Source organism: Mytilus galloprovincialis, chromosome 6 (genome assembly GCF_965363235.1).
Source record: "Mytilus galloprovincialis chromosome 6, xbMytGall1.hap1.1, whole genome shotgun sequence".
NCBI classification, from domain to species: domain Eukaryota; kingdom Metazoa; phylum Mollusca; class Bivalvia; order Mytilida; family Mytilidae; genus Mytilus; species Mytilus galloprovincialis.
The window spans coordinates 14,702,197-14,755,448 of NC_134843.1; the positions used below are offsets into that span (position 1 = coordinate 14,702,197).

Here is a 53,252-nt window from a genome sequence, read left to right on the forward strand (position 1 = left end):
TATTTTACATGGATATGAGATGTGTAAAATATGCTTCTTCAAATTATACCAAATATCATCGACATACAACCAGTGGTTTCCCTTAAACTTACAAACGTTAACACAGTATTGACGGTCTCGCCTCTACTATTTAGTTAAGGCGAGACCAACGCTATCACTGCATATTAGAGTTTGTCATTAAGGAAATAAGGATACTGCATATATGCAATTTTATGAATTGTGTATGTCCATATAAGTATAAAAAAAAGATGTGGTATGATTGCCATTGAGAAAACTCCTCACAAGAGACCAAAAGTCACAGAAATGAACAACTATAGGTCACCGTACGACCTTCAACCATGAGCAAAGCCCATTCCGCATAGTAGGCTATAAAAGACTCCTAAATGACAAATGTAAAACAATTCAAACGAGAAAACTTACTATTCATTGTATTTATTAATTAATTAACTAGTATTATTCTTTTTTAGTTGAGAAACAAATTATAAAAAATATTTAAACTTACTTGACTGAAAAGGAAATGGTTAAATCCGTCCATGTTTTACTGGAACAAATTAAGATATAACCATTGATGGTGTATGATTGGAAAATTTTAACTTCCAACTACGATAATATTATGGTGAAGCCACCTATCCCGCCTCAAATAATTATTATTTCGCAATTTTATCCTAGTAACATATTGTTCAGGATGTTGATAATGAAATTCTTTAGTCTCCGTCAGTTTATCTTATTTACATATGATTCGACAGGAGTGGTGACCAAATTTACGACTGGCTTTGTTCAAATTATTAGTGTGCAGAATTTAGAAACGTACATTGCACAATATTTCGCGATAATGATTATCCGAAGTACATGTATACAAGATACACGAACCTTATGTCAAAAGGTGACGAATAACTCGTATTTCAAACTTAGTGCTGTGCATAACTACAAAACTGTCTATACACGTTTGATATCAGCAATACAGGAAATAAATCCAGGCTAATTTCCTCAATACCTTACTATATTAAGTCATTGACATTTAACTTTCTTATCACATTCTATTCAATACCAACAAGGATACAATAAGATTTTTCAAACATTAAATTTTAAACAATTTTTTTTTAATCTTCGCGTTATCATATTTATTGGTGATAATGAACTTGACATTACTTTGATCAGATTTGAGCCAGCGGGATACGCGTCTGTTGTTATGTATGCATCAGCAACAAAGCAAATCAACTAATAAGCTAAATATCACAATGGAAAATTAAATAAATATCCAACGGGTAATTTTTTATCTACTGTGACAGTTTAAAATTGCGAATATATGCTACTAGTGTCAGAGTTAAACTACGGAGACATTGGCCAACGAGACTATCTCCAAACGTATAAAGAGTAAAACTGTGTACTTAATATGTTACCATGTATTTGTTGTTTGTTTTGACTAATGATACGATATATTCAAAAATCCAATAGGTAGTCACAGACTTCCCGGTGTCCTAGCACTCCCTTTGTGTTGGGTGGGGATTGATTGTCCTTGTATAAATATACGTCAGTGAAACATCTCCATTAATCCCGATAGGGAGTGTACATGGATCGCAGCTTTCGAGAGTTTTTTCGGATAAGGGAGGCATTTAAACAGTACTACATACATAGTCGATAATCAAAGGCGGGAATTTTGAACTGCACTACAACGGTTGTTACCTGTTTCTTTGTTACCTGTGTATTGTATCTAATATTTATCCCAATTTCAACTGAATGAAGCTGTGTATTAATACACCCCTTAGTCAATCTTTCCCCTTCCTAATTTGGCATTATTTCAACACAACAGAAGCATTCAAATGCTCCAGGCTACCGGGACAGTGAGATGGACGCCTATCGTGTTTTTCCCTGATAAAAGTCTAGTTGACCATATTTCTAAACCTGATCCAACCTTTGGGATGATCTTTTCGTACTATTAGTGTTCTAAAGTTGTCATTTCTGAAGTTGTTTTGATATCATATATAAGGGTCATTTAAAAAATATACCAGATACATGTCATTTGAAATAAACCACCATTAACTGAGTTCGATTTTAACCTTACAAAAAAAATCTTCAACTTTTACATACAAAAAATCTACTTTGTTTTAAATACTGGATATATTAATCGTCACCAATAAAATAACATTGACGGTACAAAATGTACCAATTTGACTCTATTTCATATCGCATTTCGACAAGTAATGTATCTTCAGTGATGCTCGTGATTTATGATCAAAACAACATGTATTATTGGGGTTTAACGTCATCTATCTCAACAGTGTATCTAAATACAACTTTTAAATATACCAAATACAGGTCGTTGATTTGAAACAAAAAATTTAAAACATGTTATTTAAAAACTTGTACTGAATTGAGGATAGAATATGTCTCAATAGTTTGTATGTGTAATATTTAACCTAGATTTATGTATGTCTCTACAACAGATCATGCAGATGTCATGTGAATAGGAACAGTTTCTAGGTCTCATTAATTTAACTTTACTTCTTTTGATGCAAATTTAACTATTCCATACGTTTAAAAATCTATCAAGCAGATCATGTTGAATTTTGTACAGGTTTAAATAATTTTCACTACTTACTAAGAGACGCCCAAACCTTTTTTAGAACTTATGCACTTGCCAACAAAAAGGGCGCCGACGTAAAGTGTCTTTAATTAGTTTTGTTCCTTCTTCACAAAAGCTGCGAAACAACAATTAAACAATTACATTGTTCCATTTTGTTCAGGAAACTGAAAGAAATATATGAAAACAACTATAAACATGTAAATAAATCTTTTACTTTCAGTATTTATCATTTTACCTATCAGTGTCTAGACTTATGAAGTTGTAAATAATTTAATGACTTCATCATTTTCTACATAAGTAAATGGCTGTACCAAGTCAGGAATGTAACAGTTGTTTCCATTCGTTTGATGAGTTTGAGCTTTTTAATATGTTTTTGCAATTTGGTAAGGGTCTTTCCTTTTTGCATTTTCCTTGGGATTCGGCATGTTTGTAATTTTACTTTTTAAATCAGTCTTGCAAACACATCTTGGACTTCTAAATATCAAATATGTTTGTTTCTCTTCGGATCTGTTATATTATATGGATATTTTGAGGAGGCGGATTTCTTATTGTACATTAAATATATTCACACCAATCGATCTGTAATTCAAGTGACTGGCCCTACCATAGACAAAAACAAATGGACTTCCCCTACAATAGATAAAAATAAATGAACTGCCCTACCATAGACAAAAATAAACAGAATGCCCCTACCATAGATAAAAACAAATGGAATGCCCCTACCATTGACAAAAACAAATCTACTGCCCCTACCATAGACAAAAACAAATGGACTGCCCCTACCATAGAAAAAAACAAATGGACTGCCCCTACCATAGACAAAAATTAACAGAATGCCTCTACCATAGATAAAAACAAATGGAATGCCCCTACCATTGACAAAAACAAATCTACTGCCCCTACCATAGACAAAAACAAATGGACTGCCCCTACCATAGACAAAAACAAATGGACTGCCCCTACCATAGACAAAAATTAACAGAATGCCCCTACCATAAATAAAAACAAATGGAATGCCCCTACCATTGACAAAAACAAATGGACTGCCTCTACCATGGATAAAAACGAATTGACTGCCCCTACCATAGACGAAAACAAATTGACCTGCCCCTACCATATACAAAAACAATCTGACTGCCGCTACCATAGACAATAAAAATCTGACTACCCAAACCATAGACAAAAACCAATTGACTGCCCCTACCATAGACAAAAACAAATGGAATGCCCCTACCATTGACAAAAACAAATCTACTGCCCCTACCATAGATAAAAACAAATGGACTGCCCCTACCATAGACGAAAACAAATTGATTGCCCCTACCATAGACAAAATTAACAGAATGCCCCTACCATTGACAAAAACAAATCTACTGCCCCTACCATAGACAAAAACAAATGGACTGCCCCTACCATAGACAAAAACAAATGGACTGCCCCTACCATAGACAAAAATTAACAGAATGCCCCTACCATGGATAAAAACAAATTGACTGCCCCTACCATATACAAAAACAATCTGACTGCCCCTACCATAGACAAAAACAATCTGACTGCCCTACCATAGACGAAAACAAATTGACTGCCCCTACCATAGACAAAAACCAATTGACTGCGCCTACCATAGACAAAAACCAATTGACTGCCCCTACCATAGACAAAAACCAATTGACTGCCCCTACCATAGACAAAAACAAATGGACTGCCCCTACCATAGACAAAAACAATCTGACTGCCCTACCATAGACGAAAACAAATTGACTGCCCCTACCATAGACAAAAACCAATTGACTGCCCCTACCATAGACAAAAACCAATTGACTACCCTTACCATGGACAAAAACCAATTGACTGCCCCTACCATAGACGAAAACAAATTGACTGCCCCTACCATAGACAAAAACCAATTGACTGCCCCTACCATAGACAAAAACCAATTGACTGCCCCTACCATAGACAAAAACCAATTGACTGCCCCTACCATAGACAAAAACAATCTGTCTGCCCCTACCATAGACGAAAACAAATTGACTGCCCCTACCATAGACAAAAACAATCTGACTGCCCCTACCATATACAAAAAAATCTGACTGCCTCTATCATAGACAAAAAACAATTGACTACCCCTACCATAGACATAATCAAATCTATTGCCCCTACCATAGACAAAAACCAATTGACTACCCCTACCATAGACAAAAACAAATTGATTGCCCCTACCATAGACAAAATTAACAGAATGCCCCTACCATTGACAAAAACAAATCTACTGCCCCTACCATAGACAAAAACAAATGGACTGCCCCTACCATAGACAAAAACAAATGGACTGCCCCTACCATAGACAAAAATTCACAGAATGCTTTACCATGGATAAAAACAAATGGACTGCCCCTACCATATACAAAAACAATCTGACTGCCCTACCATAGACGAAAACAAATTGACTGCCCCTACCATAGACGAAAACAAATTGACTGCCCCTACCATAGACAAAAACAATCTGACTGCCCCTACCATATACAAAAAAATCTGACTGCCTCTATCATAGACAAAAAACAATTGACTACCCCTACCATAGACATAATCAAATCTATTGCCCCTACCATAGACAAAAACCAATTGACTACCCCTACCATAGACAAAAACAAATTGATTGCCCCTACCATAGACAAAAACAATCTGACTGCCCCTACCATATACAAAAAACAAATGGACTGCCCCTACCATAGAAAAAAAAAACCAAATTGACTGCCCCTACCATATACAAAAACAAATTGACTGCCCCTACCGTAGACAAAAACAAATTGACTGCCCTTACCATAGACAAAAACAATCTGACCTGCCCCTACCATATACAAAAACAATCTGACTGCCCCTACCATATACAAAAAACAAATGGACTGCCCCTACCATGGAAAAAAAAACAAATTGACTGCCCCTACCATACACAAAAACAATCTGACTGCCCCTACCGTAGACAAAAACCAATTTACTGCCCCTACCATAGACAAAAACAAATGGACTGCCCCTACCATAGACAAAAACAATCTGACTGCCCCTACCATAGACAAAAACAAATTGACTGCCCCTACCATAGACAAAAACAAATTGACTACCCCTACCATAAATAAAAACAAATCCACTGCCCCTACCATAGACAAAAAACAACTTCAATCCCCTACCATAGACAAATACTAATTTTGACTGCCCCTACCATAGACACAAACCAATTGACTACCCCTAGCATAGACAAAAACAAATTGACTACCCCTACCATAAATAAAAACAAATCCTCTGTCCCTACCATAGACAAAAAACAAATTCACTCACCTACCATAGACAAAAACAAATGGACTGCCCCTACCGTAGACAAAAACAAATGGACTGCCCCTACCATAGATAAAAACAAATGGACTGCCCTTACCATGGACAAAAACAAATGGACTGCCCCTACCATAGACAAAAACAAATTGACTGCCCCTTCCAGAGACAAAAACAATCTGACTGCCCCTACCATAGACAAAAAAAAGTTGACTGCCCGACCATATAAAAAAAAATTGACTGCCCTACCATAGACAATGACAAAGTGACTACCCCTACCATGGACAAAAACAAATTGACTGCCCCTACAATAAACAAAAACAATCAGACTGCCTCTACCATAGACAAAAACTATCTGACTACCCCTACCGTAGACAAAAACAAATTGGCTTCCCCTACCATAGACAAAAACAAATTGACTACCCCTACCATAAACAAAAACAAATCCACTGCCCCTACCATAGACAAAAACAATTTCACTCCCCTACCATAGACAAAATCAAATTGACTGCCCCTATCATAGATAAAAACAAATGGACTGCCTCTACCATGGACAAAAACAAATGGACTGCCCCTACCATGGACAAAAGCAAATGGACTGCCCCTACCATAGATAAAAACAAATGGACTGCCCCTACCATAGACAAAAACAAATTTACTGCCCCTACCATAGGTTAAAACAAATGGACTGCCCTTACCATGAACAAAAACAAATGGACTGCCCCTACCATAGACAAAACCAAATGGACTGCCCTACTATAGACAAAAACAAATGGACTGCCGCTACCATAGACAATAAAAATCTGACTACCTAAACCAAAGACAAAAAAAAATTGACTACTCCTTTCATGGATAAAAACAAATGGGCTGTCCCTATCATAAACAAAAACAAATTGACTGCCCCTACCATAGATAAAAACAAATGGACTGCCCCTACCATAGACAAAACCAAATTGACTGCCCCTACCATAGACAAAAATTAATTGACTGCCCCTACCATAGACAAAAACAAATTGACTGCCCCTACCATAGACAAAAACAATCTGACTGCCCCTACCACAGACGAAAACAAATTGACTGCCCCTACCATAGATGAAAACAAATTGACTGCCCCTACCACAGACGAAAACAAATTGGTTGCCCCTACCATAGATAAAAACAATCTGACCTGCCCCTACCATAAACAAATTATTGAACCTATGATAGATAAAAACAATCTGACTGACCCTACACTACCAAAAACAAATTGACTTCCCTAGCATACAAAAAACAACTTGTCAAGTTGAGACTATCTAAAACATTTAATTGGTGTTATAATCTTACATTGTAGGACAATTCCAATGATATATTCTAAATTGCAACGAATATGACAATCCATCTTATGTCAAGAAGAACGATAGTTTATGAAACTAAAGAACTAATATATTTTATTAGTTACATGTAGGATGTTAGCGAAGCTTGAAACCCCATACTAAATTTACTGACCCAATTTATATCGTATAAGTCCACAGGCCACAGTGTAACGACTTTACCTTACTGACTATCTTCACATGTGGTATCTAGACTAGCAGCCTATCATAGTGATTATGTCTTTCATACTTAGTATTAAGAACCTTCCAGTTGTCTATACAAAACAAATTCCAACTATCATACACCTACGATTAGGATTACACTTACTGGTAGCATATAAATCTTTTAATTTTGGGTCGTCCCAAAGTGTAAATATAAACCGTCGTTCCAAACCAAAGCTAAGATCCCATGCTGTTTTACTAATAGTAACTGCCTTATATTTTTTATATATGTCATGGACAGGCCCTGATTCTCGACAATATTGGTCAATGATGGCAAGTAACAGTGCTGGAACGCCACACATCCTTGTCATCTGCGTTAATTTATGTATAAAGATTGAATGTATTCAACCGAACAGCTACGTGTATATATACTTCCTAATTTTTCATTCAATTCATATTGCAAAAAAAATTGCAGAGAAAAAGGATAATGACATATTGGTTTGTGATACTGTCTTTATCAATAAAAATATAGAGAATAAAACATTACTATCATGCGCAAAGATTTTACATAACAATTTATTAAAGTAGGCATCCGAACAGGTAATTGACACTATATTACCATATCATATTTAATATGGAACTTTTTCCAGTCTTCAATTAATTGCATTGGAGATCTGAATCCATGTGATGAAAATAAATGGTTCATTTTATCTGGTTGATAACGTACACTAAATCTTGATTCATGAATTAGAGAAATCTTTAACTTTTTACATGCAATACCCAGGTATACGTCATCTATAAAAATTGGCTTCATAAATTTGAACTGACTCAACAGTTTATTTATTGTATCAACGGTTAATACTAACGAACCACCCCCGGCGTATGGTGGCAAAACATTATCCTTAAAATCATCTTTTGAAATAAACCATTTAGAATTAGCATTTCTGTGAGGTTTGGCATTTTTCCAGACATATCCCAAGAATACACCGCGCTTTCCAGCAATAGACAATGTATGCAAATGATTCCAAATGTATTTGGTATTCACAATATAGTCATCATCTACAAAAAAGATATACTTTGCACCACTGCAATGGGTAGCAACCCATGTAAAACCCATTATCGTTTTTAATGTATTATTGTGGTAATCGTCTAGAAAGTTCTGTTGAATAATGTCTTTATATGTGTCACTTTCCATTTGTATAAATTCTTTCATCAACGGTGAATATCCTACGAGGAAAACCAGTTTTATTCCAGGGTTAGACGTATTTCCCCAAGTATTCCGTATTGCTATTCGATGGGCGATATGGTTAACATCAGATTTTACCACAAATAGCAAGAAAGGATCAGACTTAGCACCATTTGATTTACACACGTTCACAGGAACATGAAGGTATGGAAACGAATACTCGTAAATTTGAGTACTCCTTACAGTATTGTCTTTAACTGGAACTTTTACAGTATTGTCTTTAACTGGAACTTTTGTAGTTTTGGTTTTAACTGGAACTTTTACAGTATTGTCTTTAACTGGAACATTTGTAGTTTTGGTTTTAACTGGAACTTTTACAGTATTGTCTTTAACTGGAACTTTTGTAGTTTTGGTTTTAACTGGAACTTGTACAGTATTGTCTTTAACTGGAACATTTGTAGTTTTGGTTTTAACTGGAACTTTTACAGTATTGTCTTTAACTGGAACTTTTGTAGTATAGTCTTTAACTGGAACTTTTGTAGTTTTGTTTTTAACTGGAACTTTTGTAGTTTTGTTTTTAAGTGGAACTTTTACAGTATTGTCTTTAACTAAATCAAAAACTCTTGTAGTATTGTTTTCAACTATAAATTTTAAAGTATTGTTTTTAACTTGAACTTTTGTAGTTTCGTTTTTAATAACAACCGTTGTAGTATTGTTTTTAACTACAACTGAATCCGTAATTTTTGGTGACACCATATGAGAAACAGTACTTTTATCAATGTACACTCTTGTATAAGGCTTCTTGTCATCTGATGTGATCATAAGTGTTGATTGTTGACTAGAATTTGAAGAAAGGTTTGCCAGACAGCAGACGATAAAAAGTACAGTTATTGTTTTAAATATCGTCATTGAAAGTATGCGAAGTTTCTTCCACATTTTTTCCAGCGGGTATCCAAATTGTTACTGCTAACTATTTACGTATGAAATCCATAATTTTGGCATCTGAAACATATAATTATTGAACTATTTATATGTGTTATGCTTTTGTAGTTGGGTTGCACTATTGTAAATGTTTTAAATTGTAAATGTGCTTTTGTAGTTGGGTTTGTGCTATTGTAAATTGTGTATTCTTGTCTTTCATTTTTGCTAATGTGTAACTTTGTCTATATGCCTGATAGTACCTCTTTATTACATATTTGTTTGTTTTTATAGTTATTAAGATTATTACACATTGTTGATTGCTGTACCCCTATTTGTGATATTCTTTCCTATCATGTGTGTTTGTTTTGTTCACACATTGTTGTCAATTTGGGAATTTAATGCGACGGTTATACAAGTGAGAGGTTCAGCTAGCTATATAACCAGGTTTGATCCACCATTTTCTGCATAAGGAAAAGCGTATACTTAGTCAGGAATATGACAATTAATATCCATCCGTTGAATTTCCCTCGGAGTTCAGTAGTTTTGTTTTATTACTTTCACCACTATTGTCTATAAAACGCAACTCTACACAACTGTTAGACACATAGACGGTTAAGAAAACTAAGTTTTTCCCATCATTTTCTCACCAAACTACCTCTGACAAGTCAGGAATATGAAAGTTATATTTCACTCATTCCGTTTGTTTGATTTGTTCACATTTAGAATTTACACTAACAATGTTTCTGTTCGTTTCTATTAAGTTATATTCCCGTCATTTACAAGTCACTTGGTCTAATGGCAAAGTCACTCTTACTTTAGAAAGATTGACATAAGACAATATCAAATAAAAACTGGCTGTTTCTGTATTGGACCCGTTATAGATTCGAGATTAGATGTATTGGACCCGTTATAGATTCGAGACTAGCTATATTGGACCGGAGAGGCCAATACAGCTGATCGATAATCTATAACAGGGCCAATAAAGGAACATTCAGTTATTCAGAACACTTTGATTAAATTTTTTAAGCAACTTACTTTGAAGTTGAAGACGATACAGAAATTAATATTTGAACTCGACTTTTCGCATTCACGATTGATGTTTTCGTCAACTTTGTCAGATGTAATTTCTTATTTCTCGTCCAAGTACTTAATCTTACAATTCATTTTATCTAGCAAATCTAAAGTAGAGGGGAGGAATAAATCAGACGACAATATACCTAATCTTTTTCTAGAATCGTCTGCGTTCTGATGATTGATGAACGGAAATGAAACTAAAAATAATCGGAAGTCGTACTTGGAAAGGCTAAGAAATATTTCCGTTCAAACAGTTACAAAACACTGAGCATTCTTTAAACTTTTGATGATATTATATTCAAAAATATGATTACAAATGTATTTTATGCATAACGATACGCCTTAAGCTTACTAGGTGTAAGAAAATTGAAACCGTAAGTGAACCGTATTCGCACATGGGCCAATACGGGGGCCATTATGACCTTTTCTGTATTGACCCCCGTATTTCGTATAGGAAATATATTTAAAATTGACACTTTTAATGTCTAACCACCCTCTTTTCCGTCCTATCCAACAAATAAGGCTTAATATTTGTGTTATGCATTTGTATATTTTAATTTACAAAGAATCTTCCATAAATTAGATTTCCAATAGTTATAATGGTGAAATATAATATCTTTTTGGTGTAACCATGGCAACAATCTGCGTTTATTGATAAAAAATATTTCAAAATGACTCCAAAATTTGGTCCAAAGGAGAATTTCAAACCATTCCCTTTCCTGAAACCATATACATCATCTATCTAGAGGCCAAAAATCATATGCATTTCTGCTTGTTTTCCCCAAAAATTGAATTGAAAAGTTCGAGTCAAATCTTTGTTAAAAACACTACGGATTGGACAATACGGACTGTCAAACAGAAAAATGGCATATAAAACATGCTAAAACAATTTATATGTTAATATAAACCCACATGGAAGGCTTTATTACTCTTCATCTATCTAAAACTCAATTTTATTGTACAAAAACTTTCATATTTGAAAAAAATCTCCATGGCCAAAATGCGAAACTAAACTTCTAACTGTGTATTGCTACATTGGCCCTGTCCGAAAACCAATATTAACTCCGGATTTATATCGATCGGAAAACGACACCAGTATATCACAGGCTGATTTGTCCATATTAGGGCTTATTTGCTAATATCATTTAATAATACTGTTTTATCATCATCATGTTTGTAGAATCTAGCTAGTTTTAGAATATTTGATGTGTTTAGTTTACAATATGAACTCCATTTGAATGTTCTTGTCCCTACATGTATCTATGTCACCCGATTACCATTCTTCTTGACTGAAGCTTAAATATTTTGCTTCTCCTTAGAGACATCGGTATTGTATTTAAATAATAAACGGTAGTGAATATTAATCATTTCGTGCCTTTTATAGCAACAAAGATCAAATGCAGCCGTCAATATTGAGCAAAACTCGTACCACATAGTCGGAAAGTTGTCGCATTGGCAAACATAATACAGCTCCTTTTTTTATAGATTCATATACTTTTATAACCAATAAAACATAATTCATATACCGTATAGCGGGTTATTTTCGCGGTTGTAAAATTTCGCGCTTTTCATTAAATAAGGTTTACGAAATATTTTGTCGGTTATTATTTTTGCGGAATCAAAACTTTTATTAATACCTTTGTATGTACACTTTTAAATTGGAGGAATTTATTTTGGCGATTTTGTTCTATCAGCGAAAATAAGCGAAAATTTGCACCCCGCGAAAATAGCCCGCTATACGGTATTTTTAGGTTTACAGACACGAGTTTTAGTTATAGAAAATTGACTGAAGATATTATCTTCTACATGTTCTTTATGAATTTATGACATTAGTTGTGTATACTTAATACTTCATATAGCTAATTCTCGTGAAACTACCTAGTTTTCGGTGGGGTTCGTGTTGTTTATTCTTTAGTTTTCTATGATGTGTCATGTGTACTATTGTTTTTCTGTTTGTCTTTTCATTTTTAGCCATGGCGTTGTCAGTTTGTTTTAGATTTATGAGTTTGACTGTCCCTTTGGTATCTTTCGTCCCTCTTTTCTAGCTTCCATATTGATGTAAAAGGAAATCAAAGTTTATTGAACGATGAATTTTTAATTTAAAAAAAGAAGATGTGTTATGATTGCCAATGAGGCAATTCTCCACAAGAGACCAAATGACACAGAAATTAACAACTGTAGGTCACCGTACGGCCTTCAACAATGAGTTAACAAATTTTCAATTTACTATTATTCTGCTATTGTTTAAAGATTCATGTATATTGATAAGCATAACTTATTACATTGGTCTACCACTAAACTTTAGTCAAACTTATAATTTCCTCTGCCAGATAAGTTATGCCAGTGATCATGTCGGTGTCTTATACAGACAGCGGATTTGTTATGCATCGTCCTTCCCTTCCCCTATGTCACCATACCGAGCTCTTCATACAACTGCATATCACTGATTTGGGACGTCAATTATTTGAACCCGGCATTTACCACTTTACCCTGACAGATAAAAAAAAAACGACGTCATTATGAAAGAACCGACGTTGATCCCGGCCTTATCGAGTCATTTTCCGGTTTGCTGTAGAACACTCTATTCTATCAGACAAAAACACAAATACAATCCGTTAAATCGATTAGACAATTCTCATAATATTTATATTGTAAAAAATCAGCTGATCAACAGAAATATCAATCATTTTTTAACTCGGAAATTCATATATTATATGTAGACAAACTGATAATATACTCACTTTTAGGTCTATCATTTATCTCTGATTTTCCTTTTTTTTCAATTTAGTGATCATGCAGCTTGTGTTTAGTTACTTGCATGTCTGACCTAAGACCTACAGCTAACTTACTAGGGAGTCCTGTTGTTGACAGGTTTATACGTTTACAGGAAGTGTACTCTTCAACGACTGACATCCTGTTACATTAGAAACACTTTGCATATTCATCTAAATCTTTTCCTGTTTCTAAATTCTATCTTTTGTATCTTTGTTCTTATCCTTTCCTTTTTTTTTCTTTCCTTTTCTTTTTTCTTTAATTTGTTATTGTTTGCTTATTTATTTGATTTTTGTCCATTTCTGAAGTTCATGTGAAATTTTCAAAGAAGCACATCAAATTACTATCGCCAGTCCTTTTTAAATTCATTTAATACATGAATCTATAAAAGGCAACGAAAATCAATGTCAGATATAGGGATTACAATCCGGCGTTGTCGTCAACTATTTGTATTTAGCTTTTTATATTTCAGATGGTAAAAGACCTTGTATGCAAATGCCTTCTTTTCCGAAGTTTTTCTTCTACCATAGGTGGACCATTGTTCTTGACCTTATTTGTATGGTTCGGCGACTTCTTGATTTGTTTGTTATGCGACTTTCTCGTTTGTTATGAGTAATGTGATAATTATATGATGTTAATGGGGTTCTTCATGTCCGTCATGCATGGTTTACCTGACCTCAACCTAATTTCATGGATCAGTGATCAAGGTTGATTTTGCCCTTTGATTAGGGACTTTCCGTCTTGAATTTTCCTCGGAGTTCAGTATTTTTGTGGGTTTACTTTTTATAGTTACATAATAAGTTCCGTTTCTCAGATACAGTAAAACAATATATCAACTATATTTTATGTATGATATGATTGTAAGGTTTAATTGATAGTCTGGAAGGTTCCATCTCATTTAATACTGTTTATTAGTAGATGTTACGTTTTTGTGTTTTGGGTCTGCTTCATAAACAATTAGTGAACTGTATTTTGGTGTATGGATAGCTTGTTAGACGTCTGTCTGACAGGTATCATTTGTCCGTGACCCTATTTTCGTGATTCATTATAAACATTAAAGTTAAGTAGTAAGATCCTCTTTTAAGGTTCATCATAACAATTGAGCAAATATGGCCGTATTTTCACCTCGAAAGTTACTCTGTGTACAGACTTACCTGTACAGTTTGGAAAGTTTTAAGGCCCGGCATCCACTAGATATATAAAAATTTTATGCATTTTGTGTTTCAGAAAGATAAAAATCGTTTTTGGAATTTGATGGGCATTTTTTTCCTTCCTGCAGACGATGCAAAAATAAACAAACTCCTGAATTTTTACCTTTAACTGACCTATAGATGTATAGTTATCTATTGTCAATGCCAATCAATAACAATCAATACAAAAGAAATCATTTGTTACCTGCGAGGGACCATCTCAAAGTTGTATCCCAACTTTGTTTATTTTTACACCTTATGCAGGAACGAAAAAAGATGCCCATTAAAATCCCAAAAATATTTTATTTTTCTGATATGCAAAATACATTTAACTTTTATATAGCTAGTGGATGCCAGGCCTTAAAACTTAAAACCAACTGCACAAGTAAGTCTGTACCCATAGTAGTTTTTGAGGTGCAAATACGGCCATATTTGTCCATTTGTTATGATGAACCTCAAGATGTTTCAAGTCATCTGTCAACTATATTTGGTGGTGTTTACAATGTGTACATGTTTGACAATACTTTGGTAATAACTGCTTCATTAACTGTTATGTTTGACATTGCAGAGTGGGGGTTCCACCTTTTTCGTGGATCATATCTGTTTCATTAGTAAATACAGAATGCAACCTGATTTTATATTCCTGCTTTTTTAAATTGGTAAAATGTGCTCCTTTAGTTCGATTAAGACTCGACCATTGATGTTATCAGGACCAAAAGAATTATGTGGATAAAGGTTTGACAACACTTTGGTAATGGCTGCTTCATTTACTGTTATATTTGAAATTGCAGGAAGGGGATTCCAACTTTGTCTTGGATCATATCTAGTAAATACAGAATGCAACCTGATTTTATATTCCTGCTTTTTCCTCTCTGTGAAAAAAATGGCATTTTTTTTTCAAAGGTGTAACACCAGAGTAATTAGATCGTGTACTTTCATACAACTGATTGATATACTAAGTACCACATATCATTTTTTCAAAATATGTTCGATATCCTATGGCCTTTCTGTAAACATTTAATCGGTAAAAATATTTAACATGTTCGAGTTAATTGAATTCTTCAAAAATGTCACATTTAATAAAATTCAGAGTCCAACGGCATCTTGCGTACAACTTCAGAGTGGTTAAACTATTTCAGTACTGCCACGAAGGAATACGTAACAGATGCAGAACAAAATACTCTCCTGGATGAAGAAGACCAGAAAAAATAGTTACTTTCCAGTGTTGCAATCTACAGTGTTAACAAGAAGGTTTAACATACAATTTTAAAAATTTAAAGGATCAGTAAATATACCGTAAAGTTAAGACCATATTAAGACACATAAATTGGTGTTAGGACAATTCCTATGATATATCTTTTACTGCGACAAATTTTATTAACCCACTTATAACAAAAAAAAGGATAGTTTAAGGAACACTGAAGGGGCAATATGTATAAGGCACCCAGGAAATAAAATAATGAAGGTATGAAAAATTAAATCAAGGCATACAGACTTTATAGCATGTTGAGTGCTAATATTGATTTATATTGTGATTTATCTTTAAAATTGACATACTTTTCTCATTCGAAAATCAGTATGCAGAAACCAGAAATTGCAATGAGTTAAAAAAAAATGAATAAAAAACTCCAGGTTAAATACATTATCGGCAATATGCTCATTTTTCTGATCAACACACTGCGTTATATTTTTGTATATCGTGGACAGGTCCTCATACTCGACAATATTAGGGAATGATGCAAGTAACAGTGTAGGAACGTCACGCATTCATGTCCATTCAAGGGCACCAAAAACATATTGTTAAGACAAAAATGCAGATATGAAATATATTGATACTGACTTAATCAATCAATAAACTCATCATAGAAAGCAGGATTAAAATTCAACATTTGCCCCAGACGCGCGTTTAATCTACAAAAGATTCTTCAGTGACGCTCGAATCAAAAAATAAAAGGGGCCAAATAAAGTACGAAGTTAAAGAACATTGAGGACCAATACTAGTAATTCCTAAAAGTTTTGCCAAATACTGCTAAGGTAATTTATTCCTGAGTTAGAAAAGCCTTTCAAAAATTAAAAAGCAACAGTTGATTTTTAATTATGACCATATCAATGATAATTCATGTCAACACGAAAGTTCAGACTACTAGGCTGATGATACCTCGGGGGGGAAAATACTCATCCAGCAGTGGCATAATATATAGGTTAAAAAATCAATATTATGTGCAAAGATTTTACATAACACTTTATTAAAGTCAGCATCCAAACAGATAGTTGACACTATATTACCATATCATATTTAATATGGAACTTTGTCCAATCTTCAACTAATTTCATTGGAGATCTGAATCCATGTGATGAAAATAAAAGGTTCATTTTATCTGGTCGATAACGTACACTAAATCTTGATTCATGAATTAGAGAAATGTTTAACTTTTTACATGCAATACCCAGGTATACGTCATCTATAAACATTGGCTTCATAAATTTGAACTGAGTCAATAGTTTATTAATGATATCAACGGTCAATACTAAGGAACCACCACTAGCGTATGGTGGCCAAACATTATCCTTAAAATCATCTCGTGAGATGTACCATTTTGATTTAGTATTTCTTTGAGGTCTTGCACCTTTCCAGACAAATCCCAAGAACACACTGCGCTTTTCAGCAACATACAAACTTTGCAAATGATTCCAAATGTGTTTGGTATTCACAATGTAGTCGTCATCTATAAAGAAGATATAGTTTGCACCTCTACAATAGGTAGCAACCCATGTAAATCCCATTATCGTTTTTATTGTATTATTATGGTAATTGTCTATAAAATTCAGTTGGATAATGTCTTTATACATGTTGCTTTCCTTCTGTATAAATGGTTTCATCACCGGTAAATATCCAAGGAGAAAAACCAGCTTTATTCCTGGATTTGATGAAGCTCCCCAAGTATTTCGTATAGCCATTCGGTTGGCCATATTGTAAACATCAGATTTGACCACAAATAACAAGAAGGGGTCGGACTTAGTACCATTTGATGAACACACTTGAACTGGAACATATAGGTAAGAAAATGAATATTCGTAAATTTGAGTACTGTTTGTGTTATTGTGTGTAGCTACAACTGTTGTAGTTTTGTTTTTAACAAGAACTTTGGTAGTATTGTTTTTTGATAGAACTTTTGTAGTATTGATTTGAACAACTGACTCAGTAATATTTGGTGACACTACCTGATAAACCATTGAATCAACAGTTCTATTATCAGTGTACACTCTCGCATAAGTCTCTTCGTCAATTGATGTTTCAGGTTTTGATTGTTGACCAAAATTTAGAACGAGGGTTGCAAGAATAAAGATGAGAAAAAGTATAGGAACAGTCATAAACAGCGCCTTTAAAAGTATGCGAAAGTTCTTCCACATGTTTTCGAGCGGGTCTGTTAGTGCCGTTTATCTATCCACTGATACAATCCAAAATGTTAGAATCTGAAACATAAAATGGAAATGTTATATTTTTTGCCTTGCTGAATATAACTCAATTTCAGAATTTGTCAAAGTATTGTTCTTATGTTTGCTGAAACACAAATGTCTCTGATGAGAGGACGAGTTTTACCGGTTACAAGCATGTTTAACTCCGCCACATTCTTTATGTGCCCGTCCCATTACTAGATCCTGTAGTTCAGTGATTTTTGTTGTATCATATCTGTCATATTTGCTTTTTGTAAATTTGTAAATTTTGCAATACTTCATATTTTTCAGGGTAGGGACCTTTTCTATTAGACGGTTACGGTATAAGATTTTCTCATTGTTGAAATTCGTACTGTTTCCTGTAATTGCTTACATCTACTTCATTTGAACTTTGATGGATAGTTGTCTCATTGGCAATCATCCCACATTTCCTTCTTCGTATATTGATAATGTATTACAAATCATTAAAGCTTATATGACTTAAGACTAAACTTGATAAACCTACAGTTACTGTGTTAAAAACCGTTATTAGATATACTAGTAAGAAGGTGTAGAATGATTGCCAATAATACAACTCTCCATCTGAGTCACAATTTGTAAAAGTAAACCATGATATTTCAAAGTACAGCCTTTAACACGGATCCTCGGCTCACACCGAACAGTAAGCTATACAGGACCAAGAAAATGACAGGTCTAAAATCATGCAAACCGGACAACCAACGGTGTATCAAATCTATATAAAAAAAGAGAAACAATGCTAGGAAACATTAGGATCCATGCAGTATATATAAACTAAAAATCTAATTGTCACTTAATACATGGGTTAAGGTCGAAGGAAGGAGAAAAGCCAAAGAAAAGTCTTGAATGCCACCAAAAAACAACAGAAAAGATAAATAAATTACTTTTATTGAGAGAAGAACAACTAGCACAAGAGGCAGATATTGCCTGTAGCAAAGGAGACATAAACTCTCCCTTCAATACAACTAGACAATTTAGGGACCGAAGATTCAACTTAAATGCTCTAGTTAAAGATAAAAATTGGCAATGTAATCTTAAAAATTAAAGAACAATTAAAACGATGGAAATAACATTTTGTAGAAGTACTAAACAGACCCCCTCCAACATTAATGATAAATAATGATTAATTTGTAGTTGAGTGGTATCATGACACTAGTATAAGATTTTTGGGGACCAGTAAGTGGTTAAGGAATCTTTAGTTGTTCAATAAGCCCTCTTATTTAGCTAAATAAAAGTTAGCATTAGGTATTTCTTTACATTGATAGGAGAACTTTTTGAGACAAACACTGTGATTATGCTTGTATTTCAGATACTAGTATATTGAATAGTTGTTGGTTTTTTCATTAATTATGCAAATGGCATGCATTGTTTTAATTTTCTGACACTTAAAAGCACAACAAAGGTAAATTGATTATTTAAGGGGACATATTGTAACTAAATACATACAAGAAAAAGAGACAAACAGACTCAACTTAGAGTAATGTATTATCAAAAAGATTTTAGAATGATTTTAGAATGATAGTTATATGCCATCTTAAGAATCTTGTTATGCTGCTCACATCATCTGGAAAGTCTTAAAAGAAGGCAAAGCATGTTGAGAATGAAATGAATGAACTTAATATTTTTCATGATTTGATACTTGTCCTGTTTCATTCTGTCATATTTACTAACAATATAGTTGGCAATCTAATAATTCCTTCTAAATCACAATTAAAATTGAGAATGGAAATGGGGAATGTGTCAAAGAGACAACAACCCGACCAAATAAAAAACAACAGCAGAGGGTCACCAACAGGTCTTCAATGTAGCGAGAAATTCCCGCACCCGGAGGCGTCCTTCAGCTGGCCCCTAAACAAATATATACTAGTCCAGTGATAATGAACGCCATACTAATTTCCAAATTGTACACAAGAAACTAAAATTAAAATAATACAAGACTAACAAAGGCCAGAGGCTCCTGACTTGGGACACGCGCAAAAATGCGGCGGGGTTAAACATGTTTGTGAGATCTCAACCCTCCCCCTATACCTCTAACCAATGTAGAAAAGTAAACGCATAACAATACGTACATTAAAATTCAGTTCACGAGAAGTCCGAGTCTGATGTCAGAAGATGTAACCAAAGAAAATAAACAAAATGACAATAATACATAAATAACAACAGACTACTAGCAGTTAACTGACATGCCAGCTCCAGACTTCAATTAAACTGACTGAAAGATTATGATTTCATCATATGAACATCAGGCACAATCCTTCCCGTTAGGGGTTTAGTATCATACCATCATAACATATATGAGAAGAACATAACCGTGTCATGCCAACAACTGTTTTTAGAATAAATGTGCTTTCCTTCTGTGTTGATTTAAAACATTACATGGTTGTCTTTTGTTCACTCCTTAAGTAAAAGTGGTAAAATGGAGAATAAAAGGAGATAAAATCTGCCAGCTGGGGTAGGGTATCATCTTTAACTAATATGTTTCATCGTTAAAAGTTTATGTATCAATCTACATTTAAAAAGTAGGTTAAATTATACCTAATGCGCCCGCCCCACAAGGTGAAATGGATAAACAATACAGTCAAATATAAAACTATTATTGATGTCCTTTCTTCCTTTATTATTTATTATTTTTATCCCAATATTGTTCTACTAGAATATACATATCTGTATTATACAGACCTTTAGATTTCTCATTTCCGGGTGTTTACACAAAGTAATCACCTGTAACGCTAGTAGTTAGTATGTTGGTGTAGTGCTGGATATGATAGCTATATGTATCTCTATTATTATGACGTGGAAGCTTTGGTTTCAATTTTACCTGTGGAATTAAAAATTCAGTTTAGCTTTTAGTCTTTAGACATGAGTTAATGTTATTCTCGTAAAGAAATAATCTGTAAGAGATTTTTTTTCAAACTGTGAGTCTTGATTAAAAACACTGTTTTAAAATGTATTTAAAGAGTTCCATAATTTGAATACAGCACATATCTATATGAATTTGATAGAATACAGACACAACATCTTATAATGTAGGTATTAACAAACCTGATTATCTAAATAATACGTCCATCATTGAGAAAACGCCTCGTTAACTCAGAGAAATCCAGACACATGATATACATGTCAAGGTCCAAATCATTTTAATTCTAACGATCGACGTGAATATTTGAAAATCACTTAACCGTACAGTCTTTGTTTGTCAATAATTACATACAGCTGCAGTCGGTAAAGGTGTGGTTGTGAAACTTTCTGTTTGACTGAAGTTAAACAACAGTAGTCATATGGTAACATATTTTGTTTTTGGTTATCAAAGATGCGTAAATGTCTTTTTACCTGATCAATTCAAATACATAATATAAACAAACTTTCATGTGTCACTTATAGGTAGATTATTTTAGTCTTAATTTTTAATGTGTATTTGAAATTTCGGATTTATTGATAATTGTTTACCTTGGGTAGAAATACTTGCCAACCGTTTTTGTGAAAACTAACGGTTGTTGTAAAAAAAAGTTATATATCTTCTATGCATAGGAATACTAAATTTGGTACTTTTGTCTGTTTATCTATCTAGTTAAAACAAAATTGCGATTTTTCCTTTAAAATTGGCATGAATAAATGTCCTACATGATTAAGCCAAATATCATTTTTAAAAGCAAGGGTCCATGAATTCGTTCTCAGGTTAATAATTAAAAAAAACAATGAAAAATATATCTTTTCTAGAGATGGTACATTTTGAATTAGCAAAAAAAAATAATTTTTACGTTAGCGACATTATAACCTCCCTTATCAAAACGAAGTCGATGAAACTATTATAAAAAGCAAAATAACAAAAATACCGTGGAGACCCCAAAACGGAAAGTCCTTAATCTAATGGCAACATCAAAAACACAAACACACCAAACACACAATTAAAATGATTATTCTATATCATTTCAAAACACAATTTTTATTTAAACAAATGATCAGTTAAAAAAAAATTAAAGCATTGTTAAGTGGAGTTTTTTGGTGATTATAAGATAACTTAAATAAGAACTTTTTCCTACGATTTTTGTTCTTTCGGTACACATATCCATATCATCAAGTATAAATAAAGGCAACAGAAGTATACCTGGGCTCAAAGGTCATAAATCGATTGAGAGAAAACAAATCCGGGTTACAAACTAAAACCGAGGGAATAAGCTTTCAGCCAAAGTATGAACGATTTGGATGGATTGCCTTTTCTCGCATATACACAACTAGTTAGGAAATACAGCCGGCTAAATTTGTCTGAAGCTGTAGGTGTGGATATATTTAAAAGCAAACCAGACATGTATAATTATAAATTATGAGTTTTATATGGTGGCTCAAGCATTTTCAAACCCAGTAATAGATTACCTTAGTTGAATTTAAAAAAAAAAGTGTTGATAATTTCAAGTTCTAGACGCTCTTTGATTTAATTAAAAACTAATTGACCTGAAGATACGAGAAAGAAAGAAAAATCAAATAATTTATTATAAAATGTTAAACAACTCTATGTACTGAGTAAAAGAAGTTTTTCGAAGAAAAAAACAAAGTCTAACAAGAAAATACCAATTATTTTACGAAGTATTTGTACGAAGTAATCATTGCCTTATTTAATTATTTTGTTTATTTTGTAAATGATAAAATATTTTTGTATATGTTCTTCAAAATTAGTAAAGTGCTTCTATGTTCTATACAATAATTCGAGCTCCAATTTACAAGATGTCTACAGGCGTGAAAACATTTAAACTAACATATATGTGTCCTCTAATTGACAATTCACTAGCGGTCAAATCATGATCATCGATTCAATTAAAATTCTCATATTCGTTTTATATCATACTAAAACATCCAGTAAAATTACAAAAAGCCTAAAATAAACGATTAAAAATACATGTACTCGATAAGTAGATTTTCTTGCACCGAACGATACTATATGTCTTTTATTTTACACCTTGCTGTCTTTCTTATTATATATAAGCGTATTTTATATCATGACATATATTTTATGAACTTTTCCATTTGTTGTAAAGAATATTACTGAAGCAGAAAATACTACAATTTATGAACTCCATTCTAATTTTTTTTTATTACTTCCGTCACCAGAGGCCCACATTAGTAACACGGGTATACTGACTCGAATGACCCGGAACTTTACAATATATATCAGAATTTTGTGTGTATTTTGGCTAAAACGCTATCTTATAAACCATCGAGGTCACATCCGAAGACTGCCTACAGTCATATAACTTTATATAGAAATCAATATAAATAGATAGTAAATTTGGGTATTCAAAAACGTGGGAAAAATTCTTTTATTCATCGTTCATCTTTTGTTGAAATTTCATTTGAACAATCCTCTGATTATCCAGGGTTTACCTACTTGGTTAAAAGAATCGATGGGTTTATGCTGATTTATTTCAAAGTGATTTGTATAAATACTTAATTTATTTTCGAACACTTTAATTCATGTAATTTATACACGGGTTAATTCTGCAGGGACAACAATATTTTTGTCATGAAGGTAGAATAAGTGTTTTGCAATAATTGGTTATTCTAAAATAATGTATAATGTGAACAGATCAATTTTTTTTTTTATTTTACAATTCTGTTTTAAGCAACGATCTCACAGACCTTCTTCAATTGGAAAGAATACCTACAGTAGTTTTGTGTGTTCTGGATATGAATCAAATTATACTATTCATATTTCAAAAGTTATTAAGTTAGAAAATAAAAATGTAACTCATACACACATATTGGGGTTTTTTTTTCATTTAAAAAAATTTTTTTCACCAGTATGGTAAGAGGGTAAATCACACTGCTTATATTCATCTTCTTCAACATAGAATATATTGTTATGTTCAGTATGAGTGAAATAATGCTTAAAGTAAAATATAACAGTCGCCACATAACCAATAAGTGTACACTACCATGTCATATAGAATATGGAACTTTGTCCAGTATTCGAGAGCTGTACCCATTCAATGAAAACAAATGATTAATATTATCTGGTTAATAATAACGACTGAGTCTTGAGTAAGGAATTAGATAAATGTTTAACTCTTTGCATACAATACATAGGTGAACGTCGTTCATAAATATAGGCTTCGTAAATTTCAACTGAGTCAATATATTTTTCATGATGTAAATAGTTGACACTTAATTTCAAAAGGTCTTTCCATTTTTTAAGTATCCACATCAGAATAGGTAGTTTCATAATAACCCAGAAGCCCACTTCTGATTGCTGATAAAAGTTATGTTACTAATTTAGAAAGAGGTATCATGGTACTTTGAAGACCAAGTAATAAACCTCTGTTTGTAAGGACACTTATCGTGCTTATGTAATTCAGAATACAGTGAAGAATAATCCAGTTCTCCATATTTGGTAGAAATTCTGAAAGTAGAGACATATGACTATATCAAAAGAGGGACGAAAGATACCAAAGGGACAGTCAAACTTATAAATCTAAAACAAACTGACAACGCCATGGCTAAAAATGAAAAATACAAACAGAAAAACAATAGCACACACGACACAACATCGAAAAATAAAGAATAAACAACATGAACCCCACTAAAAACTAGGGGTGATCTCAGGTGCTCCGGAAGGGTAAGCAGATCCTGCTCCACATGTGGCACCCGTCGTGTTGCTTATGTGATTAGTAATCCGGTAAATAGTCTAATTCGGTAGGTCATATTCATGAAAGGGAAGGGGATTGTAGTTACGACGTAAGTTCCATAACGGTCAACCAACTCATGATGGCGTCCGTAAAATTTACGAAGGGATGATTTCAACTTCACCATTTGGAACTCTTGGTTTAATAGCTTCCTTGTGAGCAGCAAACCTCTATCAAGAAAATCATGATAGGAAATGCAAGCACGGGTATATCGTATCAATTGGGAGATATATACCCCGTATGCAGGTGCTTCTGGAATGTTGCTACTTAGAAATGGAAAGTTCACAATTGGAAAGCTGAAATCATCTCTTTTGTCGTAGAGTTAAAAGATATTACTAACTTCTTATCTTTCTTCCTAAGAAGTTCCTGCATGAAGTCAGCCTCATAATAATAAAGAAACAAGTCGGCGAGTAGAGGGGCACAGTTTGTTCCCATTGTTATCAAGGATTTTCTACTATAGTAATTGTTATGACTCATGGGGGTAAATGTTGGGTATCATATGGATTGCCAATGCCTAGTTCATTATTCACGTAGTTTAAATATATATTTAATACTAGTACGGAAGCACATGTATTTGTTTTGGTAAAACACGTGTGTTTGTTTACATCAACACGTGCTTTTAGAATATCTGTAGTGTTTACAATGTATTCCATTGGACGATATTTGTCCCATTGCGACTTTAAAACAGGTATTCTAGGTATCGTATGATTTTGAATGGCTCGTGTGTCTCGTGCTTGTTGTATATAAATTAAATGTAATTTATAATGTTATTATTCGAAGTTCTGCCTTACGCTGGTTAGCATACTCCGTACTACTGCCATACCTGTATTAAGTGTGCTTAAAAATGAACTTTGAAACGAACTGTTTGATTTAGATTTATTATACATTGGTTAATAAAAATTGTCACAAGGAGAGCTCATTTCTTATACATGTGTTGAGTTTTATCGTATAAATAATTTATGTTCCTTTAAGTCTGGTGAATTAGAACATAACATGTGATTTACGCACGCAAATTGTGTTTTTTTGTGCTTCATCTGCAGGGACAACATAGTATTTGTCATGAATATATTGTAAGTCATGTGTTTTGCAACATTTGCGTCTTTCAAAATTGATTTACAATATGTATTAATAGATTCAGTTTTTAAAATATGTTTTCATCAACGAACTCACAGTTTTATCCATTCAGAAATAGTATTATACTGAAATGCAGTCGACTTTAGCGTTTGATAGTTCATTGATAACATTCTGGCGTATCACAAACAAACAACTTGTTACGTCTCATTTCATTGGCCGAAAGATTTAAATACAACAACAATGTAATAAGTGTGCACGTGAATTGACACAGGTGACCGACAATGGAATTTACTATGTTACTACGAACGTAAAAACAATGATTTGTATAGTTTACAAACTTTTGGTCAAAAGAAATAAATAAATGTTTTATTAACTTCAAAAAGTGGGGTCGAAATATTATACTGATAGTTATTAACTTCAAATAATGGGGTCGAAATATTATACTGATAGTTTGTTTTAAGTAATATTCTAAGTTCTTTGCATGCAGCAACTCAATTATCTTGTACCCGGCATGATGAGAAATATAAGGATAAAATAAAATACATGTGCCGCTTTTATACAGATGAATATATGAACCACTTTTAATTTCTTTCATACTGACGATAGGTTATAATCCTAACAATGTCGTAGTCACTTATAATAAGTATCTCATAATACTGATCCATTACAATCATTAATCAGTGGTTGCACTGACATTCCTCTTTTATTATTTTCATGCTATAAAACATACACACAGTACAAAAATGTAGCTATAAGCGTACCATAAACGGAGGAAATTGTCCCCCAAAGATAGAAACAAAATAACTTTAATCGTATCATTGGTGCACCTGAATGAATTCAGTGAAGGCATGTTGTTGTAATAAATTGAAATGTTACATCGGCGAAGATTATTTCTTATGCATGTGTGGAACTAAATAATAAATTAATACTTGTGAGAAATCGTAGTTTATAAGGAACAATTCTCTTGTTTGAATTCCGGGCCTTTTATAGCTGACTATGCGGTATGGGCTTTGCTCATTATTGAAAGCTGTAAGGTGACCTATAGTTGTTAATTTCTGTGTCATTTTGGTCTCTTGTGGATAGTTGTCTCATTGGCAATCATACCACATCTTCTTTTTTTTTAAATATAAATGTACTGTTTTCGATTTTAAATGGATGAACATTTATCTTTCAATTTTATACTGTAAACAAGAATAGAGCTGCATAACATTGTTGAACTTTCCGCTAAAGTATATGTAGTATGTATTCGTATTTAAAATGAAATACAAAACGAAACGTGTATGATAAACTGATAAACAAAATATCAAGAAATTAAGGATGACTAAATGCATGCACAAGAAGAAACTCACCTTTCTATCGATACATTTGAATGATTTAATGAATAAACACTTTTTTAAAAACTGTTTGTGTCTATTTATATAGATATAGGAGGATGTGGTGTGAATGCCAATGAGACAACTCCCCATCCAAATAACAATTTATAAAAGTAAACCATGATAGGTCAATGTACGGCCTTCAACACGGAGCCACTGAACAACAAGCTATAAAGGTCCCCAAAATTACTAGTGTAAAACCATCTAAACGGGAAAACCAACGGTCTATAAAGATTTACAATATATAATTTATGTTCGTTTTTCAACCGAGAATAGCAAAACCTAATGAAGTATATCGTTGGAGTTTATAAACTACATTTAATCATCCCCTGTGCCATGATTGGCCATCTCCGTTTTTTCTTAACAAAGCATGGTCGGTTACATGTTATGAATTTACTTACAATTTCGGGATTTTTTTTTCTTCAAGTAAACGGAATCAGAAAAAAATCGCTATCCTATGTCGAATACATAAAACTTGGAAAAGAATATGAAGTGTTTGTAGAAAAGTCGGTTTCATTTTTCAAGTACAACGTTAATTCATCCAGTCCATTGAGTAAAGGAAAATGCAGGATAAGCAAGGGGGGAGGAATAAATGAAAAAATATGTGAATTGAGTTTTTTTTTATCCTACATTGAACTTTTGATGTCGTCCCTTGATCTAGAGGAGACATTTAAATTGAATATTTAGATGTGAAAACTGTTAAGATTTTAAAGTTTAAACTTTACTACCAATTGCAGAAAACTATAAAACCAATGAATTTCACATGCACATTTATAAAAGCTAGAATTGTGATTGGAATCATGTATGAGAATATGTCGATGGAAGCTTTAAACGACCTTGACCAGATACGTGAATATTAATCAGTCCATTCAACGTTATAGTATGTGTGTTCTATTTTCGATGGTGTGAGGTCGAAGGTTTGAATTGACCAATGGAAACGATCGTTCCTTAGAGAGTTAATCTAATAAAGTTTGTTTGACTGATTACGTCGCACTACCTTTCGCTAAGCTAAGCCGCATATGAGTGTATCGGTTTCTTTTCGTGGTTTACCTACCACCTGTCATAATACTCTCCTTAATCTAGCAGTATTTTGAAGTTGTGTTTCCAATTGATTGATTCAGGCTCACGATATTTCAAGCCTTTGGATAACACATTTCGCAAAGAAAAGTCATTGAATATGTATGATAGTTTTAATTCATGACTTTGTATTTTCCGTATTTTCCGGATTTTTAGAGACCAACATTTTAAACATCCAGGTTTTCTTAAAGAAAAGGAAGCATTCTTGTCCTCATAAACTGTTGGGGTTTTTTTCTAGTGATAGACTTTAACTTAAAACTAATTTCAATAAAATTTAGTAATGGATTAAGAAAGTCTATCTCGTCCATTGAGTTATTACGTATAATTTTCAAGACTCTGCTTTGGTTGTCTTTGGGTCGGCAAAGATATAAAGATTACATGTTGTTCTGCATATAGGTTAGACGACAATTTATACAAATACTTGATAATTTAATGACAATTTAAAAGTGTTTGCTACAAATCAAGTCAATTCCACCATTTTATACACAAGAAAATCCCTGTACCAAGTCAGGAATATAACAGCTGTTGTGTTTGAGCTTTTGATTTTAATTGATATTTGATTGTTGACTTTCCGTTTTGAGGTATTTTCGTGATTTTACTTTTAGTTTATACATATCATAATAAAACATTATAACTTTTATGTACATATTTTGGTTTGAGTCTTATTATTTGAAACGGAAGAAAATATCTGTAGTTATAAGTGGCTTCGATGAATCTGATGGATCAAGTTCCATTATAATATGCTTTCAAGGGAAATGTGACCGTTTGGATGTGTCCCCTTGGGACGATTGATATGTCTGTATGTCTTTTGTGTGGTTTTCTCGTGATCTTTTGTCGGTTTGCTCGATATTATGCGATGGAATGGCTATATGTATCACTTTATAGAATAAAATAGATATTATGCTAGTTAGTTTGCGCCTCGTAGCAAGTGCTTGGCATTGTTACTTATTCAACTTGTTTTTGACACTGCTCGTGTAATCGATTTTGATGTGTCCGTAACGAGTTGCTCATTTATATACATTTTCAAGTTTTCGTTATCCTAAGGTTGTGTTTGTGCCTGATTTGCCTTGAATTTATTTTAGTGTTTCGGCTTTAAAATTTCGTTATTCAAAAACCCGGTGATTCATTCCCATTTGATACGTTGGCGTTGTATGTGTGTTACACTTAAGTTTATATTGTAGGATGAGATATTTTAAAGATGCAGTGAGTCGAGATTGAAATCGTGAAGGATGGAAATATACCTGTAAGTATTTTTCTTTTGTGGGATGGTAAAGTAAAGGAAAAATCGGCGTGACATGCCAAACGCAAACTTGATTTGTCAAGTCCAGCCTGCAGTGGTGTAAATGTTATTAACTTATTTAATACTGCCAATTTTAAACACTTTCGTAGTCATGGACAAAAACTTTACCATCGGCCTTATGTAAAAATAAAAGTCTTCCTAATCTAGATCGCGCTCTAGGGGCTTTCCTTCTTTCATGACTTCATTATCTGCTAGGTTTACATTATTTTAGAGAAAAACTCTTTTTTGACTGCCTGTTAATTTTCTAAAATCTGTCTAAGAGTATGCACTTAACAAAGGATGCATAAATACTTTTCACTAATATACAGACTGGCCAGTATAATGCTATGCAATGTTCTACATCACAAGGAGGTAACAAATAAAATTCCACACTATTTCCAAAATTATTCTGTTCCTATTGTATTCTCTAATTATACTAAAACCATTGCACCTAAAGTATTTTACTATAAGCAAGCAAGAGCTAGAACAATACCTAAAAAAAAACCTACAAAATGTGACGGGTTTTACTCGCATTATATTTGCAGTCTCTCTGGCGATGTTATTACTGGGGATGTTAACATAATTCATCATGAACATCTCCGAAAGCAGATATTTCATGGTCCTAAGTTTACAGAACCCCAACACATCAATTAGAACCATAACGTCAAAATAATTATGGATTCCAATGAAGGCTATGCTAGAGCATCGGCTTAACGAGAAGAAGTTGAACTGGACACTTTGTCAGAATTGATCAAAACAATCAGGTCTCTGATAAAACATCGCATTCATTAATTTACCGAAGTCTGCGTTCTGAAGATAAAGAGTCTGTGAAAATGTCTATTATATCTTTACGATAAGTATGTTGTTGTTCCAGCGGACAACGATTCGTAGATATTGTCTCTGCATGTACATTGTACTACTACGATTATCTTGTGAAAGAATTAGGAATAAATGAGCACTCAGGTTATTCCACATACACAACATATCATCTGCCAAGGATGCGATTTAGGCGAATCATACATCCTTAAGGGTTTCAATGAACATAACATTGAACAAAAAATAGGAGAACTTTCCTTGTTTGTATTGGATCCCTAAACTTCGAGAAATTCCGTACAAAAAAAACCGGTACATTGCCGGCACATTTGAATATTCGACTAGAGAATAGTCGATTAGATTGACAAAAATTGTTTCCGCAGTGAATTAGGCTCTTCAGAGGTACATGTGAAACGGTTTGCTCACGTAGTGGTATTATCCGTATGAGGATTCTAATAAAAAGTTCAAAGAATTCCCTGATGGTTTCAAATTTCGATCTTTTTCTGATGTTAGTTCTTTCAAAATTTTGATTTTTCAACCCTGTATACCACCATTCCCCATGTAAAATTAAAAAATCGTCTAAAAGAAATAATCAACAACCATTTTCAACATAAAAATGGTAGTATACGCTATAAATATTTACTTTTGGATACCAAACGTCATATTATTTAGATATAGAACTAAAAGGTGAAACAAGCTACACAGAGGAGCAAGTTATCAGTAAGCTGGAGTTTCCCAATAACAACATACTAGTTGACTCTGGAGGTAGAATTATTCAACAAATAGTCGGCATTCCTATGGGAACGAACTGTGTGCCTCTTCCTGTCGACCTCTTCTTATTTTCATATAAGTCGAAGTTCCTTCAGACAATTCTTTTGTTCAGACATCGTTGTCAATATAATGGAATTTTATACGACTTCCATACAAGTAAAAAGGTAAACTAGTTGTAAAATCAGGTTATGTCCACCATATTCTACTTAACAAAATGCCTGTACCGAGTTAAGGATGTGACCAATGTTACTCATTCGTTTTATGTGCTTGAGGTTTTGATTTTTAATTTCTTAAGCAGTTTTCCGTTTATGTATCCTCGTAGTTAGGTATTTTTTATTTAACTTTTTGCTGTACACAAACTTAAATTTAATGATTTATTTATTTGGCATTAGTATGGAGATAACTGCATCATATTTTAAGCTTAGCGGGCGTCCTTCGGTAGTTTTACAGTCACACATATCCGTGTATCGGAATTTTCGACAGTTAACTACCAATTGACCTCTGCAAAATTTCAAATACGATACAATTACTCTGAATTCATTTGTACTGACAGAGTTACTTTTGTAAACTATACCGTTAGTTTCACTTTCAAAGATATTTTGTTTTTTTACCTTTTGGTTCCTATTGCGAGTCTAAATCAAATTGTAATTTATGGCAATCATTATGTGTTTTTATTTCACTGTAAGTTGTGCTCAAGCGGGCTGTTGTATTTTTGGAGGTAGGTTATTTATATAGACAAGGAACAACATTGGACCTTTTATTTTTCCTTGGATTACACCAGATGTAACGGGAGTTGTAGGGATACCATTCATGACGACTGTTTGTGAGCTTCAAGTAGAAATGCCTCGATGCAATTTTGAGTTATTTTGTATATCATTGAATTGTTTTTTCTAAAGATGGCGACGAGTTGAAACTTTGTCGAACGCTTTGGCAAGGTCTTTAGTGTTTCTGGTTTCTGTAACAAGCTCATTTTTACAAAGTTGGATTGTTAGCCCAACGTTCAACCTCCGCTCCAAAGGACCTGGTTTTCTCTCTGGGTAGTCCTTCCCGTAGATGATTGCATTACCATGTTAACGGATTGCATCTGTCCAAATTTATTTCTGTTTGTCTCCCGTAGTCTTTGACTTTCACAGTCGCTCACAATGCAGCGTGGAGGCGTTATGCGATTTCTGGCGCGGAGAGAATTAAGGTTAAGGTAAGATTGAGATTTGGCAAAGTCTATTATGATTAAGACCGTTTAATTGTTACTATTGTCGTAGACGTAGATTTTGTAAAACCATACTGATGATCGTATACTATATGATGTGGGGTTTTTTCTATGCGAGACATGATACTTTTTGCTCAAACTTACAGCATACTAGTTATATTGGTTAAAACTGTTGGCCTACAATTTACGAGTTCATTTGGAACTTTGGTTTTAATGGCTACCCTGTAAGCAGCAACAGTCTACCGATGATATTGTGATAGGATATGCAAACTCTGGATATCGTATCAACTAGCAGATATGTACTTCATATGCATATGCTGCTGGATTATTGCTAAATAGAAATGGAAAGTTCACAATTTGGAATCTGAAATTATCTTTTTTGTCGTAAGAATAGTTGCTCCCAACACATTCAAAACACTTGGAACTATTCATTAGACATCATCAGTATATAGCGGTATGTGAAGTTCAGGGATATTAATACAAAACGCTTTTTACTCTTTCTTAAGTATGATGTTGCCTCGTATGAATAACGAAAAAGGTCTAACAGAAGAAGAATACAGTTGATTTTACTGGTCCGAGACCACAGTAATCGTCCTTTGATTTTTGTTGTCCACGAATATAGTCCCTAGTGCGGACAGTGTGTTCCTTAAGCCTCGGTCACACCTTACCGGATAGCACGAACGGATGAAAATAAAAGTTGTCCGTTGACAAAATTGTTATCCGTTGGGAGTCCGTTGATGTACTGACCGAATAAAACGGACGTGTAACGGATGCATAACGGACACACACCGGATATGCAACGTATGAGAAACGGACACGTACCGGAAAGAACGGATGTCGAACGTACATCCAACGGACGAGTACCGCATAAAACGGACACCTAACGGAATCGTACTGGATAAAACGGATGAACAAGATATACGGACAAATCAAAGGCGACAATAATAATACATGTTAATCGCATATATATTCAAAATGTTTCTGTGTAACTGGTTTTGGTTTATTCTTCAAAATTCCGCCAAAGGGCAGTGTCTGGCCTAAATAAGAACTGTTTGATTGTGAAGACGTGCCTATACTCTAAGATCGATTATGAATAATAAAAATTCATGAACCTTAAGAAATATGACATACCAATAATTGGCATTTCTGACGCGAATTTCAATTGGCATTTATCCTTTTCAGATCCGTTCATCATCCGTTTTATCCGTTATACGTCCGGTAGAAGTCCGTTTCTCATCCATTCAACATCCGTTTTATCCGTTAAACGTCCGGTAGAAGTCCGTTGGTGAATTTATCTTCCAGACCTCCAACGGATGAATACAATACACGTAACGGATACAAAACGGAAACGAAACGGACGAGTACCGTACAAAACGGACGACTAACGGACGTTCAACGGACATTTTATCCGCTGAACGTCCGTTCTCAAAATTTTACACCGGACAGAACGGACGACGACGGATAAAACATACGCTTAACGAATATGCAACGGATATGGACGCACGTCTAAAGGATAAGAACGGACGTCTGACGGACATGAACGGATTGAAAAAAAGTTATCCGTTAGGCGTCCGTTCGAGTATACGGTAAGGTGTGACCGAGGTTTTACCAATTTTTTTTATACTCCTTCCAAATTTATTTCTCTATGTTGTTTGCCTCATGTAGCAAAAATCGGGTGAAATGAGACTGTAAAAGAATTTGGGTCATGAATTAAGTAAATTAGTGATTTGGTACAGCTGAAAAGATTACAAGTCAGCACTTCGGAAGCTTTCAAAAGATTTCAAGAACCTCTGTACATAAAATTGTCTTTATTTTGAGTTAGAGCTGAAGAATTTTTATATAATTTTGATACAATTTGTCCCAAAAATAGTTCAAAACACTGTAAAAATATTACTGAGAAAGAGCAGGTTGGATTTCTTTAATTTTCATTTATTTTCGTACAGAAATGCACTACGAAATAACTTTGGTCTCGGACCTACTGGTTACTGGCTTGGGATCGATATGCACCTAAGAATGTAACGGGGTTAAATATGTTTGTGGGCGCTCAATCCTTGCACAGTGTTGTAAATGTACAACATAAGAAAAAAATTGAAACTCGGTTGAAAAAGGCTTTACTCATCAGATCCATACAAATAAAAGTATATTTTAAAAAGACAATGAAGACGTGAACGGGTACTTGTACATCCCGACAACAAAATGTACAGATCTGAGAGTACTCACAGTTACTGGCAGCTGGTTCAAAGCAACTAGCAACTAATGCTTTTGATACAGTGTGGAGGGTGGGACTATGGCAAAAATTATTAAAATATAACATTGGTGGGAAAATGTTTAAAGTTATATTGAGCATGTATACGGATATTAAGTCTTGTGTTAAAAATGGAGAACTAAAAACAGATTTTTTTCCGTGTGAGGTAGGTGTAAGACAGGGAGAAAAAATGTCACCTTTTCTCTTTGCCTTATACCTGAATGACTTGGAAGAATATCTGGATGAAAACTCTGTGGAAGGTCTAAAAGAGGGACGAAAGATACCAAAGGGACAGTCAAACTCATAAATCTAAAACAAACTGACAACGCCATGGCTAAAAATAAAAAAGACAAACAGAAAAACAATAGTACACACGACACAACATAGAAAACTAAAGAATAAACAACACGAACCCCACCAAAAACTAGGGGTGATCTCAGGTGCTCCGGAAGGGTAAGCAGATCCTGCTCCACATGTGGCACCCGTCGTGTTGCTTAAGTGATTACAAATCCGGTAAATAGTCTAATTCGGTAGGTCATATTCATGAGAGTTTTCATCCAGATATTCTTCCAAGTCATTCAGGTATAAGGCAAAGAGAAGAGGTGACATTTTTTCTCCCTGTCTTACACCTACCTCACACGGGAAAAAATCTGTTTTTAGTTCTCCATTTTTAACACAAGACTTAATATCCGTATACATGCTCAATATAACTTTAAACATTTTCCCACCAATGTTATATTTTAATAATTTTTGCCATAGTCCCACCCTCCACACTGTATCAAAAGCATTAGTGAACATTTATGAACGAAAAATTTACAAAGAATCTTGATTTGTATATCAAGTTATTTATTCTTCTGTACGCCGACGACACTATTATTTTTGCGGAGTCGGCAGAAGGGTTGCAAAAGGCTCTGAATGTTTTTGAGCAATATTGTTTTGAGTGGAAACTCACTGTGAATGTATCAAAAACTAAGATTGTAATTTTTTCAAAGAGAAAGTTTAATAAGAATGTTACTTTTAAACTATGTAATGAAATTATTGAAATTAAAGATTCATATGTTTATCTTGGTCTGCTGTTTAATTACAACGGAAATTTCTTTCAAGCTCGAAAAAAAACTGGTAGACCAAGCTCAAAAAGCACTTTATGCTCTTTACAAGAAGATACAAAATATCTCACTCCCAATTGATTTACGGTTAAAATTATTTGATGCATTGGTGGTTCCTATTTTGACCTTTTCCTCGGAAATATGGGGGTTTGAAAATAAAAATAATATTGAAAAATTACATTTACAGTTTTGTGAGGGCATTTTGGGGGTGCGATCCTCTACGCCAAGTTTTATGGTGTATGGAGAACTTGGAAGATTTCCACTTGAACTGCAGATCAAGTAAAAAATGGTATGTTTTTGGCACAAGCTTGCAACAAACGATAAAAAATTATCGGGTAAACTGTACAAGTTACTTTGGTACATGCATGAGCATGAAGGTTATAATTTCAAATGGTTTAACTATGTAAAATCTGTGTTTAATGACTGTGGCTTTTGTGAAATATATAATATTCCGGAGCAACTTGATTATAATTAAATTAAAACTAATGTGAGGCAGCGTCTCCAGGACCAGTTAATTCAAAAATGGTTCTCTGATATAAATAACTCATCAAGGGGGGAATTTTATTTACACTTTAAAGAAGAGTTTTGCTTAGAACCATATCTGTTAAAATTAAGGCGGGGTCATAGAGTAAATATATGTAAACTGAGGGTATGTAATACAAAGTTTCCCATTGAAACAGGAAGATGGAGAAATGTACCACGAAATGAGAGAATTTGTCCACTTTGTAAAGCTGGTCTCAGTTAAACATTTAAGGGGGGAGTTCATACCTCCATATTATTTAAAATATCCAAATGTTAAAAAAGTACTGGGCATGCTTAAATATTGTAATAATAATGTGCTGTCTAAGCTGAAGTAAGTCAGTTTCAGAGAACTTGTTTTGAATTAAGTAAGATTTTTCTCTCCCTTAAATAGATATTTGAATCTAGACTTGGCATTTTGAAAATATTTACTTGTAATAGGTACTAATAATAAAATAAGTTTGCCACAAAGGAATATAAATTAGAGGCTCTCGAAGGCATGTGTCGCTCATCTGACTCTACTTGGGGTTTTGAAATCATATATAAGAAAAATATAAAAATGATGACAGATATATATAAATAAAGATAAATAAATAATTATTAAATATTGGCCCCATAATTTAATAATAAATCCTGGCGGCCATCTTGAACAGTAAATCACGTACAAAGTAGCAACCCTTCATCACTACATCATAAGGAATATGTATGTCATGATTAGTTCATTTCAAGAAACATTAATGCTATGTTTGGTTTTATTCCATACATTGGTTCTCTATAAGAAGACAATTGTATGCATCCCGTAGGGTCATATGTTCAACTATGTACCCCTCTGGTGGCCATCTTGGATGATGGACTGGTTTCAAAGTAACAACACTTGGTCAGCACCTCACAAGGAACATTCATGCTATCTTTGGTTTGTTTCATTCGGTGGTTCTCTAAAAGAAGACATTTGTATGTATTTCCCCTAGGGTCGTATGTTAAACTAAGTCCCCCGCTAGAGGCCATCTTAGATAATAGATTGGCTTCAAAGTAACAGCACTTGATCAGCACCTCATAAGGAACATTCATACTATGTTTGGTTTCATTCCATTCAGTGGTTCTTTAGAAGAAGATTAAAATATAAAAAGTTAACGACGACGACGGGCGCCAAGTGATGAGAATAGCTCACTTGGCCCTTCAGGCCAGATGAGCTAACTAGAGGTTTCCCGATTTGCAACGTATCAGGTATATACGGTTGGTACGTAACACAACCGTTGTTGCTGTTTTGGAGGTATCATTTAATGCATGAGATTATTGTATTCATCATGACGAAAATAAAGAAATCGAATTGCATATCAGCGATAAAAACTTTAATCTTTTGTTTTATTACAATTTCACTGCTTCTAGAAAACCTTACTCGTGATTTTATACGATAAAATTTATTTTGTGCACAAGAGAATGAATCAAACAGTCCTTACTAGAACTGAGTTGCCTCGATATTCTAAATATAGATTTGCGTTTCTGTATGGCTATGTTTTTCTGTTCTGCATATTTAGAAAAAGGTTAGAATAAAGAATGTTTTCTAATACTTAAATATAAATTGGAATAATTAGAAATTATTTATTAATAATATCTTACTTGTATCTTACTGGTGTCCTTATAACTACATAGATGGATCCAGGGGGGCTGGGGGCCCGGGGCCCGGCCCCCCTTTCGTGCGAAAAATTTTGTTGTTTATATAGGGAATCACTGAAGCATGGCTGGAGCGCCCCCCCCCTTTTTAAGGTCAGTCAGCGGGCCCCCCTTATGAAAAGTTCTGGATCCGCCACTGAACTAGTACACGTGCTAATGGCAAAAATGTGTTCAAAATTGTGTTGAATTCTCATTAAAATCAATTTTTATTAATTAAGCTATCTTTTCGATCATTGGAGCAGCTTTTTTTCTTAAAACGCAACACACATTGTAAAAATATCAATCTATCGTTTTCCTTATAATTTGTCACTGAACTTTTTAATAAAATTGTTGATTATATTACTTAAGTTAAAGAATGAATATAAATTGTATGGCACTTACGAAAACCATTTCTTGAGTCGAAATATTTATCATCACGATGTTATTTCATCTTGTTCGTTCATTATTATTATGTCACTAGATATTGTTATTACATTTATATTGGTAAATATTGTCGCGAGTAAATTTGTGTATTGCACGTGCCTGCGGGTATTATATATAATCTACGAGGGATAATGTTAACCAATATCCAGCCATTAAATCTTTTGTCGTACAGCAATGACAGCAATGCTAGAAAAACTTCTTACAACACAGCGTATTTTGTTCACAGATAACGGCAATAATTTGACGCTATATTTACACTAATGCAATATGAATATGTCTTTCTAACTCTTCGTAATGTTCTACGGAAAATACTATGTTGCTATATAATGTCTTTTGCACCATTTACAACTGATTTATGGACAAGGATCATTTTCATCGGTTGGTAAATGTTTCTATGTAATTTGGTCAGGTTTATATGTACTAAATATCATGAACACGATATTACTTAAAATAGTTTAACTCCAGTTTTTCTTAGTTTTCTCTCTCGGCCTACTGCGAAAAAGATATATGAACAGTTGTGTTTTATAAACGGACATGTTTCTAAATCCGCCTATGTTATTACGAACAAAATGTATATAAGTTTTAAATTTGTTTTGTAATTTAGCTTCTTTGTGTCTATGTAGTTTCACGGGGAAATAACTCTTAACTATAAACCTTTCGTACCAACGGTTACTTGCAACGGTTGCTTGAAAGCATAATCGAGTGCACACAATATTGTTTCCTATGATTACAAGAAGTAACCACACGAAATTAGTCCCAAATTACAGCTAAAAATTCTCAAAACAGTTCTGCATATGATTCCTAAAACATTCGTTGATATTAAGTGTATACATTAATAATTTCCAAAAGTTAAATGACGGCTCCCACTTCGTACTACGGTTGGTACGGTAGCAAATCGGGAAACCTCTAATAGGAGAAATCTTTGAATCGTAACTTTATACACCAAGAACAACAAAACCTCCTGAATGACGAAGACAAGCAACAATCTATACTTTTTATGTTAGAATCAATAGTGTTGACAAGAGAGTTTGAGATACAATTAAAGAATCAGTAAATATACCCTAAATTGCGACATATTTTGTAATCCCGCTTAGGACAAGGATAAATATAGGTTTAGAAACCCTGAAAAGACACTATATATAAGGCGTCTATGAAATACTTTTTTTTTTTTGTATGAAAGATAAATTCAAGTTGAGTACTAATATAGAATGAAATTCAAAACAGTGTGGCTGTGGCCATTGATTGACACATTAAATTCATCCATTGACTGGGACAATTTACGTGAACGTTTGTATGTAACGACCACTGTTCACGACGTACCTACGATAGACATTTAAACTGTGGGGTCATCAAAGGTTTCTTAACGCCTTTAATTATAAAATAATTCGAAAAATTAATCAGAATAACTTTTATGTTTTGATTTATATAATTGATATAAATCAAAACATCGTGTTATTTCTGATTAATTTTTCGAATTACTTTATAAAGGTGTTGAGAACCTTTGGTGACCCCATAGTTTAAGTGTCTTTAAAAAAGTACATAGTGATCAGTGATCGTTACATACAAACGTTCACCTAAATTGTCCCAGTCAATGGATGAATTTAATGTGTCAATCAATGGCCACAGCCACACTGTTTTGAATTTCATTCTATAGTTATATTGCGATTGGTCTTGTGCGGGTTTTTTTTAAATTCAGTATACAGAAGCAAGAAACGGCAACAAGTAAAAGACTTTGTTAGCTAGGCAAATAAAAAATGATTAAAAGTGCAAGTGCTATAAAAAAATAAATATCGGCAAAGTGTACACTTTCTCCTTCAACTTCACCCCCACCTCATCTATCCTCTTCATGCCGGTCGGCATTTAAGGCCCGTCTGCTTCAACTTACTGCCTTCTATTTTTCAATATCATTGCCTGACCTTGATTTTCGAAAATAGTAGGCAATGATGTCACGTAACAGTGCATGAATATTACTATAGTGTGTGGTGTGTGATAACATTTTGTGAGGGAATTCGATGTTTGCTATACCACTGTTCATTTTAACGCACTTTATGACGAAACCACTTTATCAATATGAATGAAATTTTTTGCAGTGTTTTAAGAAATAATTTTACTTTAAAATCACGTACCATTTGTGAACTATTAAATGTTTTACAAGTACAAATTTTCTGTATAAAGTCAATAATTTTGTGAACTTTTGAAGCATAAACTTTTAATAGCTTTAAATACACCAATGAAAGGTCCGAAAACTAATGAAAGGTCCGAAAACTATACCAATACAAAACGATATATTTTTGAAATTGTAGCAAAACTTTTGGTCGACAAATTTTAATTCGTTATTGCATAAATATCAACTTGAAATTTCTGTCATTTTCTCCCTACCCAGTTTACCCCTATTACTTATTATAATGTGGATTGGACATTGTTATTGAATTTTATGCAATTTGATTGGATTAAGTTCTTTTTGATTACCTTCAAACTGTTCATGCTTTTCGTACGAGTATATTGATTAAATCAGACCGTGCGTGAATGTGTACAGTAAATTAAAGGCAGTGGCTAGCCGGACAAATAGTCAAAAATGTCTATGCATCCGGCAAGCCGGACAAATAGCATTTTTTACGGTTTTTCGCTATTTGTCCGGCCAAAAATATAATGATGAAGATATAACTGTTTTGAAAGTTTTTAATAAAGCACGAGTTGTTTTAATTTATATTGTCTAACATCTTTTTATAAAAAAAGAAGTCATTCTAAAAAAAAAAAAGAAAAAACTATACATTTGATTCAGACTTTTTTATTCTAATATTCTATGTGCGCATATATTTTCTGAGGAATAGGGCTTTAAAAATAGTGGTTTAATGTGTATGGTCTTTTGTATTCCAATAATTGTATTGATTCCAGTCATAGTTCTGTGTATCAATATGCAATGGCTTTATTTAATATACATCATACAATCAAATTTATGATAAAATTTGGACTCTTTTCACATTTTTTTAACGGTAATAATTCTTATTTGTCTGTCTTGAAAAAGATGGCCATCCATCCCTCCATTTTTTGGGGTACTGAGGGAGGGAGGGGGAATGATTCTCTCTTTTGTTGTTCTGCATATGAATTTCCTGTAAAGTAAATAGTCGGGCCAATCATTATTGGCTTCATCTATGATTCTAAAAGATCCTGAATTTATTGTTTCTGTGAAGTTTGGTTAAAGTAAGGTCCTCATATGATTATCAGTGCACAATTCTTCACTCAAATTGTTCGGCGATTTTTAATTCATAGGAAATTAAAGAAAATGGTAGGCACGTGTAACCTGTCCCCAAAAGTAGCATTGTGTTTTCGATAAGATTTGTTTTAGAAAAAAAATGTATATAATAAATATTTAGATACAACCGAAAAAAAGGGGGATCCCCAACCCTGGTGTCTTATTCCCAGTCTCGGCATATCAGTATGTTCATAGATCTCCGTTGTAGTATAACTTGAAAATAATGCATCCAAGCAAGTTTAATTGATATAATATTTTTTCCGAATGCGTTTTGCATCCATAAGGTAAATTGGGTAAATCATCAATTTCACTTTAATTTCAGGCTTATTCCTCACAGTTAACATGCATACGCTATTGTTCTGGAATTACTCCTATAGACATTTGTTTAAAGCAATCACATTCTCTCTGGTTTTCTCTATGACATCTTTAAATATAAATCACGATCTCCAATTCTCAAAACGTCCATTGCATACGCGCGTGTGTTATCCGACACCGCGTGTGTTATCCGACACCTCATCCGGGACATTTTCCGCGTCACATGATACTTTATTGATATTGAAGATTTGCGCATCCGCAGACGGATGGCCGGACGAATAGAGATTTTTAACTATTCGTCCGGCTAGCCGGACGAATAGACACTCCGTAAATTAAATGACCTGCATACTGGACACTGGACCAGTCCATATTACGTTTTATCAATGAAACTTAAATGAAAGGTAACAATTGCAACTTTTTTATATTTTCACATAATTTTCCGAATTCACATTAGATAAAATATTTTTGAAAGCCTATTGCGGAGAAAAAAGGGAAAGTTTACTGTATTTATGTTCTATTCCATTAAAAACGCCATTTTGCGAAGATAAATGCAGAAAAACAATTTACGCACGACTACGCCAGGTAAAATTGTTGTTTATCCTAACAAAAAAAATACATTTTTCAGTTTCATTCGAATAATATAATAATAATAAATCCCAAATTTATGTAGTCATTAGATAAAGTCCTTATATATACGATCTGCCTATTTTGGGACATAAAAAGACAAGACGATCGTTTTAAGGTCAATTTCGTCTACCTCACACAATCTTGTTATACATATATTTAACTTTATTTCATATTCTTAAACAAAATGATGTTAAGAAAAAATAGCAGATTAATTTTCAAGAATATATTGCTTAGAAAATACAAAATCTAATATTGTTATTTATCAGAAAGTTTTACAATTTTGTAAGAGAGCATTTTCTTTTTGCAACACTGCACAAATTCATCTCTTTTGATATGATTAACAAATATTTTACATTACAAAGTAGGAAAACAAGCAGGTATTTTACACTACCATATCATATTGAATATGGTACTTTTTCCAGTCTTCAATTAATTGCATTGGAGATCTGAATCCATGTGATGAAAATAAATGGTTCATTCTGCCTGGTAGATAATAACGCCAAAATCTCGTTTCCTGAGTAAGGGAAATCTTTAACTCTTTACATGCAAGACCTATGTATACGTCATCTATAAACATTGGCTTCATAACTTTGAACTGAGTCAATAGTTTCTTAATGACATCAACGGTCAATACTAAGGATCCACCACTGGCGTATGGTGGCAAAAAATCGTCCTTAAAATCACCTTTTGGAATAAACCATTTAGATTTAGCATTTCTAAAAGGTTTTGCTTTTTTCCAGACGTGTCCCAAGAACACACTGCGCTTTTTAGCCCTATACAATCTATTCAAATGATCCCAAATGTATTTGGTATTCACAATGTAGTCGTCATCTACAAAAAAGATATACTTTGCACCACTGCAATGGGAAGCAACCCATGAAAAACCCATTATCGTTTTCAACGTATTATTCTTGTAAGCGTCTACAAAGTTCTGCTGTATAATGTCCTTATACAAGTTACTTTCCATTTGTATAAATGGTTTCATTAACGGTGAATATCCTACAAGGAAAACCAGTTTTATTCCTGGGTTAGACGTATTTCCCCAAGTATTCCGTATTGCTGCTCGATGGGCGATATGGTTAACATCAGATTTTACCACAAATAGCAAGAAAGGATCAAACTTAGCACCATTTGATTTACACACGTTCACAGGAACATGAAGGTATGAAAACGAATACTCGTAAATTGGAGTACTTTTTGTAGTATTGTTTATAACTGCAACTTGTGTAGCATTATTTTCAACAAGAACTTTTGTTGTGTTGTTCTTAACTACAGCTGAACTCGTATTTGCTAGTGACACCATATGAGAAAGATTTGAGTTAACCATAATGTTATCTGCGTACACTCTTGCATAAGACTCCTTGTCAACTGATGTCACAAGTTTTGATTGTTGACTAGAATTGGAAGACAGATTTACAAGAATGCAGATGATAAAAAGTACAGTTATAGTCTTAAATAGCGCCATTGAAAGTTTACGAAGTTTCCTACACATGTTTTCCAGCGGGCTTCAAAATTGGTACTGCTTACTTTTCACGAATGAAATCAAAAACTTTGGCATCTGAAATAAACAATTGAACTATTTATGTGTTTTATTCGATGCAGTTTGGTTGGTCACCCATATTGTCCATACAACACAACTATAAAAAAGAAAATGCACAAGGGAATTAAAAACAAGGTTTCACCGCAATCTAATTGATCGCTTCGAAAAACTAAATAAATTTTCGCAAAAGAAAATATGTAAATGCACTGCAAGAAACGAGAAGGAAAAGCTCAAATCATTAAATGGAAAAATATTCTATCGAAATATGTCACCTTTCTGAGTCTGACAAATAATCTCTCGAAAAGAAAGCAATGCTACAAGATTAATTCTAGGAAGTATGTTCTTACCTTATTCAATTTGTTACAAATAGTCAATATATATATACTTTCATGTGAATTGACATAATGCACATACCGTAATTAAACGCATGTAACATATTTAACATTAACGACCCACGTATATTGAATATAAATTACTATAGATTGTGTTTTCCTTATTTCAATTATTTGTAATCGGAATTAAGGATAGGAAAGGGCTTTGTGTTGAAATAAACAAACAATTGGTATATTTTGTGCAATAGGTCATAATTCTTTGCAATGTATATTTTTTCCCAAAATTATAAATCCTAAGCAAAACATACTGGAAGTTCTAGATGGGGTTTAAGGGCAATAGAGAATACCTATTGTCAAAGATCATTAAATGGCCAATAAAAATACAGAATAGACAAAAATATGAAAGAATTCAGTATAGAGAATAACGGGGTGTTTAAAAATGCTCTTCAATCTCGTACTTTATTTTGGCCTTTTAATTATGTTTTTTTGGATTCGAGCATCACTGGTGAGTCTTCTGTAGACGAAACATGCGTCTGGCGTTAATACAAAATTTTATCCTGGTATCTATGATGAGTTTTTTACACTTAATTCATTGAATGTTGGATGTATATTCTAATTAATATTTTAGTCTGAGTTGCATGATATTTTTTTAGTTGTTATAGGCTTCTTTGAACTAGCTGTCAGTTACTGTGATTACTCTCAGATCTTTACGTTGTGTCTCCTTATAAGGTATAAGTACCTCCCATGACTGTTCTTTGTTTTTTTTATATGTATTCCATCTTGGTGTCGATCTGATGAGTAACGCCCTTTTCAGGTGATTTCTATAGTTTATTCAGATTGTGTTGCACTGTTACACCAATGTCCAACGTAATTAAAGGAGGATAGACGGCTTTTAACTAGTTAGACCTCGCCATATTATGTATGTGCCTGTTCCAAGTCAGGAGCATGCAATTCAGTGGCTGTCGTTTGTTGCTGTAGATCATATTTGTATTTTTGTGTATTCTTGGTACATAAATCATGTCTTTAGTTTTCTAGTTTGATTTGTTTTATATTTGTCATTTCTGGCACTTTTCTGACTGGGCGGTATGGTCCGAGTACACAGTTATCGTCCCTTGATTTTCGTTGTTTAGTCCCTAGTGTGGACATGTGTTACTTGTCAATTTTTTTTATACCCCTTCCAAATTTATTTTGCCTCAAGTAGCAAGAAGGGGGATAAAATTACTCTGTAAAAAAATTTGATTCCTGAATTATAATGTAAAGTAGTGATTTGGTCCAGTTGAAAAAGGTCAAAAATTAGCATTTCGGAAGCTGTCAGAAGATTTCAAGACCCCCTTCACATAAAATTGTCCATATTTTGAGTTAGAGCTGATGAAGTTTTCTATAATTTTGATATAATTTGTCCCAAAAGTAGTACAACACACTGTAAAAATATTATGGAGAAAGCGCAGGTGGGATTTTTTATTTCCATTTATTGTCTAAAGGAAATGCACTACGAAATAACTGTGTACTCGGACCGTATGAGTTATACTCATTGTTGGAGACCCTACAGTGATGTATAGCTTTTAGTTTCTACCATTTGGTATCTTTTGGAGAGTTGTCTCATTGGCATCATACCAATAATGGTGGAAATAAAGTTTATACAGGAAGAACTTGATTTACCACATCAAGAAATAGAGATCCGAATAAATAAAATCTTGGCTTGGACATCTAATTTTATATTTACATGAACCGTCTTAATTAAAAAAAATTACTGAATGTAACAGCATGTAAAAACTTGTAAAGAGGAACTTAGTATCAAGCAATGGCCTTACCTGTTACATAATGTCTTTGTCATAACAATGATATAGACTTGTGAAATTTTTTTATTTATGTGACATTTTAAGTACTAGTAATATGGATTTGGTTTTTTCATATTGACTTAATATGGTTATAGTAGAAGTATATATAAAACAGGTGAAGTACTAACAATGTAAATTTTGATTTTTCATTTTGACAGAAATGGTTGTTGTGGTAGATTAAACAGACGAATTATCTGATTTCACACAAGTAAACCTAACGTTAACTGTATGTTTGATTTTGATTTATGAGAGTATAATTTTTTTTTTGAATATTAAAGCGCGTATCAAAGATAAGAGAAGGGTCAGACCTTTAACGGGACAATCGGGTGTATAATATAATTAGAATGAAATTCAAAACAGTGTGGCTGTGGCCATTGATTGACACATTAAATTCATCCATTGACTGGGACAATTTACTTGAACGTTTGTCTGTATCGACCACTGTTCACGACGAACCTACGATAGACATTTAAACTGTGGGGTCACCAAAGGTTTCTTAACGCCTTTAATTATAAAATAATTCAAAAAATTTATCAGGAATAACCTGTATGTTTTGATTTATATAATTAATATAAATCAAAACATCGTGTTATTTCTTATTAGCTTTTCGAATTACTTTATTAAGGTGTTGAGAACCTTTGGTGACCCCATAATTTAGGTGTTTTTAAAAGTACATAGTGAGCAGTAGTTGTTACATACAAACGTTCACTAAATTGTCCCAGTCAATGGATGAATTTAATGTGTCAATCAATGGCCACAGCCACACTGTTTTGAATTTCATTCTATTTCTGTGTTTCAACATTGATTTGTAAGATCCTCTTCGATATATATTTCAGCTGATCTGTAATATTCCATCTTTATGCCTTATATATATATATATGATGTACTGTGTTACGACGCTAGATTAAAACTGACGAGGAAAAATAACACCTGGCCACCGAAAGCTTGATGTTTGTCGAGTTGTCGAACCTAACTGGTCGAAAAGTGTAGCTCGCCGGGCATAGTGCAAGGCGATTCGGTGCCACGATATCTCACTAGACCGGCCATGGTAGAACAAAAATTTGCCGAAGCCAATTACAGATCTAACATTGTTGGGCTGTTATTTTAAAAGACGATTTCTATATACATAACTTGAGTGACTGGTAAACCGATTGATAAAATCTGTCGTAGAGATGTCACTGGTTCAGATTTATATATATAAATATAAGATATTTTGGATAATAAAATTTAGGACAGTTTCCCCAGAGGGCATAAATAAAAAAAAACATAGAATGAGTCACTCATTTTCCCTACCATCACTCATTTTCCTGCCATCACTCGTTTTTTCTACCATCACTAGTTTAAAGTAACTCTAGCTTCCGTTCAGGACTTACAGTTTTACGGATTATTGCAGCTATACCAGTTTAAATTATAGGGTTTATTCAATAGAGATGGATGTACAAGTACGCAACCGCGTTCAATTATTTTACCTTAATAAATTTTCTAATTATTATAAAACTGCTATTTATTTGGGATGTTCAAATACGCAGTCTCTGTTGCAATTGCTCTACCGTTGTCAAATTTTGAAATATTATACCAACTTAGATCGGTCAGGGCTGATTATTGGGAATTTTTCCAAGCAGTTGTTGAAGCATCTTAACTGTCGTCACCTTTGGAATTTTAGAGTTGTACCAGTTCATATCGCAAATTACTATTTTTATTTTGGCATATCTTTGCAGTCTTTGCGTCGTGTATGGCAATTTTAAAATTGTACCAGCGTCTCTGATGTTCGCTTAAATTTTTTGAACGCTTCTGTAGCAATGTAAATTACGAACTTTTCAAACTGCAATAGTATCAAAACAGCAAAGATAATGAATAATAGACATGGCTCGTTTTGAGCATATACCCAGGGGAAACTTCGTTCAAAGTTTCATTTTTAGCTCACCTGGCCCAAAGGGCCAAGTGAGCTTTTCTCATCATTCGTCCGTCGTCGTTAACTTTTACAAAAATCTTCTCCTCTGAAACTACTGGGCCAAATCAAACCAAACTTGGCATAATCATCATTGGGGTATCTAGTTTAAAATGTGTCCGGTGACCCGACCAACCAACCAAGATGGCCGCCATGGCTAAAAATAGAACATAGGGGTAAAATGTCGATTTTGGCTTATAACTCTGAAACCAAAGCATTTAGAGCAAATCTGACATAAGGCTAAAATTGTTTATCAAGTCGAGATCTATCTGCCCTGAAATTTTCAGATGAATCGGACAACCGGTTGTTGAGTTGCTGCACCTGAAGTGAAATTTTGCCGTTTTTGATTATTATTTGGATTATTATTATAGATAGAGATTAACTTTAAACAGCAATAATGTTCATTAAAGTAAGATTTACAAATAAGTCAACATGACAAAATGGTCAGCTGACCCCTTAAGGAGTTATTGCCCTTTATAATAATTTTTTAACAATTTTTCGTAATTTTTTGTATTCTTTTACAAAAATCTTTTCCTCTGAAACTACTGGGCCAAATTTAACCAAACTTAGCCCCAATCATTATTAGGGCATCTGGTTTTAAAAATGTGTGCGATGACCCAGCCACCCAAATCAAGATGGCCGCCATTGGCTAAAAATAGAACATAGGGGTAAAATGTAGATTTTGGCTTTTATGTCTGAAACCAAAGCATTTACAGCAAATCTGACGAGCGGTTAATTCGTTTATCAAGTCAACATATATCTACCCTGAAATTTTCAGATGAATTGGACAACCGTTTGTTAGGTTGCTGCCCCCCAATTGGTAATTTTTTAAGAAATTTTGCCGTAAAAAGCAATAATGTTCAGCAAAGTAAGATCTACTAATAAGTCAACATGACCAAAATGGTCAGTTGACCCCTTAAGGAGTTATTGCCTTTTATAATCAATTTTTAACAGTTTTTATTAATTTGTTATTTTTTTTTACAAAAAGTTTCTTCTGTAGCTAAATAGCTAAGTTTATTATTGATAAAGATTATTGGAAGTAACAAGAATGTTCAGTAAAGTAAGATCTACAAACACATCACCATCACCAAAACACAATTTTGTCATGAATCCATCTGTTTCCTTTGTTTGATATGCACATAGACCAAGGTGAGCTGCACAGGCTCTTAAGAGCCTCTAGTTTAATATTTCATCGTATTTAATAGGAAAGGGGGATTTTGTGGCAAATAAAATCAAGATTTTTATAGAAAATCCACAGACTTTAATACAGAAATTTTTGTAATAAATTTTTTTAAACATAGATTACTCACTTGTTTCACTATAATGTGCTAGCGTTTATTGTTTACAAAAAGTCCTAAACAATCTTTAAATTACCAAAAAAAAAAACGTCGAGCGCCACACCCTAGAAGGTGTACTTGAATTGGTTCATATTTATATTTGTTTAAACCAATATGATCTTAATTCATAAACTTGTTTGAAGGAAATCATTGCTAGCATTGCATGCAATAATCCTCTATTTATCAGGCATCGAATTGAAAAATATGGGATTACAAGGGGAAAGGACTTTTTCCAATGAAACAACAAAAAATGAAGCTTTGCACGAAGTTTCCACTTCGTGTTTGTACAAAATGGCCCATCTCTATTATTCATTATGATCTTTGCTTTTTTGATACTATTGCAGTTTGAAAAGTTTGTGATTCGCATGCCTGCAGAAGGGGTCATAATGCTATTGGTAGTTTGTGTTCCAAATTAAATTAAATAGTTTGTAATTATTTTTCACATTTGATTTTTAAATATCCTTCTATTTAATCTTTGGATCTAAAATTTGTTTTTAACAAGTTTCTGTCATTTAAATGAGTAACAAATATATTGTTCATTATACATTAGTTAGAAAATTAAAAAAAAGTTGATCTACTTCGTCATGAATTCATTAATTATTAGTTCCGAAATGTCCAGCGGCAATTATTTCATGCATGTTCAGGACGATGTAAATTTAAAAAACGTGATAATACCTGAGAAGAATGTGCTACCTATGTCCTCCGATAGATAAATCTATTGTAGAGTTGTCACTGGTTCAGTCATATATATATATTTAAACTAGCCCTAGTATCTTTGATCTATTGGTAGTTGCTTTTTAATAGCTTTTCGCTAGAAAATCTATATGTACACATCAGGAGCAGATCCAGTCTTTTTGTAAAGGGGATTTCAAGCCAACATAAAGAGAGTAGGTCCAACTCTATATTATGTGACGGCTTTAAATCAATCACAACGTGATAATTTACCCGCGGTGCTATAAAGTATCTTGTTGATAGCCTCGCCGAACTGCAATGGTGGTAACACTGAAGTGCGATGGACTACATACACTATATTTTCAATGCTTTTTGTGTCAATGTAGAATGGAATTTGTTTGTTAGAAGTAGTTTTTTCGGATTTTTGAATTAATAAATGACAAACTTTTAACACTACGCTAAATGGGGAGTGATTTGCCGTTTTGAGCAGATTTTTATTTCGAAATCTACCGTACGAAGACCATGTCATTTTTTTTTGCGTACGAGTCCGCACACATACTCTCCGTACTATATTATAACGAGAAACGTGATACAAACAAGGGGACCTAAGTTCAGAAAACATGTTAACACAGAATTATGTTCACATACAAACAATCTAAGAGGACAATCTCTTATTTAGTATGCAACTGTAACTGATGACAAACATAGACAATAAAGAATGCAAATTTATGTATTTACAATTTACTATTTAAAAATGTACTTTTCATAATATTTGAACACACGAAGATTTTAAACTAGCCATAAAGTCTAACACCGTACATCAGCGAACATAAGCTATCACTCTAAAAGTGTGACCATTGCACATCAGCGTGACCATCGCACTTCAGCGTCTTGTCGCTCCTCCGATTACTATAGGTAAATGTATATCTAAAGAGAGAGAGAGATTCCACCATTGCACCAGGTGTGATACGACACATCGTTGTAAATATAATGGAATTTGATGCGACTGTCATACAAGTGAGAGGTTTGGCGTTATAAAACCAGGTTCAATCCACCATTTTCTACATTTGAAAATGTCTGTACCAAGTCAGGAATATAACAGTTGTCCATTCGTTTGATGAGTTTTATCATTTGATTTTGCCATTGGATTCGGGACTTTCCGTTTTGCATTTTCCTCGGAGTTTAGTTCTAAAATTAAACTGTTAAGAGTGGAGAAATATCGTCATACAAGATGAGATATAGTGATGAAATCAATTTCAAAACGATATCTAAACAAGTTTATTCTTCCTCTTTAAAGATTTGCAGAAAGTTATGTTCTTTGTGGATGTGACGCCTTCAGACATGGTCGCTATTTTTCATCACGTCAGTCAAGAAATTCAGAACAAATTAAAATGAATAATGTTTGAAATATATTTGATAATAAACTTTATGCGATAAAAAGGGACTTGCTGTATAACGTAGATGAGAATAATTCATTTAGGAACTATTTAGTTGTTGTTGGTTTTTTTTATTTATTTTAACTGATTTATCTGTAAAATACTTCAATATTGGAACGATCATGCATTATTGTTCCTGTGATCAGATACATAAACATTGATGCAAACTTGTTTTCTCAAACTCGATTATCTGCCCTTACTTCAAATCACTTTGTTTGTAGATATATTTGTATCACTAATTATAAGATATCAGAATATGTAGTATGAGTTCCAATGAGACAACTCTCCGTCCAATTCACAATTTGTAAAAGATAACACATAATAGGTCAAAGTAAGGTCTTTTTATTAACACGGAGTCGTGGCTCACACCGAACAGCAAGCTATAATGGGCCATACAATGACTAGTTTAAAACCATTCAACGGAAAAAACCAACGGTCTTATCTATATATTAAAACACTTATGTACCACATTAACAAACGACAACTTCTGAACATCTGCTTCCTGACTTAGGACAAGTGCAAACAAATGCAGCGGGTTTAGACCAACCTTCATCCTTACTCGAAACAATAGTGTTATATCACAACATAGAAAGAAACATTATAAAATATCAAGTGAAATGGCTTTACTCCTTCAAGAGACATCAACACAAGTGAACATACCCTGTACGAATAAATTTGATCTATGATACAATGTAAATACAAAATCAATAAAATAAGGGTTGAAGAAATAAAGGCAACAGTGGTATACCGCTGTGAGAAGTTAAATAATAACAGCAAGTCAACCATAACCTTGAAAAAATAACCTTGCCACCAAATAGAATGATGTACACAGGTAAAAGAAAATAATTGTGTTGTAAGGTATAGAGTATAAATGGAGAACGGAAATATAGTACGAGAAACAGAAGTGAAAATTTCTAGTCATACTAAACACTTATCAAAGCTGTATATATTAAAATAGAGAGACGAGATATAACACTAAATAACAGAACATTAAATAACAAAAAATCATTACGAATTTCAGAGAACTCGCAGTTACTAAAAGATTGTTAAAAGCCAAAATCAATTAATAATAAAATAAAAATCATTTACACATCTAAACCAGTTTTGATCAATTAATAGATTTTGATAAACTACAAGTTGAATAATTTGTCATGTATGATCTCCGCCATATGACTATGGAACTTTCACTCTGACTTATTTTGTACTATTTCATTAGATTGATTGATTGATGTTTGCTCAACGTCCAGTGGCAAATATCTCGTTCAGGTTCAGGACGATAAATATAAAATTAGAGAAATCGATTCTACAACTCTTTCTCGCTTTCTACAAAAGATATCCACTCTCGATAGTTATATTTAATATAATAATATTTCTTGATTAACCTCGCAAAAAAAACATATTAAGGTTTGATTATTTTGAGTGCATACATGTGGTTATTAATGGTGTTGAAGAATCTATATGTTTTATAGCACAATCAACTATTAGCACGAAATGTCCTTTAAAAGTTTGATGAACCATCTTTGGTTAAAGACAGTTTTGATGTGCATCCTTTATTTCTGTCCTAAATTTTAGTAAAATTTGTATTTTCTATCTGTTATATAATACAAACAGATGATATATTATATACCAGACTGAAAGGCAAATTTTATAAAAATTTAGGACCGAACTCAAAAATGTATATATACA

At 33.4% G+C, this 53,252-nt stretch overlaps 2 protein-coding genes and 1 long non-coding RNA gene across 3 annotated transcripts; all 3 read right to left on the minus strand.

The window, feature by feature from the left end:
* Positions 1 to 7,914: 7,914 nt before the first annotated feature.
* Positions 7,915 to 13,521, minus strand: LOC143079017 (beta-1,3-galactosyltransferase 1-like). Its single transcript, XM_076254117.1, has 2 exons — positions 13,342 to 13,521; positions 7,915 to 9,607 (listed from the first exon to the last, which is right to left on the minus strand). The coding sequence occupies exon 2, from the start codon at positions 9,539 to 9,541 to the stop codon at positions 8,030 to 8,032; it is 1,512 nt and encodes a 503-aa protein (XP_076110232.1). The 5' UTR covers positions 9,542 to 9,607; positions 13,342 to 13,521; the 3' UTR covers positions 7,915 to 8,029.
* A 3,266-nt stretch (positions 13,522 to 16,787) lies between these two features.
* Positions 16,788 to 21,188, minus strand: LOC143079018 (uncharacterized). The gene is made up of 3 exons (XR_012979326.1): positions 21,079 to 21,188; positions 20,716 to 20,854; positions 16,788 to 18,036 (listed from the first exon to the last, which is right to left on the minus strand). It is a non-coding gene; the product is annotated as an uncharacterized LOC143079018 (long non-coding RNA).
* Positions 21,189 to 42,800: 21,612 nt separating this feature from the next.
* LOC143079019 (beta-1,3-galactosyltransferase 1-like) lies at positions 42,801 to 44,010 on the minus strand. The gene has a single exon (XM_076254119.1). It carries the CDS (start codon positions 43,953 to 43,955, stop codon positions 42,846 to 42,848), a length of 1,110 nt encoding a protein of 369 aa, XP_076110234.1. The 5' UTR covers positions 43,956 to 44,010; the 3' UTR covers positions 42,801 to 42,845.
* Positions 44,011 to 53,252: the final 9,242 nt, after the last annotated feature.

Bases quoted from the DNA above. Each gene is read 5' to 3' on its own strand.
- LOC143079017 (XM_076254117.1), bottom strand. From the start codon at position 9,541: ATGTGGAAGAAACTTCGCATACTTTCAATGACGATATTTAAAACAATA.
- LOC143079019 (XM_076254119.1), bottom strand. From the start codon at position 43,955: ATGTGTAGGAAACTTCGTAAACTTTCAATGGCGCTATTTAAGACTATA.